General features: G+C 37.4%; 1 protein-coding gene across 1 annotated transcript; it reads right to left on the reverse strand.

The window, feature by feature from the left end:
* Positions 1-13871: 13871 nt before the first annotated feature.
* Positions 13872-44722, reverse strand: LOC145662778 (uncharacterized). Its single transcript, XM_081728652.1, has 2 exons — positions 44569-44722; positions 13872-14784 (listed from the first exon to the last, which is right to left on the reverse strand). Exons 1-2 carry the CDS (start codon positions 44587-44589, stop codon positions 14161-14163), a joined length of 645 nt encoding a protein of 214 aa, XP_081584778.1. The 5' UTR covers positions 44590-44722; the 3' UTR covers positions 13872-14160.
* Between the last annotated feature and the right edge of the window lie 27367 nt (positions 44723-72089).

Here is a 72089-nt window from a genome sequence, read left to right on the forward strand (position 1 = left end):
TACGGAGTACTCCGCCTCTCTGCCCTTTTTTTTCCTCTTTTCTTTTCATCTGTTGAGAAGAGCGCGAGGTAAATCAGCCCGTGGAGTCGAAGGCAGATGTGTAAGTATGGCAACTCAGCTCTGTTGACAGTCGCTCTGGGGGTGTGTAATGTGTTTACAACCCCTATTGGTTGAAACTTTCTTGTCGTCTTGAAGAAGAGCGTTGCAATAACTGAGAACATTTCACTACTCTGATATAGAGTGATACTGACAAAGCTACAAATTTACGATGAATTTCACAGTACATTTAAACACTGACCGGTATTTTAACGAAACTTCTTATTTACACATATAATCTTTATCAAATCGAAAAAGGACTATTATTTTCAATATAGGCCTATTTTAATTTCAAACAAGTTTTGTACTTGTAATGTGTTTCGGGTAGTAAGAGCAAACAACATTGGGTCTGCTTTTTTATTTACTCAAAATGAAATGAAATAAAATCTTTGAGTTTAACGTCCCGCGATTATGCCTGTTAGGCTAAGGAAGACGATGATTAAAGGAAATGAATAATGGAAGAATTGGTTGAATGAGAAAGTAGGAGGAAACGGGAGTACCCCGAGAAAACCCAAGAGCACGATGTTGTTCGCCACAAGCTTACTTGCCCTAGCATCGAACCAGGGACCTCACACACTATAGGTAAGCGCTCTACCACTGAGCCACCGTGACCTTCTTATTTACTCAAATAATTAATAAAAACAGAACTTAAACAATACTATTAACTATTTGGCGCGGTAGATCAGGATTCGATTCTCGTGGAAGCTCATGTAATATTGATCCTATGCTAAATTGTAGGTTCACGTTTCACTTAACTTTGGTGCTGAAAAGGACGCTAAACTCAAATCACCACCAATAATAATAAGTAATTGATAGCTGAACATTTTGTTGAATATGCTCTTATGAAGACATTTTAAAATGCGCTTTCACCAAAGTAAATTTTTGTTGAGTTGACCATAACACCTCATATATTTTTGCATACATTGAGCTTATATCGAATACTAATGTTTATTTATATACTTAATCAAGTTCCTGATACATTCTGAGACGGTCATTTATACTGGAAAAAAGCAACAATCAACAGCATAAAACGACGTGGAAGAAAGTTGGTCACTACTTACTGAAACGTTTCATTCGTCTAATGAAGCTTGAAGAAAACATCTTGAAAAACCTCAGACACGACAAACGGACTTGAACATGGGATCATCATATAAAGAACCAAGAATGCTAATATATATAGGAAACGGTGGTTTAGGCAAGTGAATAACGATAGAAGAATTGGTGGAATGAGAATCTGGGAGGAAACGAGAGTACTCCGACAAAACCCACGGACACGATGTTGTTCACCACAGACTTACTTGGCCGGGAATCGGAAAAGGGACTGACGTCGCCAACGCTCGCTCAGTTCCCTCTCTAGCAACTGAGTTACGAATCAAATCTTGTTCAAACATACTAAGCGAAATTAAAAAAAAAAAAAAAGTGATTAATAGATCAAGATATTTTAAATAGACAAGGAATTAATTTTATTCATAACTCGCTCTATTTATACTCCTTATATGACATATGGGCCTGCAGATCGTTCAACCGAAAAGTAAAAGGATATATTTCTCGAGTACGACTCGACAATGAAGCGGAAGGGAATAACATGAACAACAAAATTGAACATTTTTTTCTTTCTGCATTAATAGCACAATATAGTTCTTATAACAACAGTAACTACTAGAGTTCATAAATTTGCAACACTGTTTTTAGTTCGCATATTTTCCGTCCAATTTGTCATCTGTGTCGCACTATAGTAATCGTTAGAATTGTACTGCTATAAAAGAATGTTGAAAATTAGGTGGATGGACAAGATTTGATTTTTTAGTTTAGGTCCCGTTCAGCAGCGAGGCTATATGAGACGTGGACCTACAGCCAGCCAGAGAGACGTACGCTAACCGCTTAGCCTCGAGGGAGCTCATGGATGGAGAATGTATCAAATGAAAGTGTATTGAAAATAGTAGGACAAAAAAGGATATACTGACGAATATTTCAAAAAGAAGAGATAGAATGATTGGCCACATTATGAGACATGGCAGAATTACCTTAATCACTATGGAGGGATCGAAAGAAAGAAAATGCTTAGAGGAAGACGGCAATTGAAATATGAGGATCAAACAATACAAGATGTAGGAAGAGAAAGTTCATAACTGAAATGAAAGTATGGCTGAGAAACGGAACAAGTTTGATTTCAGTAACTAATTTTAGCGATCTGTCGACTTAAACGCTTATTTGGAGAGTAAAGGTACGTATTTCGACGTTTCATTCAGTTTATCAACCCATGTAATAGAGCAGTGGCTTCCAGAGTCGAGTTTTAGGGCGCTCATAAAATTGCTTTTCTGGGGGGGGGGGGTAATTTTTCATTTTACAGAATTGAGTTTAATTATACTGTAAAGATACTTTTAAGAACATTGACTGTGAAGTAGAACTAGCATAAATAACATTTTAAAGCAATTAATTGCCACAGCAAAGAATACATTTTCTTATCATTGAAAGAACAAAATTTTGAGCGTGGAAACAAGTGGTTATAAACTGTTTTTGTTCAAAAGAAAGGGATGACTACTAAGTGAAGTAGGCTTCTATGTACAGGGTGAGTCAAAAGTCCTTGGAAACCTGCATAAATTTGAAAATCGACGGGAAAAGTAAAAAGTGATTATGGGAATAGAGGTTTGATGAGGGGCTGCAACTTTTGGAGTGTGATGTGTCATTCATGGCCGCCATCTTGAAATCCGCCATTTTGGATTCAAGTCATGTTTTTAATGGAAAGGTGATGTATGACACATCAAATAATACTAGCTTGAGTTCAGGAATTTAGTGGTGTAGTTTTTTTTCTATCATGTACAGTTTAGAAGTTATTAATGTTCAAAGGTGGGAAATTACCTTGATACTGACCCAGTTCTCTCTTTGTTCCAGGTGATCTCAAATGGGTCTGACACGTGAACAGAAGATCGAAATCATCCTTATATCAGGGGAACGCAGCTACCGAACAACAGACGGCACCCAGACGGAGAACCGGTATCGCACAGCACGGTGGCTCACGTGATCACCAAATTCCGGGAGACGGGCTCTGTTCAAGATAAGGCACGTAGTGGACAACCAAAGACTGCCACCAATGAGGAAACTGCAGCGGCGGTTGTCGCGTCGTTTGTGAAAAGTCCTAAACGAAGTACCCGTCGTGTGTCCCTAGCATGTGCAATAAGCCAATCCTCCGTTATCCGGATATTGCACGCCAATCAGTGGCATCCTTACAAGCTGCACATGCAACATAAACTGAACGATGATGACCCTGATCGCCGGTTGGAGTTCTGCATGTGGGCTACTGAACAACAAGAACTAGATCCTGCGTTTGCCAAGGGCATACCGGTACTGTTCAGTGACGAGGCGTATTTCACTTTGAACGGGGAGGTTAATCGACATAATTGTCGATACTGGTGTGACACAAATACGAACTGGGTTGACCCGAGTCGAGAACATAGTCCAGCGAAGGTGGTGGTGTGGTGTGGCATACGAGACACCCGGATCATTGGGCCATTTTTCATTTAGAACACCTTAACTGCACCACAGTATCTGATGCTGCTGCAGGACCTTGTGTCCCCTGCCACACTGAACGCTGACGGCATTTTCCCATCTTATTTTCAGCACGATGGAGCCCCTCCACACTATGGATTTGGTGTCCGTGAATGGTTGGATGAACAACTACCAGGGAAGTGGATTGGTCGCCGTGGTCCCGTGGAGTGGCCGCCCAAGATCAACTGACTTAACGCCCCTTGATTTTTATCTATAGGGACATCTTAAGCAGATAGTGTATGCTGAGACAATCCGTCATTTGAGACACCTGGAGGAACGCATCCAACAAGTCTGTGACCAAATTTTAGGAGACATTATCCTCCGTGTGCAGTCAGAGTGGTTGCGGCGACTACAGTTGTGCATTGCACGGGATGAACAACACGTAGAACATGTGTTGTAGCATTCAGTATCAAGGTAATTTCCCACCTTTGAACATTAATAACTTCTAAACTGTACAAGGTAGAAAAAAACAAATTACACCACTAAATTCCTGTGAGCTCAAGCTAGTGTTATTTGATGTGTCATACACCCCCTTTCCATTTAAAAAAATGACTTGAATCCAAAATGGCGGATTTCAAGATGGCGGCCATGAATGACATACACTCCAAAAGTTGCGACCCCTCATCAAATTTCTGTTCCCATCATCACTTTTTACTTTTCCCGTCGATTTTCAAATTTATGCAGGTGTCCAAGGACTTTTGACTCACCCTGTATTTGATATTCATATTAGTGTAGGGATTTAATCTTTTTTGGGGAGGGGGTCGACGTGAACAAGCGTTTTTTCGGAGGAAAAGAATGATAAATTTGGAGGGATTTCGTTCAAGCACTTGTAGGGGAGACATACTAATGTAATAGCTTAGAGGATCATATTACGATAAAACCTTTATGATAGTTAAGGTTTCTCACTGTTACAGTTTCGTACTTCCTTCCTACTTTACCGAAATACCAGATTGCAGTCATTGTTAATGTTACCGGTATCTACTGCGTCATCATATCTTTCCTATTTGCAGCTAGTACACATCAGCAATGAAATCATTTCTATCAACAAAACTTCCTGCTATTAGCTGCAACAATGACGCTATCACTACGTGTAGCACACAATAAGGGGTGTCCCATTCAGTTGTATCTGTCAATTTGCCAGCCTGTGTAAGTATTTTATGTTTTATTAGGTTATTTTTCTGTTCGTTCCATACTAATAAGACTCCCACAGTAGCGAGATCTGTAAAATTCTTTACAGATACTCAAACCAGATGCAAATACAATATAGTTAAATAACTGTAATACTGTAATACTGTTAACTTGATAAATGAAATAATTTGTATTATTTGTAAACTAGCAGCGTTCACCCCGCTTCGCTGCGGTCACCCCGGAACGCAATAAACTTTGTTACTTAGATAATTTTTACTTTTTCGCTTTCAAGTGATATGATAAAAACCATAGAAGATTGCAGTAAATGTTAACATTATATCGCCTGTCATTTACGTTAACCCGCCCCGCTTCGCTGCGGTCACCCCCGAACGCAATAAACTTTGTTACTTAGATAATTTTTACTTTTTCGCTTTCAAGTGATATGATAAAAACCATTATAACGCCTGTCATTTATGTTAACCCGCCGAGTGACACGGTCATGCGGGTTGCATATACATACGTTTATTTTTATACCTATGATGAACTAACAAAGGATTTGTACGTAATGGACACCTGAATGGTCAATTATCTCAAGACACTGGTAATTGAAAATTAAAGTGATATGATAAAAACCATCTAGGGTCCAAATCCTAATAACCCCCCAAAAATAAAAGAAATTGGTTCAGCCGTATTAGCGTGATGAGCGGACAAAGGATTTGTACGTTCTCTTTTATATATATAGATTATCGAGCGCCTGGTGCTTATGCAACCATTCCGTCACAGAAGTGTCGTTGGTTACAGACACGACTAGGTGTTCTGTTGACCACATTATCGACAAGTTTGAAACATCGTAAAACAAGGGTTTATTATTTAATTGATTGATTGATCGATTTGGAGTTTAGCATTCCTTTCATCTCAAAGGCTATATGAGACTTGGACCTCGCTATAGTTTAACGTAGAATCCCAACTACACTCACCGGAACTCAAACTCAGATCTCCGGCGCCAAAGACGAGTATATTATACAACATTCTCTCTTGTCCAACATTTAGAGGGGCGTTTTAACCATAGTGCGAAGCCCCATTGTCTACAAAGTCCCACTGCCTGTCATCCGTGCAAATACCCTGATGAGTCTCGGATAGGTCTAACAAGGAGATCCGAGTGTCATTCTCATTTGGGCGGGCAAACCTCGAAGAAATGTGAAGGCGTACTTTGCATATCGTGCCAATATTAACGATGGTAAAATACTTACATGTAAAAGTGGGATAATCACATTTCAGCCTTCAATTTTATGACGATTAGGTATAATAATTATTATTGTAACGTAGCAAACTTTCTAAAAATGTGAAATGAGTTGTCAATGTTTATGTATCCTGCTTTTAAAATATTGCTACGTAAATACCGTGATAAAAAAAACACTGACATTAAAAAAGTAATGTTGCCTACCACTTTCATTGCTAACAAAAGGAAAATCCTTCTCTAACTTGTATGATGCAACATTTGATTGAACTGCACTGAAAAAAAGCATATTTCTTCGTTAATTTGATTAAGGTTGAGGGTCCGTATGAGGCGAAATTTACAGCTTAACGTGGGATCCAAACCATATGAGCTCGCACTGGGTATCGAACTCAGGTCTCCCGCACCAAAGGCGAGTACGCTAACCTTATAGCCACAAATAAGATCCAGAGTCTATTGGTTAATACACTTATATAGTAGGGTACCTACTACATCATCTTTCGCATAAGATTTAATCAAGAATTGATTGAATCGAAAAACGTGTTATGATACAAAGTAACTGAATTTCTTAAAATAATGCTTTTATAAAATACACTAAATAGGGGATTTTTCGTGGAGTAAAATGATGAAATTTCACTAAGAGTAAAAGCATTAGTCGCTGTTCCTAAGATTAAGGATTAGAGTTTTTCTGGGTAAGAAGAGTGGTTCGCTGTAATCCATTATAACCAATTGTGCCCGCTGCTTTTAATCTTAGCCCAATTTCTTCAATTTACTCCACTAAGAATCTCCTTTTTAGTATATTTTATGAAAGCATTTTTTTAAAATGTGCTTTTATTTTTAAGGTTATTACTCACTTCTAGTTTACTTCATTTGATCATTTTCTCTCTCTGAACACTTTTCAGCGTGGCTAAGCGGTTATCTTACTTTCTTTAGCATGGAAGACGTAGGTTCGATTCGCGGCGGGTCCTCATGTAATTCGGAATTCATAGCGTCTCATATATCCTCGCTGCTGAAAGGGAAGGTAAACTAAAAATTAAATCAAATCAAACTTTTCGGATTTGATACGTTGTAGTGAAAAGTTTCATTTTTCAACGATATGTTCTTTTCCTTTTTTAATGGGTCCATAATCTTCAATCCACACACTGCTACCCAATTTCAATGCAGCGACGCCAAAGCTATTAGATTCAAGTTTCTTTCTCTAACTCACAAGACAAGAGCATAGACCTACTAAAGAGGCATTAACTATCTAGCGTATCAAGTCTTCAACTGGGCGGCTACTCGAAGCATTCTCTAAGCGTTTTTATTGCTCATACATACGCTTGGAATACGCTGACCATGTATTTAAATGTGGATGGCTAATCACAATGCGATGCAAACGCGAAAGCAATAAAAACACACAGAAAACGTCGGCTCGAGCGTATTTAGCGAGAAACAGCTGCTTGAAAGATGATTTGCATAGAGTTTTTGAACTCTGCTATTATAGACCTAGACTTGGCAAAAAAAAAAAAAAAAAAGATCTGGAAACCATGACTAGCTCACAGTATGATTTATAACTCTAGCGAAAGTAAAATTATCGAATAGCCACCTAGGTTGCTTTCGCTACGGGGCTAACGCATCAAAAACGCATTCTCGAATAGCCTAACCCTAAGCGTGGCTTCACATCTACCCATCGTTTGCTCGCTCAACAAAATATTTGGCCGAGTGCTCCCGTCGCCCCATTCGGGATTTGCAGAATGAAAAACATTTGCAAGCAGTGTTGCCACTTCTAGAATTTTTAAAATCAATCTTCTATATTGCATAGGACTACCCTAACAGCACAATTACATAGCAGGCATATGCCTATCATGTTCCCCCAGGTATATGGGAATGTGCCCAGTATGTACCTTATGTACCTACGAGAGAGAAATCACATGGATGGCAAGTGATAGTCACAGTCTATGTCCGCCCCTAGGCACATGCTTAACATGTACCTGGGGAACTTACCTACTATGTTCTTCCCATACCGTAAGCGAAAATTACTCACCCAAAATATGTTAAATCGCTTTTATCCGTAATTTGTTTACATTAAAGTTATTCCAAAAAACACTTCAAAAAAAAAAACACCCAGGGTGAGCGGAAACCACCAACCCTTTGATTACTAGGTGTGTGCTCTTCCGACTTGACCACAGAGGCGATGAAGAAAGCGTCGCTTGTAGAGGGATAAATCCTTGGGGTATTTTTAATTTGGCTAATCAGAATGCTCTTGTAACCCTGAATATTCGACGATAACCGTTTGGGATCAGATAAAATCCGCTCGCCATGTAATTTTATAACAAAATGACGCGCGTCTCTTTACTTTATTTCATGGTTCTTCCATATTCACTTTCAAATGATCGGCGACAGTTGGCATCTAAAACATACCATTCTTTATCCCTAACTACGTAAATAATTAACTGTTCACGTATGAAAGATTCATCTTAATTTTCATTCATCAGTTATGTCATTTCTCACTTCTAAATTCATCTCCAAAATTCAGTGGCGGATCTAGCCTGTGGCCGGGGTACCCAGGCCCCCAGTTTCTGGGGTGGCAAAAATAATTTAAGATAATATTTGTATATTTTTGGAAGTTTATAGTAATCTCATGATATACCTATCATAGTCTGGGGTCTGTCTGCCCCCAGTTTTTACCTTCTAGATCCGCCACTGCCCAAATTAGATGCATTTGTTGCTTCTTTTTTCTATGCGATTGTGTACTAGAAGGATAGAAAGTGGAGCAGAAAGCGCGAGAAACTGTTGCATGGTACTGCGCATGAGCAAATGTAAACAGCTGACTGTCATTCGTGCGGCGCTGCAGATATCAATTATGTGTTATAAGTATCTGAAAAAGTATGCACCTAAAGGAAGTACCTCGAACATGAAATATATATGTTCCAAGTGATGACATAAAAACAAATGATTATCAGAGTGCGAAACTGAGCGAGGTATATAAATGCTACATTTGTGGTATATACATAGTCGCAAATATCAATTAGGTGTAACAAGCACCTAAAACTTTAGGTAGCTGAAGTATATACTTAGCACATGAATATCATATGTACCAAGTGCCGGGTACCAAAAAAGTAGTTGGGACACTTAAATGGCACATGCCTAGCACATCTTGTGCTGTTAGGGTATATGCGTCGTCTTAATCCAAAAAGAAAAAATATTATTGCTGACTGATGTTCATTGGCATCAGTTCTCTCGAAGTGGTCACAGTAGACAGCTGGAAAGAAAATCGGCTCTCATTGTTGCGGTTTCAACTGAAAGTAAAACGTAACAGTCAAATATGGATGGGCTCTATTAGGTGGCTAAGAGATATCTGGAAGAAGAATTCTCTGTGATATTTTCACAGTAGAGAGTCCATCTGTGGAGCGAGGAATTCCTTGTTTGATTCTAGGTTGTGCTAGATTATATTGTGTTCTTGAGTTTTCTGGAGGTTTTCCCGTTTTCTCCCACATTATCATTACACCAACTCTTTTATAATAATTTATTTCCATTAATCATTCGTTCTCTCTAACCTAAAGGGTATAGCCTACTCGTAGAACGTTAAGATTTCATTTCATTTCATTACTTGTATCAATATAAAAATAAAAATAAAGTTTTACGAAACTGATTGCAGATTAGGCTACTCGTGATGATTCAATGTGCACAAAGTTCATTTTCATTATTTCTTTTCTTTTTTTTCCAAAATTTTGCACTGAAATTCATTGTATATTGAAGCTTGCTTTTTTTTGTATATATATATATATAACGGTACGGAAAAATCAGAGGATAGATTCTTGAGTCTTGACCTAGAGCAACGATAAGTTTGCGTTTCAGAATTCTACTTTTCCTTCTTCTGAAGAGCCAAATTTGCGATTATGGTTAATTTAATATTTTTTTTTTTTTTTTGAAAAGTTGTCATGTGCTCCATCACCATTAAAGTAGTCCCCTCGATCCCAGAGTTGTTCTCACTTTTGGAAGCACTCCTAGGAACCGCAGGCTGAAGGGTGCTTAGGACCCTTTGCGATTCCACTTGGATGTCTTCAATGGAATCAAAACGTCCTTCTTTCAATGAGAGTTTCATCTTCGGGAACTGGTAGAAGTCGCGCGAGTCTAGGTCAGTGGAGTAGGAAGAGTGGGAGACCGTTGCCATGTTGTTTTTAGCCAGGAATCCTCTCACAACGAGCGAGGTGTGCGCGGGAGCGTTGTCATAACGCAGCAACCAGTCTTTCATTTACCACACGTCTGGCCGTTTGGGCCGAACATCTTCTCTCAGTATGTTCAAAACCTCGCAGTAAAACTTTCCGTTGACATTTTGACCAGATGGAACAAACTCCTTATGCACAATTCCACGAATGTCGAAAAAAATGATCGACTTGATGATCCTGCGAACATTTTTCGGCCTTAGAGAGGATGGTGTCTTCCATTGTGATGATTGCGTCTTCATTTCCGGGTCATAACCATAGATAATGAGATAACCATAAGATTCATCTCATAACCATAAGATTCACTACCTCTAATGACTTTGGATAAGAAGTTTGAACACTCTCGAACTCTTTGTTGCAGCTCAGTGCACGTCTGAACTTGAGGTTTCCTTGGTCGATGGTGAGAAGGCGAAGGACAAACTTCGTTGCAATTCGTCTCATGTTCAGTTCATCGGATAGAATTCGTTGACATATACCATACGACAGTCGAAGTCTGTTATAAACATCGTGAATTGTCTGCCTTCTATTTTCGCGAATCACATCACACACTTTCATGATCATTTCCGGTGTTGCACATGTTGACAGTCGACCAGAATACTTGTCATCTTCAACAGTTGGCAACCTACTTTGAAGAACCACTCAAATGTTCTTGTTTGGTTCAGTGCAACCTCTCCAAATGCCTCTTTCAGCATGCAGTGGGTTTCGGCTGCAGTTTTCTTTAACTTGAGACAGAACTTGATGCAAATCTGTTGCTCCTTAACCTCAGCCATTTGACAAATCGAGAAGCACTGAAACACGTCCTGACACACACAACTACAATTCACAACTGAATGCGCCAAAGATGACGCAACTTTGTTGTGCAGTAGGTAATACATGTACCTCGAGATATCTAGCGGCAGAATATCTACTGCTACTGGTTTGCCGTATAAAAAAATCTAGGATATTTTGGGTAGCACCTATTCAGTGGGCTCGGAGGGTGTGAAGGCTCCCATTGCTTCGCTTTCTGTCACGAGTGCAATCTCCCGAACGAATCTCAGATGGTTCAAGCACGGAGATACCAGTGTTCTTCGCACTAGCACGGATAAATGGCCGAATAAATGGGAAGAGATCAATTGCTTGTAGTATACTTGGACGGGCAAAGATCGAACAGATGTGAAGGCGTACTTTGTGTATCGTGTTTATCGTTGACAATGATAAAATACTTGTGTGTAAATGGAAATATCAGCCTTCATCCTTTAATTTTATGACGATTAGGCACAATAATTGGTAATATAGAGCACTAAAGTTTCTAAAAGTATAAAGTGACTTACCAATTTTTATGTATCCTGTATTTTAAATTAAAAAAAAAACATTGAGGAAACGCATTTGATACAAATTAGTGATTTTCAAAAAACAATGCCGTCGACCACTTCCATTGCTAGCAAATGGAAGATTCTTTGTCTAACTTGTATGGAGAAACTGTCGACTGGATTGTACAAATTTCTTTGTTCGTTGGATTGGAGTTTAGATTCTGTTTCAGCAGAGAGGCTATATGAGGCATGGATCTACAGTTTAATGTGGGATCAGAACTACTTGAGCTTCAGTTAAAAATGACCCAGGGTTCCGAAGGCGCGTATGCTGACTATATAGCCACGAAGAAGCTCTCGAGCGAATTACTAATCCACCGATATATTTTTGAACTACTTTGTTTACCCAGCGTAAAATTAATAAACTCTTGTAAAACGTATACCAGTAAAGTTGATAGAGTTCGTATTTTGAATACATAATTTCTTAGTTTTATATCCCATGAAAATGCAGCGGAAGGATTTCTACTCCTACTCACTCAAGAAAGCTCGTGCAGCTTTCTTCCAAGAAAGTAATGGTTCCAGTTTTCTGGGCGTAGTCCTCACTGATTACCTGGCCTATGGTCATAGTGTGACTGGAACATATTACAGGGTTTTATTGCAAAGTGAAGGTAAAAAGTCGTGATATTCTCAGAAAATATGTTTGTCCGTTAGTCGACAATGCTCCTGCCCACAAAATCCGGGAAACATTAAATGTTGTGTAAAGCCTTTGTTGTCAGTTATTTCACAATTCACCATATTACCCTGACTTTGCGCCATTAGACTTCTTTAAAAAAATAAAATAAAGTAGACTCCAATGAAGGCGTTTCTATTCGGATGCTGAGATCGTTCTTACTGTCAAGCTCTGTTTTCTTGACAATGTGATACTTTCTGCAAAGAGTTGCTGTGGAGTTTGTAAGACCATTGGAAGAAGTATATTACTTTGCATAATGACTATGTGGAAAAGGTCCAATAACATGTGCCAGTTTCAAAACTTCTAGCTCCACTCTCTATATGCGAGGGTAAAAACTTATTGATCGCCCACATATGCTGTGAAAACACTGGGTGTAGATGGTTGGATAGTTGGGTTAGAGAATAACATCCCTCTCAGCAACGTGGTTAGGCCTACATAAGGCATGGATCTAAAGCTTAACGTGGAATCCGAACTATATTGGCTCTCGTCGGGAATCGAACCCAGGTCTTCTGCGCCAAAGGCCCGTATGGTAACCATATAGCCACGAGCTGATGGATCTGGATGATGATCCTCGGAAGCATTGCAGAAGAAATCATTATTGCTAGGCTTACTCTAGATCCTAAAGCAGCGTTTCCCAACCGGTGTGCCGCGGCACACTGGTGTGACGCGAATGGGCCGCTGGTGTGCCGCGAGGAAATGAAAACAAAATTATTAATTATATAGGAACCTAATTGCAAGACAGGAAATATATGTGTATTTAAATTTCACATTACTGTGAACCTCTACAATGAAAAAATACTGTAATTGTAATATATTATTGTACATACATTACTACTACATAGATTATATTTCGAAAACAGAATTTAATATTTAAAATTGTGACATATTAACCATGTTAATAAATTATAAGTTTCACACTGTGTTACTTATCTGTTCATTTTTAATGTTGAAAAAAGTATTAATTATCATTATGACCATTTTTGTTTCTTTATTGTTACAGATTATTTCGTAATATGAAATTTTAAAATCTCATTCTATCCTTTCGACAAAGCAAACACTCATACAAATTACCGCAATTCTGTTTTAAAAAGTACAAGAGATTTGTTTGTTCGTTCGTAATTTAGTTATCTTCCTTGTGAAAGGTTGGACACATTCTTCGAAAAAGAAAGGGTATTTTTTAAAAGACTGAGTTCTATATTTCATTAAAATTGTTTTCTATTTTTTTTTTAATTTGAATGAAAAGTAAGTATAATGATTTACGATGGAGGATGGATTTTACGATGATCGAGCTTTCTTCTTTGTGAGGAGGAGGTCAGTAATGAAAGAAAACAAATACGACGGTATTTTCTATTTACAAATAATAATAATAATAATAATAATAATAATAATAATAATAATAATAATAATAATAATAATAATACCTATGAGTGTGCCGCGAGAATTCAAGTTAGACCCGTAGTGTGCCGCAAGTTGAAAAAGGTTGGGAAACGCTGTCCTAAAGTATAGAAGAGAATTCAGAGAAGCAAAGTGGAACATCTAAGAAACTGTTGAGAATGTTGACAAACAAGTGGTCATCAGTTTTTTTAATTTTTTTTTACAGGTTCCACGTTTCAGATCCACCAGTGTTCAAAATTAATTTTAAAACATTTATATAAAAATACTTTTTATTGACAAAAAAAAAAAATAGGTTGTATACTTACAAGACTATTGGCACGACACGACACAACATAACAGTAGCTGAAAGACTGAATAAATCTATGCTCGTTTTACAAAACAAATAATAATTACAAACACTAAATTGAAATTTTTGTACATTATTCGACGACTTTTGAGCAACAGAAAGTCTCTTTGCTTAAAACATAAAAGCGCATAACTTTTGTCAACACATATTACATAAGTTACATGGTAATTTAGTTTACATTTAGATTTAAATTTTTAGAACAAGCCCAATCCCTGTCCGTAAAGAATAGAGTGGGAGAATCGGTCACTTTTGTCAGGTTCCGCGTAAGGAATGTGCCGATAGTGTACCGGTTGATCGATAAGTAAAGATCTGTCCCATGAGACAATGGTTGGGGACGAAGATTCGGTGTTCGGTTGGGCTTCTTCAGTTGGTTTTGTGGTCGTGCTTGTCAATGGCGATCGGGAAGAGGACTCTGTCGATTGTTGTGGTGAAACTGCTGAAATTTCCGTCTCAACAATCACTTCCTTTGTTGGGATTTCAGGAGTTTCAGGTTTTTTGCCGCGAAAGTTAGAAGCGTCTACGTATTTTATATCAACCCGCTGCGGTGTTGCCACATCGAATTCATTATTGGGGACAATGTCGTAAGGGTTATAGCGAACATATGCTGTTTCTTCCAACGGTATAATTTCTACTTCTTCTTCTTTTGGTTCTCCGTCTATGATTTTCCTGAATTCTTGGTTTTTCTTTAGGAATTTCGTCAAGGCATCATCGCTACTTGATTTCTTCCAAAAGAGCTTCAAATCGTCCAGATCAAAGCGTCGGATGGAAGCCTCTACTGATGTCCCAAGGACAAAGCAAATTGCTACAACAAGGATTACCTGGAAAAAGAAGTCAAAAAGTGAAATCAGATTATTATAATATAAGATAATCTGTTACATAACTGTTTTAACGTTACACAGAAAGCTTCTATTTAATGTACGTATATTTTTTCTTAAAACGTTTACAGTTTTATGGTGATAGCTTCAAACGTATAATTAACACTCAGAAAATAAGAGAACTTATGCTATATCGTGTGATCTTTATCGCATAATATCACACATACAAGAAAAAAAGTCACACATTCTTCCTTTCATACCTAACAGTTTGAAGGAATTGCTGTGGAACTGCACGAAAACAGTTAACTGTCTCATTTCCTGTATTCCACAGGAAATTCTCAAGTATTGTTCCAGAAAGTGAGTATTAGTTCAATTAATGCGAAGGTCATTTAAAGGACTGAATATAAATGAATTCTTGGATCATTCTGTGTTGGTCACTGTGACCGGGGAATTCCTTCTTGCCTTATATTACCATATAAAGAATTTGCATTATATACACACACACATAAAGTGTTGTATCCGAGACGAGAAATATCTCATTTCGTTTCAACTCTTGTCTCCAAAACGAGACGATAAGTACATTTTTAAATTCAAGATGAGATCAAAAATATGACAATTCTATTCTCATTTTTTGAAACAAGGATCAAAACAAGAAATGAAATTTCAAGATTCTTATAGGCAACACTAGTTCCCCCTTTTCACTCATGCCTTAGATCTCAAACACTGTTTTAATGTTACATGGTACATAGAATAATTAAGAGATGGAGTAGGTCAATGAAAACTTGTCCCATGACCCACTGACCCACCACCCACTGCGACCCACGACCCACCATGACCCAATGTGACCCACTCCGATCCACCACGCACCAAAACCCATCGTCATCAACTCTGACTCATGATCCACGCCCTCCTCTCCACTTACTAAAGAGTTTACACTGAACCAAACAAAGCTGTAAAACTATCACTAGTCGGAGTTTGAATTTCTACAGTCAATCGCTCAAGCACCACTCTATTACAATAACGGTGGATCTGACCTATAGAATATGAAAAGGTAAAATGTTTGTCATGGGGTCATATTACGATAAATTTCAATTGAGTTATCATATAGGCCTATAATTATTTCTTTGTTGAATTACAGATACTTTTCAGTGGAAAATAGAACGAAAGTCTCAAATCAAAGTAAAGTAGCCAACGTAAACGAGGAAAAAAGTGTAAAATTTGACTGCCTCGAAAGCCAAGCAGTAAGTCCTATCATTATAATTATAAATATCATTATCCAAGAGTGCGTGAAATTCTTTTCTCAATTAGATATATTCATCTCAGGTAAGAAATAGAAATAAATAAAAAAGGAAGAAAAATTGAGGCCTTGAAAATGCAAAGTAGGCAAATTCACCAGTTTCAGGAGATGTCTACAATGCACTCAGCAGAGTGGGTTGTAGTGAATCGGTGGGGCAGAGTGGGTCATGGTGGATTGGTGAGTCAGAGTGGGTCCCGTCCTGTTGACTCCAATCCACTGAGCCACCCAAATTTTGACCCACGACCCACTCAATCTTTGGTACAAATCTATAAATTAATCAAGTATAAAGAGCACTTATCAGTGTTTAAGGAAACGCAAGTCATTACACCATATTCTCCATATGGTATAAATCTTGTTATATCAGACTCTTCGTGAACCTCTTGTGACGCGGAAGGGTTCTGATAACTTTTAAGCGAAATTTAAAAAAAAATCAGAGCATAAATTTTATACATAAATTTTAAAAATGATACGAAAATTTTGAGACGAACCGTGAAAAGCTATTTCGAGAATCGAGACAGGATTTCTATAAAATTTACAAAACAAGACTAGAAAAAATATATTTCTCGTCTCGTGCGCCACACTAAAAGCACATTACCTATATATTATATCGTGCCTCTTTGTTGTCGAGTGGCTAAAAACGGGCACGTGTTTCTGGTTTCGATTCCCTCGGACAGAATTCTGAGTAGTGGTTCGCATGCCACTTGAAGCACTAAGTTCCGTCTCATACAGATGCAGTGCTGCAAAGGAAGGTTAACTTCAAAGCAACCAATGATATTTAATAAATCTGGTATCTCTTACGGTTTATGTCCTATAGGTACTCATAGTGAAATATATTAAAAATTGCAGAAGATTGCAAGCATTTCCGATTTCAATAGAGTGATACGGGAGGAGACGAGTATCCTCACTCAAGATGCTGAATCTCTATGAAAGCCAATAACAGTGTCACGAGTACACCACGTGAAGGAGTTTGGTGTGTATAGCATGATATTTTCTCAATATCGAAACCGGAAATGGTAGTAGATTTATACCACTTCTGACTTTAATAGAGAGTTTAGAGTGGAAATGGAATATATTTTTGGGACGATCAACGTTAAATCGGAAGTAGTTGATTTTGCACTTCCGGTTTGAATAAAGAGTTAAGAAAGAAGATAGTGCTTATTCTTAGAACAATAAATCGATTTTTTAATAAAAAAAACTTCTGTTGTTTTCTGATCTATGAAGGTCAATACTGAAACATAAGTTATCATGTATTTATTTCATTTCCGGTTTTAGTACAGGATAAAAGATAGAGATTAAATGTAATTTTGAAACGGTAAATCGATTGCAGAATCCACTCTCTCTATCTATTACCATTTTCTCTCTACTGGGGCGTTTACACTTGGTCGATTTAGTCGCATGACTAAATCGACTCGCTGCATTTGCCACTAAATCGAAGCAACTAGGCCGAATCAGATCGAAGGATGTGTTTAATTATTTCAACCACAGAAAATAGAACGTCTTTCAATTCAGTTGCCAGTCGATTAGTCGCCTTCGATCAACAAGCGATTAAGTTGAAGTCCCGTTTACACGGTCGATTAAGTTGAAAGTGACGTCAATTCAACTGAAACGAACGCAAATCGACTAAGTGTAAACGCCCCATACAAGGAACAACGGGAAAATCTGAAATGGTTTATTTAATACCACCTCCGTTTGGTGAATAGATTACCTCCACCAACAAACACGATTTCGGATTTTCGACCCCTCGACATCCTGGTCAAAATTGATTATATTTTGTGCCTCCCGGACGGAAATACGGACAGATATGGTTTTATCGCCCGGACGGTCGGAAACACGGACAAAAAGGATAAATATATCAAGTAATTTTGGTCGGTAAATCAAACTCTTTATAAAATCCTTTCTCGCTATCTCTCACAGTCTTTGCTCTATCGCTATTAACATTGAAGCTGGAAATAGATTTCTAATACTGCCGGTTGGAATACAAATATAAGAACGAATAGATGAACGCACTGTACCCCTTATATCAGTGCATTATCCAGTCTTCGGTCGGGGGTGGAGTCTAAGTTCTAGCGGAGAGACCATATTCATCAAGTGCGTGCTACACCAATATGTTTAAAAATTTTGGAGGGTTCCCAGAGATCCAAACAAGTTTAGATTACACAACAAATTCTAACAGCTTACATAGGTATATTATAAAATATTGTTAATAGTTTTTAATTATCAAGGAAAAGAAGAAGAAACTAAATAGAAAAAACTAAACTCCTGGCACAACAGCCTTTGGGGCCCAGGGCTTATCAGCTGGCTTGTGGCACCCATACTTTTGTGGTGATGTGTGGTTAACACGTCGGTCCCCTCGTCGTTAATGTTGGAGCACCCTAATCCTTTCTTTCAAGTAGGTCCTTAATTGTCCTCATGACGTCCAGGTGGACGCCACAATGCCAACACCATCTGGTGAGTACGGCCGGTCGCTTATCTTTCCTGTGATCAAACTCGGTATTGTTTGACTTTCCTGATCTCATGAGATGAGGTATGCGAATGCGGTGAAGGCGTTGGCTTTTTCTTCTTCTTCTTTTCTTCTTCTATTATTATTATTATTATTATTATTATTATTATTATTATTATTATTATTATTATTATTATTATTATTATTATTATTATTATTATTATTATTATTATTATAAGCGTACGAAGTCGTTTTCAGATTTCTTTTTAAGCAACGGGGAATTGGAGGAGGTCAAAATTTATTCAAAAATTACTAATAATGAATCATAGTACCTGCAAAGTAGGCAATTGAACTGTTTTCCTGTCATCCAAGTTAACTGTTACATACTTTTTCAGATCTTTGCATTCTTTTGTATTAAGCTTAGTCTTCACGTGCAAAGAGTGAACATGGCAGCAGGCCAGAGAATCATAGGGAGAATACCGAAGGCATTATACTTGTATTTGTTATACATATAGTTCACGCATTTCTGTACTTTCAAAGATTTTGTATGAACGTCATTCTTCCTGTGAGAAGAACAGACACTTCTACTAGTGGTAGTAGGAATATAAAATTAAAGGAATTTAAATTAATATTATTTTTAAATTATTGGTACCTAAGTAAACTGATTTAAACATTTAATCAAAACTTCGAAAGAAATGGTAAATTTTCGTTCCCATGGGACAAGACCAGGGTGGTTTGTAGGCAAGGGCGCCGATTTATCTGTAAATTTGGGGGGGTGGCATTCAGATGCAGAAGGTACTGTATATATATATATATATATATATATATGAGGATTTTAAAAACAAATTGCATTCAAATTATGCCAAATATTGTATATTCATAAATATAATAGGGGGGCCCACATTAGCTCTGAGGGGCCGGGCCCCCCGCCCCCAGGATAGACGCCCTTGTCTGTAGAACATTCTAAGTAATGACAGTGGTTCCCACTTGAGAAGTTTGAGGATCACAGCTATTTTCCAAATTCTGTTGTTGATCTTTAATTTACAGTTTCTTTAAATCATCCATATTTTGACACAGTAGCCTACATCTAAAATCTAAATTAGGTAACTAACTGATCCATATTAGCTTTTGCTATCTTAAATAACTGAAACTAGAAATATAAATCACTGAACAAAGCTACATATATTGTAAAATAATAACTGGGTAACAGTTTCGCCAACCAAGATATCATATTGGCTTCATCATACTCTGACACGTACAGGCACGACAATACTGCCATCTATTTTCGGAAGTTTCGAGAAAAAAACTGAAAACTGTATCCCTTGCAAGTGAGAAATTGTTCTTTTTGACGATGACATTTCATGGCTTTAGACTGACCCTAAAGGTGGGAAAGGAAAATATTGACCGTACCACAATAAAATGGCTGAACCACTTAAAATTAAATTTTGGAAACATAGTTAGCACCTACCTCACGACACTTCGATTAACTCTTTGCAGCATGATCTTACTAAAACGTTATCTAAAAGATGGTATAATATAAGTACCACCGTAAGGGCACATTCTAAGCGAGAGCATTAATGTTTAAATATTTATCCCTAAAATAGATTATTTTATGGGTTTTGACTATCAAACTTTCACTGGGAAAGGGGACCCAAATACTTTTTTCCATGAACCTACTCTCTCTGTGTGAGGACGGTTACTTCAGCTAGTTCGAGGTATCTATCTATATTTTTGTATGTGTGTGTTATATTCAAATTCTACATATACTACAAATTCAACTTTATTTCGTTAGTTTTTCGCTCAATGCGCGTTATTTAATGGTAATCTCACATCCTTGTAGATTTGGAAAATATTATCTATAACCAGTGGCGTATTTACGATTTTGTTTCGGGGGGGCTTTGCCTGAAAATGTGAAAATTCTGCAAGATATTTTACATAATTTACTATAGTAAATAAGATTGGGGGGGCTTAAGCCCGGAAGCCCCCCTAAATACGCCACTGTCTACAACTTATTTCACTTATATAATGTGGGGCATGGTGACTCAATGGTAGAGCGCTTAACCCCCTGCGTGGGGTCCCTGATTCGATCCCCGGCCAAGTCAGCTTGTGGTGGACAACATCGTGTCTGTTTTTTCGGAGTATTCTCGTTTCCTCCCACTTTCTCATTCCACCAATTCTTGGGGCAGTGGTGGCTTAGTAGTAGAGCGTTCATCTCTGGTGCATGGGGTCATTGGTTCAATCCCAGCTCGCGCCAAGTAAGCTTTGTGGTGGGCAAACACCATGTGCGTGGGTTTTCTCGAGGTTCTCCCGTTTCCTCCCACTTTCTTCATTCCACGATTTCATTCATTTCTCACCATCACCTTCTCTTTTAGCCTAACCGGTATAACCGTGGCACGTAAAACTCATTTTTTTTTCACCTCTTCCTTCATCATTCACTTGTCTTAATCATCATTACAAGCAAGAGTGACGTCAATAGCAGGTGTAATTTCGAATAAAGTTATCTAAAATTAAAGGTATCAGCGTGACGTTTGTTTTTCTTCAATAATTTCTCGTAAAAAATGGTTTCGAATACAAAGTATTTTCGACTCCACCTCAATTAAAAATTTCAGTTTTAAATAATAGCTCTATATTCTCATTTACATAATTACATTTTATCATTTCTGCTAAGTTAGTGGCGCCCTTTACGCATTGTGTTTGTTTTTATGACTATTATTTATTGACATTACTTTAATATTTTATTATTGTTGAAAGTTTATTCTAATTAGAGCAACATCTATGTAATAGGCAAAAGCAAATAAATAAATAGGCACTAGTTTCAAACCTTCTAGCATTCAGTTCTCCCTCTATTACTAATTACAGAGAGATTCCGTGGATATATATAGTCACCCTGGACCAGCAAACTTATTAAACTCTTAACATACAATTAAATACCGAAAAAATATAAACTATTTGACGGCATCACGTAGGATGTTACTTCCAACTTCTTCACCCAACCCATTTATTTAATGTACAACGTAAAATATCACGTGCGTCAGGCAAATAGAAATCCTTGTCTGATAATTATCTTAATTACAGGGTTAGCATCCCCAATGCTTCAATTTAAGTTCTTTATTCCGTCGTTAGAAATGGAGTATTCTTCCTTAAATGGTCAAGAATAGCTTAGTTTAGGCATTCCTGTACTTGTGTACTTGTATGGTAAGGCGTGGTTCGAAACGTCATGATGACGTCAATTTTGTTTTTTTCCCACGCTAAATAATGAAGTATACAAGACAATGCGTGAGCAATCTGGGTTTTTAAAAGAACGGGTGCTAAGAATTATAACTACCATTAAGTTTTTCTTTCTCATTCCGCTGTACTTAGTTCCGCTGGATTCACTGGAGCATAATGCTTCTACACGTCAAAATATTAGGATCGTTCAGTGCACAAGGGAATAATTTCATTTTTAAGATCTCTGCCTGAAACTCCTTACAGAGCTTGAAAGGTTCATGTCCAGATATTAATTACTCTTATAATGTAAAAAAAAAAAAAAAAAAAAAAAAAAAAAAAGAGTTTTACGTCTCACGGATATGCCGGTTAGGCTAAAGGAGACGGTGATTATGAGTGATGAATGAAATGGTGGAATGAAGAAAGTAGGAGGAAACAGGAGAACCCCGAGGAAACCCACGCACACGGTGTTTGTCCACGATAAAGTTCACTTGGCGGGTGCTGGGATCGACCCCGGGACCCCAAGTACCAGAGGTGAACGCTTTACCACTGAGCCACTGCGACCCCTAATGTAAGAAAGTGTATCGGACAAACTTTGTCTTTTTTATCATAACTTTTTAAAATTTTACTTGATTCCTTTGTGCTCTAAAGGCCGAAAAAAGTTACTAAATTACGTAATATCATAACAAATTAATAAAATCTTATAATAGAAAGCTACTAAAGTTTAGTTATAATAATTTAGATAAGCTTTAATATATTTATCTTATGTGTCAAAATTCACCAATAACATTATTGTTTAACTAAAAAAAAATCTCCAAACATGACATAATTATATACCAACTGATATGAGCTGAACTAAATGATATCATAATCATCATCATAGGTATTTTGTAATTATTGGCAGGACACTTGCCGTAACTGAGAATACCGTACATTGCAAAGTATTTGTGAAATGATTTTTTTTTTCTTGTAGAGATTCAATGATTGCGAAACATAGTCGCTTATTCTGAGGGAAGAACATAGACTGAAAGTATTTGAGAACAAGATTCTGAGACGAATATTCGGACCCAAGAGGAACGGGAATGGGGAATGGCGGAAACTTCATAACGAGGAACTACATAATTTACACGGTTTACCAAACATTTTTAGAGTCAAGTCTAGGAGGTTTAGGTGGGCAGGTCATATAGCTAGGATGGAAGAAAGCAGAAGCGCTTTCGAAGTCTTGACTGGAAAACCACTCTGAAAACGACCATTAGGAAGACCTAGGCGCAGATGGGAGGACAAAATTAAGATTGATCTCGCAGAGATAGGAAAACAAAGTAGAAACTGAATCCAGTTCGCTAAGGATAGAAGTCAGTGGAGAGCTTTTGTGAACGCGGCATTGAACCTCCGGGTTCCATAGGCCATAGAGTTAGTTAGTACAGATTCAGTGGCGTGCTGCGGTGAAATTGTACTTTTGGGTAAGCAATCGTATGAACCTTGTTAGTCTATTTTCTGTAAACTATGCAAACATTAACTTAACATTTGAACTAAATGGGCTGCTTCTACTAATAACTATGACAATGGCTACTACCGTTACACTCAGTGGCGGATCCAGGAGAGGGGCAATCGGGGCCATCGCTCCCCCCCCCCCAAGAAGAGGAAACTTTCTTATTTTATATATTAAATAAACATCCTAGAGTTTGGAGTTCTTAAAAGTAGCTCTAAGTAGCTGTATTACAACCCAACGCCCCCCAGAAGTTCGTCCTGAATCCGCCCCTGACTCCTAACATTACTCTACTATTAGCACAGTATTATTATTACTACTACTGACATTAACATAATATTAACAATAATACATTTGAAAAAAAGTTGGCTAAAACTAGAACTACTTGAAATGAGACTCAATCCTTTTGGGTTTTGTTGATAAAATCATTGATAACCTGGTCATAATTGTGGGTTTTCTGTAGCTCTGCAAGTACATCCTTTTCAATAGAGATTAGTGCTAAACTTTTAAGTCAGTTCTGGAATTGCGAATTGCGAGCATAATTTTGTATTCGCTTCATGCGGAAAAACTTCTTTATACTGAAGCACTTGTAGCAGGAATGGATAAAATAAGCTCATACCTCTCCGTATGATTCCTGTAGATGATTTGATTTAAGAAAAACTAGTACTACACTAACACTTCCGTAAGTAACCATAAAGGTTGTATTCCCATTAACTTCAACCGAAGAGGAAGGGAGTCAAAGTCTGTTTAAGGAATTTCAGAACGATTTCACGGAACATTCTTTTGCTTCATCTGAATTAACTGAATTGATGAATTCCAAGGACTGCAAAGAACCTAAATTATGAAATATATTGTTGAGCTGATGCATTACAGCATCAATAAATTCACAAAAGAGAAGTTTATGGGACATCTTAATATCAAGATCATCTTGTACTCTTAACCTCTTTCTCTGGTTCACTCTCGTCTTTTGCTTCTCCAATATTCTTCAACTTGTTCAAGTTTTTCTTCAAGTTTAAATTTCAATTCTTTTATTTTAATAATACAATAACTAATTCCATGCGATTTCATTTGCCAGATGGAGAACAATACATCAGTCAGAAGAAAAATGTTTGAAGATATATTCAATATAAAATTGAACCCGAAGTCTTTTAGTGTAACTAAAAATCTACGAGCAGAATTAATGCTTCATAATTCCATTTTTCATCTGGATCTGTCAGTTTTTTTGTTTTTTTTTAATTAATAATATAAAGTCCTTGTGATATCTTGATACTGCACCAACTAAACGAAAATTATAGTTCCAGTGTGTGGCAGACTCTTTGGGCAGCAACCTCCTAATTTCAGTGTTCAACGCATGACTCCTTTTTGTGAACAGAGAAGAAATCTGTTAACCCATTTAATGTTAGGAAGAATAATTTGCAATCTTTGATGTTAGAAGTCATCTGGGACAATAACAGGTTTAGTTTGTGAGCGAAACAATGGACTAAAATGGCGGTGGGACACGATGCTGCAACAGGCCCGAAACCAGCCACAGAGCTTGGGGGGGGGGGGATGAGTATGTTAGGGGAGGGCAGGTCATTAAAAATTCTCTTACAAATATCTAAATTATGTATTTTGTATTGAGGACTGTAGGGGGCATGAAAAGTGTAGGGGGCCAGGCCCCCCTCTTGTTGCCGGTCTGTGTTGCAACTGTCGCCTGAAGTTCATTTAAATGACTCGAAAAACTGCCGCACCATCGTAACTTTGTGCTACTAGCTTTTGATTATAGTTGTACCTATCAATTATCTGGTAAGCAATGTTGGGAAGAGCTTCAGCTGACGATTTCCAGAAACATTAATGAAACCCAAAAATGCTTCCTCAGTTGTGCGTAATGAAATACATAAGAAAGCTGGGAAAAATTACTTACATAGATGCCTTGATCCGGGATTATAGAAACAAAATATGGGAAACACGTATTAGAAATATATTCTATTAAATCATTCTGAATTCTATTAAATAAATCATTGAACAGGAACACCTTACAATTTTCTAATTTACTGTGTAATAAGGATCATATTTGTTAATTAGAGTTATTAGTTTTACATAATTTTCTCTATTTAAAGAATCTATACTCCCATTTTGACTCTTGAAAGCCTGTTCTTGTTTTCGCTCTCCCCCCCCAAAAAAACGAACGAACATCAATGAAACTTTCGTAATGCCTCTGTTTTTGAGAACGCTCTCATTTTGCTACTGATCGCTTTTTTTTTTTTTTTTTTTGCTCATTAAGAAGCATATGGCCAATCCTGGATTTTCCAAAAGTTTTTTTTTTTCCGTAATTATGGCTTTCTGATGACATTGGAAAAGACAGCTTCTTTGAAGGTTTGTCCTACGTTATTCATGTCATTATATCTTCCATTGTTTCAAATACTTTTATCATTTGAAAAAAAGCAGACAAGGTCAATAATATAACTTGTTTGTAGAAGAACAACTACATAACCATGAAATGTTGTAATACAAAAATGTCGAACTCGTCTTTTCACTTCGGTGGAAATATTAAGCTAAGGTGTTGCAATATCATTCTGCATAATCACCTTTTTGTTTTCGTATGCTCGAGAATCATAATTAGATCGCCGAAGACCACATATCATATACAGTCACAATATTACCTCTAGTTCCAACCTCTATTTCCATTTCGCAGACTTCTTGCTTCCACTACAATAATCAGAAGCTGCTGTTGCATACCTTTCTCCCAAACATTGCATAAAATTTCGAGTATATCACTACGAGTGTGTACGTATATCACTTGCACATAATTAAACAACTAAATATCGCAGTTAAACAGATACATGCCAACACAATGTTTAAATGCCTTTCTGACTAGTTTTAGTGCAAGTTTTCTCCAATGGTGACAAGAAGATTAAAATTTTTTCACAGACTTTCTGCTTTAACTTTCGGTGTAACTAAGCAAAGTGAAGAATTGATTCCAGACGGGTAAGCAGTACCAAAGAACAACGCTAGAGGACATGCTTGTGGCTATAATGCTGCTACTAGTGACTGACAGTATGAAAAACTCGTCGCAGCATGGAAGGAGAGCTTTTGAAAATCGCTTGGAATAAAATAAACTAAAGAAATAATAATGTTATGTCTGTGGGTTTTATCTTTGGGTATGCACTGCTTACCTTACACACATGAGATAGCCGCCACTGTACAGATTTGTATCCCTAATTTTAATTCTAAATCTATTTCGTTAATCCAATAGAATCATTCCCAATTTTTCTAATTACCAATATAGGAAAAAACTGGCTATACCAATGTTGGTGTCGGGAATGAAATGAAATTTTTCATATGTACGTTTCACGGTTATGCCGTGAAGTCTTAAGGAGATAATGATTATGAGAATGATTTTTTAAAAAATATGTACAGGAGTTCAATATTTTATATTCTAAAAATTAAAAGAAAAAACTGTTTCTGACGAGTCTGTCAAGTTAGAAAGATGAAACCCAATATATAAACTCATTATTAAAAATAGAGACACAAACAAGCTCCAGAGTTTTTGAGAATTTCCGTTCTAATGAGGGCAGGGAATTGTATTATCATATAGCCCCTTGCATGCGGTATCTTTAGTTATATTTGTTATATTTTATAATTCGGGGCATGTCAGAACACTATAATGGAATGGGATTATCCAAACATCGGTTTGGAATACAGAGTTGAGTTTTTATTTGCATTTTGCGAACTTATCCAAAATCGAGGTTATGAAGGATAATACCTAATATTAACTTATGCTCCGAATCACGATTGAGGCTTTAATCTGTTGCAATTGGCAAGTGCATAGAGCAAAATTGATCAAAACTTATAGTAAAGGATACTCCCCACCAGGGGTAAAAGTGAATCTTAAAAGGTAGGGGGACGCATGACGTCACACAGTCCCCCTTGCCAATCTTTGCCCATTGTATTTTTTTTAGGACGTAGGGTGACGCCATCGATATTTTATGGAAGTGGGGAGACGACGTCCCCTCACTTTCCCCCACACTTTTACCCCTAATCCCCACCTGATTATCGCGCCTCCAAGAGAGCAAGACTACCCGGTCCACATCGTTCGTACCAGCGGTTTAAGATAGAGACAGACCTCAACGTGCCTTAAATCTGAACGTATTTTCGAACCTTGATTTCTGTGTTTGGTAGCTGTAACTTAAAGTTTATAAAAGAAACATTGGAAATTGATCAAACTATGGGTCAAAAGTGTTTCAGATAGATTGGATGTTATGTTGTAACATTAATGGAAAATATTTCATTAACAAATAAAGGAAGGAAGAGGGGTTAACATCTTGAGTTTAATGATGAACTAAAATATCAAATTTACCTTTATCCCATCACCACATACAGTACACCCACCTACTTACTATATACGTACTTCCGGGTGCCTCTGTATAAGAATTAGGGATTAGGAGTTAGATTGCTGGGCTTTCCAGCATCTATGGCCATGTTATCCCGTCACGTATGAGGGATAATGTCCCTCGGCGATCACACTATCCGGGGAGAGGGAAGAAAGGGTTGAGGATGAAAGTAAGCCGCCTAGGACCTATATGTTAGGTACCATCCCAGTATTTGCCTGGTGTGAATGAGGAATACCTAAGAAAACCTCACTGAAGGTGGCTGGCCTGAAAAAGTTTTTACACTTTTTTAATCAATTGTCTCCACCGGGAATCGAACCCAGGACTACTCGCACGTAAGACAAGAACGTTAGCGACTACGCTACACTCTGTACACTCTGTACACAGATATTACTCTGTATTAAGCAATAAGTGTATATACATTGTTCGAAAAATTAATGAAAATTTTAACGAATTTCATTTAAAAATTAAGCTTATGAAAATATAATTGAAACATGTCACCGAATAACCCTGTATAGCACATTTCAGTTAGGGATACGCACGAGACGAGTCGAGACAGGATTTTCCTGACAAAATTCGAGTCGAGGCACGGCTCTTCCAATAGTAAAATATACATTTTTTGAATCGAGACATCACTTTTACAGCTCATTTTCGAGACGAGACAGACACAAATCTTGTCTCGTGCCCATCCCTAATTTCAGTAAATTCGAGAAAGGAGAAAATCTGCAGTATGTTCATGGATTAAGCATTCTTCCTCTAAGAGACCGTTTTTAAGCATACCAGTACCATAACTTGGACAATAAAGAAACGAGCCTCTCAGTATTTGTTAGTCGTGTTCTGTGCAACACTTGATTCCACTGGTACCTCAGCATATTCCAAAATGTGCTATTCATAGTTGTTCAATAGAATTATTTAATGAATTAAATAAAAAAAATTAGTCAGAAGAAAGTAGAATCTAAATTAATTTCAAATTATTTTATGAAAATTAAAATAAAAAATAACAATTTGCGCTACTATGCAGTGAAAATTGTCTTGTGTTGTGAAAGTTAATATAAAGTTTAATGGATCCAGTTAAGGATATGGAAATATTAGTTCACTGTTCTAAAAATTTAATGTTTACAAGCAAAACTCATAATTAATAAACAGTAAAATTAGTATCATAAAATTCAAAACATTTCACATAGTTTCTCCGAAAAAAACTATATTTTTTTAAATTCGTTACAAACTTTTAAATGATTATGAATTAAAATTTACTCCTAAAATATTTAATTCATTAGAGAAAATCAATAAGATGTTAAAGAACTTGAGGAAGCGCTGTGAAGAACATGGAATGAAAATAAAAGTTAGAAGGACAAAAGCCATGGTGATTGGAACGAAGGAGTCGGTGTCAAATATAGAAGTAGAAAGGGAGAAAATAGAACAGGTGACTAGTTTTCGACATCTGGGTAGTATTATCAGTAGTGATATGAAGTGTGAACGTGAAATAAATGCAAGGATAGGAATGGTGAAAGAAGCCTTTAGAAGGAGGGGGAATACTATTTTGTGGGACCTTGATAGAGTTGAGAAAAAGTCTCATAAATGCTTCGTGTGGAGTATTGTGTTGCATGGGTCAAAAACATGGACATTGCGCAAAAATGATGAGAAAATACTGAAAGCTTTCGAAATGTCGATGTGGAGAATAATGGAAAAATTAGCAAGGTGGAGCGAAAAACGAATGAGAGGGTATTAGAAATGGTGGGGGAAATTACAATTTTAGGTATTATTAAGAAGAGGAAGAGGGCCTGGTTTGGACATTGAGTAAGAAGGAACTGTATCATGAGGGACTTGCTAGAGGGTATATGGTGGCACGAAAGAGAGGGAGTGTGAAGGAGACTACAATTAATGGATGATATCAAAACAGAAAGATCATACGTGAAGACGACGAGGTTAGCGGAAGACCGTGGAGCATGGAAGATTCTCAGTTGCAGCAAGTGACCTGCCAATAATGGCAGAAATTAAAAATTAACCTAATTTTTAACTGATAAATTTAAGTGTTAATTTTTTTAAAGGATTAATTGCAAGTCTGAGTATATGATATTCCTAAGAACAATATTTATTAACTTCGGTAAGGAAGGATTTAAAACTTATTTTCTCACTCAATATAACTGTATGTTCACTTACTTTTAAAATAATAATCACATTAAAATATTTTCTTTTCTCCTACCTTGATCATCCTTCTTTGACCTTTATAGTTATATAACTTCTCGTAAAAACATCTTGAGTAACTTTCTACGGATTAACAGTAGGATGACAGTGAGGTCATCAGCGTAGCCAACGTGAATTTTAATCAACATCTAATCACTGTATTCTACAGTTGCCGTGAAATAGATACGAATGCAGTAAAGAAACATAGAAAGTTCTTATGCATATGGATTCAAAGACGGGTCTTTTCGAAGCTAGGTATTAACCAAATGCAACAATGTTAATATAAAGTCCAGTGGTTATGACCTATTGCTTAACTGAGGCAGAGGCAAACTTGTTAATTAATTACGTAGTAATTTGTTGAATATTTTTGAAGTAGTGAGAAAGTATCCGAGAGAAACTTCAGATACATGGTATTTGCTCACTACAAGATCACAGTCTGCTACCCATAGCCAGAACACTAAGTCAGAGAAAATGAAATGAAATCTTTAAGTTTAACGTCCCACGATTATGCCGGTTAGGCTAAAGGAGACGGTGATAATGAGAAATGAGTGAAATGGTGGAATGAAGAAAGTGGGAGGAAACGGGAGAACCCGAGAAAACCCACGAGCACGGTGTTTGTCCACCACAAAGTCCACACGGCGCGAGCTGGGATCGAACTAGGGACCCCAAGCACCGGAGGTGAACGCTCTACCACTGAGCCACCGCGCCCCCACTAAGTCAGAGAATGGGGAGGTCGATGACGTTTTTTTGGGGGGGTAACTTAAGCTCATTTCACATTCTTGACTATTCTTTAAGAAACACGAATTTATCTAAACAAAGAACTGAAAGTTTCACAGAGATCTGAAGATGGTTGTAGGGAGACTGGATACCTGGTTCCCTAGCTATAGGCCTTCTACTCTGTACATCAAAGGTCAAAAATAGCCAAGTGTTCTTGAAAGCTAGAAGAGTTCGAAACTGTCAAAATGTTGTGAACGTGAATGAATGTGGAAGAAAACAAGACATCACAAGACAGTTGTGTAGCCAGTAGGCCTGACCAGGGTCATGCCCTCCTTTCTTAGCACAGTGATATCGAAAATGGTTTCTTCTATCATGCAATGTGTTCCTTTTTAAACAAAGTGCAATTGCATTCACATCCGAAGATGGGCGGCCCGCAGAAGGTGACGCCTGCTCTGGGGTCATGAACATTCATATCATGGTAGTTTTATTGGGAGACAGGTATCAGGATTTATTTATTTATTTATATATTTATCTCTGGTTAGGCATACAGAAGAAGGTGACCTGAGTATTGTATGTAATTTATATGATGAAATGGAGTGCAGGTAACAGAACACAAGGATATGTCATGTTAGTTGCGACGATGGTGTTAATCTTCTCTGAGGCTACTCAGAGCGGGTTTACACATTTGGAGCCCTGTTAGTTATAAAACAAAGAACTGAATTCATGAAATTATGTGCAATGGATGAATGGATGGTGACAATATAGGGCTATATACGACGACCGGGGATGTAGTTAGCGGTGGTCTGATGGTGTTCAACGATAGCAAGATGATCTAACGGTGAATATGCGTAAGTAGTAGAGGTGAAGTCTGATCTAAGAGTTCATAGAGAATTAGATGAGCATCTGCTATGCGGCGTTGAATGTAACGAGTGCGAATACTGTACAGATGTGGTACAGAACATTAGACTTCAGAGAAATGAATCCAAAACTGTTTGGTTGGAGTTTAGCGTCTCTTGTCAGCACAAAGACTATATGAGACGTGGACCTACAATTTAAGGTGAAATCTGAACCACCGTAAAGTGTTCAATGTTCTCACACAGGGAATCGAACCCGAGATTGCATGCATCAAAGAGTCCTATTCTGAGTCTGATCTGATCTTAAGAAAATGTGTATCTTCTTCTCAACAGGGTTTCTATTCTAGTGTATACTGTAGCTTCCCTGTGACCGCATAGCTACAGGAGAGACTAAGTATGTGTTCATAGATTTATCCAAACCATATTGTTAGTTCAACACTTCAGGTATGAATCAGAGTAGTGGTTCGGATCACATTTTACTATAAGAAACTTTCCCCAGTGGTTTAGTGGCTAAGACGCAAGTCTTTTATGCACGTGATCCCGGATTCGTTTCCCGGTGGGAAAACATTGAACGCATTACAGAGTTAGAATTCTACGTTACACTGTTCGCCCACATCTCATATAGCCTCGATGCTGAAAGGGACGCTGAAGTCTAATCCAACCAAGCATTTAGTATCAGGATATACAGGAGAAAAAAAATCTTAAATCAAAATTGTAATTTCTCGAGGCCACGGTGGCACAGTGGTAGAACGAGCATTTCCGGTGTATAGGGTTCGTGGTTTGATCTCAGTTCAGGCCAAATTACTTTGTGGTGAACAAACATCGTGTGCATGAGCTTCCTTGCGGTTATCCCGTTTCCTCTCACTTTCTTCATTCCATTATTTCTTTCATTATTATCATCATCATCATCATCTCCCTTTGCCTCGGTGCATTAGCGTGTGATATTAAACTGAAAAAGAAAAAAAATGTTATTTCTCACGTTTCATAAAAGTGGACAGTTCTAAACACGTGGTTTCACTTTAATATTTGTTTACAAGTTATCCGTTGCAGTCATGTTGCATTTTGCCAAATGTTTCTTCCAAGAAGAGCATGAAGAAACTTAATTAGTTTATAAGGGTAATAACCGTACATTATTACAATCAAGGACTTGTTTTGAGCTTACGGAGAAAGATGAGCACGATGACGTAGAACACGATGAAGGAGGACAGTATATTCTCTAGATAGTGACGTCCAAACTCTCTTAATTGGAGAGGATTACGAAGGAAGAAAACGACCGGTATGATTTAAAAAAATAATTGACGTAAAATGTTTCCTCATACATTACAGAATCCACGTGGATATAGTGAAACAGGAGCTAGGAGAGGACAAGTTTACGCACTTGAAATGTAAATTTTCGCAATGTTGTATCGCCGTCATCCTGGTCGTGATGGTCGCTTAGCCACACAAGGAAAGATTCCTTTACGCTACGGTACTTCTTTTTCAAGGATTAAGAAGAAGAAAGCACGTGGTTATTATTATTATTATTATTATTATTGAAAACGCTATTCCCACACAGAGAACCGGAACCTTTCTAATCACCGATAGAGTGACGCAATACAAGTAAATAAAATAGTCACTATTATATACAAAAACAAAGACTGTTAACAAGAAAACATGCGAATTAGTGAAAGTGGTGATAACTTCCAAAAATGATTTTTTTTTTAAATAATTTATTTATAAATAGTAGATCTATATAGCACTGTTAGGAGTATGTGTATTACCGTTAGAAGACAAAATATATTAGATACAGTTATTTAAAATGAAATCTTTCAGTTTAACGTCCCACGATTATGCCTGTTAGGCTAAAGCAGACGATGATTTAGGCAAGTAAATGATAATGGAAGAACTGGTGGAATGAGAAAGTGGGAGGAAACTGGAGTAATACGAGAAAACCTACGGACACGATACTGGCCGGGGACCGAACCAGGGACCCCACGCATCAGAGGTAAGCGCTCTATCGCTGAGTCATCGTGGCCCCTCGATACAATTGTTTAAAGTATACTTATTTAAATATACAGTATGTACAGGGATAGACATAATTTCTTGTTTCTTTGCAGGGACATATGCGTAGCCCTGGTGCACATTGAAATACTCGCACCACAGTACCGTCGCATGCCGCTAGAGGAGCCAAAGCAAAATGGCGCAGCCCATTGATAAAGTGGAGTATTGTGCGGTAATTCGTTTTCTGCCTTTAAAGTGAAAAAAACGCTACAACAATCTATGATGAGTTGGTGCAAGTGTATGGCAACAATGCACCATCATATGACACAGTGGTTATGTAACGCAGACCTTTTCAGTATGGATAGACAAGTTTCAATGACGAAGAACAAAGTGGCGAATCATCTCTTTGTGAAGAACCGAGAATCGCAAGAGAAGTGGAGGCCCTGGTCCTCGCAGACTCGCGTATCACTGTCGAGGTGATAATGAAAAAAGTGAAAATCAGTTATGAATAAGTTTTAACATCTTGGATAACATTTTGCATATGACAAAGGTCGACGCCTGCTGGGTTCCGCGACTGCTCAGACCTATTCAAAAAGCCCGCCGAACCGAGGACCCGGAAATTCAGACGCCTAATCACCATACCTCGAGACAAAGAAGCAAAGCAAGCAGTGGATTCACTACCGCCGGAAAAGGTGAAGATCCAACCATCGTCGAGCATGGTAATGCCGAGTGCTTTCTGGGATTGCCATAGTATGGTATTAACAGATCATACTCGTAAGAGGCAAATCATCACAGGAGCATACTACCAAAAACTCCTAACGAGGTTACGGGAGGCTAACAAGACGAAGCTTCGAGGGAAGCTATCCAAGGGTATTTTTGTCCACGACAAAGCCCCAGCTTATTCTGCACAGGATACAGTCACAGTTTATTAAATTTGGCCTCACTCACCTGTATTCTCCATACATGGCACCTAGTTATTTATTTCTCTTTCCGCGGATGAAGAAACCATTGCGTGACAGGAATTTCCAGAATGTCGATGAGTGATTTTCGAGATGGAACGTTTCCTGAACATCCAAAATGAAGACTTCTACAACCAAGGTCTCCACCAAATCATCCATCGTTAGAATAAATGTATCGCATTGAAGAGTGAATATGTAGAGAAGGACTAACAGCATCGCATTTCACAATCATTTGCGATTATGATTGTTCATTGCGATTATTGTTCATTTGCAATTGTTCACAAACATTTCACAATCGCAGCTTGATATTTTTTTTTTTTTTTTTGTGGTGATATGTAAAACTTTACGACTATCCCTCGTATATAAATGTTCTGTTCTAGTAGAATAAGGCTTATTCTTAGCTCAAACATCTTTACAGAAATATACAAAACAACATCATGGTTGCCTTCTTTTTTAAAAAAGGAACGAAAGTCATAAAGAAAATCTAATGAGGCAGGTTTACTTCAGTCGTGTTAACGATTTGGAAAATATGACTATTAATATGTGCCAACGAAAAACACATGTGCGTGTATGGCAAATTAATAAGACTAATTTTTGTAAGGAACTATATCTTCAAAAGCCTGCAAGTAAAACTGTCTCAATGTAACAATGTATTCCAGGGGTAAAAGTGAGGGGAAACGCGGGGCGACGCCGTCCTCCACTTCCAAAATATATCTATGGCGTCCCTCCACTTCCTAAAGAAATACAATGGACAAAGATAGGCACAGGAGACGGCGTGACATCACGCGTCCCCCTACCTTTTCAAATACACTTTTACCATTGATATATTCCATATGGCTGAGCAGCCACACTGCGTTTTATATAGGCACAAAATTGTTGCAAAACTTGAATGCTTGAAAAAAAAAAATACTTGAAAAAAAAATGCTTGTGACGACTTTCCTATAGTTTTTGGTAATCCGCTATCAAAACACAATGAGTAAAATTTGTGCATTTTTCTTTAATGTTTCTGGTAGCCTTCCCAAAGTAAATATGTACCAGGCCAAATTCCTCTATACAAGTACGTTATAATTTAATCGTTATAATCGAATAACTAATGAAAAATTCCAACTAAGGCTTCTGGTGGAGTGTGGATACCCATACATAATGTGATTCACAGATAGAGAAGTGATCGCATGAGCACGTAGTGCATTATGGCCACTTTCCCTGTTACTGCTCAGGATTCCATCCACATGTTCCGGCAACAAAAGTGTCTGCATTCCAATTATATAAAAATGAACGGGTGAAATTCTTTGGACAACAACAGAGATGGCTCTGACAAAAAAAAAAAAAACTTTCACTGTCAGGATTGCAAAACAATTGTTGCAACACTTGGAAGTCCATGTTGTTAAGAATACATAATGCTAAATATATGAAAGATACTGAGCGTCAGTATTCTTAAATTACATGTGATAAACAGGTAATACAGGAAAAGATGTACCACTCCAACATAATACCCTTTTCCATTCGAAGTTGCTTCAGAATCTCGTAGTCTGTACTAGAAGCGGCTACAGACGTTTTTCCTTGGGTGGACCAAGAAATTATTTGAGCAATGTATTTCTATCTGCATATACAGGGTGAACCTGAAAGATATGCACAAACTCCGGAAGGTGAATCGTAACATCAAAACAAGACAAAATACTGTATCCTGTTGCATATTGTCAAATTCCGCGTCGTGTACGAGTGACAGGAGTGCCAACTTGGAATTGACAATCGAATCCTGACAATTGGAACGGAACAGAAAGATGTGGACACTTTCCAGCACCAATGTTATAAGGAATGTGGATCCAGGGGTGCCCATCCACACAGTGAGTTGGGTGCAACACCTGAAATTGACCATTCTTTCTACATCTCAAGTTTACAATTCCTTTTCCCAAATTTTACCTTAATTCTGCCTAATTCACCATTTTGAACTCGAAATATTCCTTTCTCCCTTCAAACTTATCACTGTCCAGTTCGATTTTTACTATGTTCAATGAATGGTTATGTCACCCAAATAATCTCGTAGGCACAACCTGCACCCTAAAACTCGTCTGTGAAACACTCGGTGTGAAACTACTTTCTTGCGTCAAATCCAAACCATATAGAATCATAACGTATTGTACCACATTTTTCCTCTCTCTCTCTCTCTCTCTAGAGGTCATACTGGCTAAGATGTAATTTATTCATCTCCGATACGAAAAATCCTTGGTTCGATATCATATCATGTAAGCGTTCAACAAAAGACATTGTATTTATGTAATCTCTTGTGATTTATGTGATCTCTTGCGATTTTCCCTTTTACTACCATCAGGGGTCACGGTGACTCGGTGATCGTATCTTCCAGCTGTCTAGTGTCTTTGGTTTAAGAGAGCATTGATTTTTTGCCAATATAGAGTAGTCGAGAGGTCTGCGGCATTAAACTGGGGATCATAAGGCGAAACCCATTGGGGTTCGAGTCCCTCTGTAGAGCACTAAACTCGATGTTTCTTTGTTTGTTTCTGTGTCAAGTCTCGCAGTCATGAAAGATATCAGGAAGAAAAAATAATAATCAGAAAGATTTGTAAAGAGTGATAAAGTGATTTCCCCTAGCACAAGGGATCCTTGGTTCAATCTAGATCATGTGAGCTTGAGGTAGACAATATCGTATGAATGAATTCTCCCGTTCCATCCCCCATTCTCATTCCACCAATTATTTAACAACCATTCACTTTAATCAATCATTCATTTTCTTTAGCATACACCAGGATTTCTCAACCTATTTCAAATCATGATTCCTCATTTATCACATTTCCTTGCCAGCAACCTTATAGGTAATTTCCGGTTTATAATAAGCTTTTTGATTATTGCTGCTTTCATTCTTTGTTTAAAATTTTGTTTGATGTTCTTTGCTGTATTTGAAAATAAATAAGCATATGGAAATAAAAACATGTCTATCCAAATAATCTTTAAAAAGTATGTTTCCTAATATAGATCCTAATCCTAGATACTATTTACTAGATCCTGATTACATTTATCTTTCTCATCTCTCTTTGGGCCATAGTGGCTGCGTGGTAGAGCGTTCACCTCTGGTGCTTGGAGTCCTTGGTTCGATCCCAGTTTGTGCCAAGTGAACTTTGTGGTGGACAAACAGCCTGTGCGTGGGTTTTCTCTAGGTTCTCCCGTTTCCTCCCACTTTCTTGATTCCACCATTTCACTCATTATTTCATCATCACCGTCTTATTTAGCCTAGCCGACATAACTGTGGGACGTAAAACTCAAAAATTTCATTTTATGTATCTTTGTCACTTTCATGTATTCCTCTCGTGACCCCTCTAAGAATCTCGAATCCAAGGTTGAGAAACCATGGCCTGCAGGGTATAAACGTGGAATGTGAAACTGAAAGATTTCATTTTCTCTTGCTACCATTATCGGAGTTTTAATACTTTATAGTATTTTTTTACATTTAACGTACAATTATAAACAATACATCAAATGAAAGAGCAATTCAAACAGTTTTTGCTGTGAGCACCATTCGTCACACGGCGCACATTGCGTCGATAGGCTAGAAAGGTTCATAAAATTTCCGCCAGGATATGGCATAAAACATTCAATTTAGGGGAGTCTCGTTGCAGCTGTATCATCTTGCGGGGATTTGCTGATCTCCAGATGCGGACATTATGAGTATTCACATTGCCACTTAGGTGAAATGTCGATTCATCACTAAAGACGACATGATCCAGAAAATCTTCGTCTTGTAGCAACATTTCATTTGTAAAGTTGGCGTATTCTGCAGGCTTTAGAGCTTATAGCGATTGCAAATGATAAGGACGTAGTTACGAAACATCTCCTTGAAATTATCCACACAGACAGTTGCACTGTAACTACAGATTCAGTCTTTGCAAAAGGTAAAACAGGAAAAGCTTTCTCCTCACTAGTCGCCATCTTTGCTACTAGCGCTTTCTAATGGTAGACACAGGAAACAATGCATGCTCATGTGTACGTACAATACTTTTTGAGTTGCTCTTACATTTGATGTATTATATATAATTGTAAGTTAATTGTAATAAATACTACAAAGGCATTAAACCCCAATATTCATTTTGAAACACCCTGTACATTCTTCCTTCGTTTGCTTTTATTATTCCTCTGTTTTAGCCAACGGAGAGTAAACATAGATTATTATTATTATTATTATTATTATTATTATTATTATTATTATTATTATTATTATTATTATTATTATTATTATTATTATTCACTCTGGTCTTCTAGCATAATATTAAAAGAATACGTAATTTAGAATACCACCTACGTGCTTATTTGTATTGTCAACAGAGAAATAAAACAATTAAATTGATCATAATCTGTTTCATAAATTGGAACTAAAAGGATGCGATGAAGAAGAAAAGAATAAACAAAAGGAAATTAAACAATGGAAAGTGATAAAAGAAAATATTCCCATATTTTTACTTTCACTTTTATAATATTAGCATGATCTGGATAAGAGTGACCTTGAAATATTTTTACCACAAGAAGACGTTAAGTTTCTATTAACCTAGATCTGTATAAGTCTTTGCCCTTATGTTCAATTTGGCATCTTGGCACTTGCAGTCGTCGTAATTGCATAGTAGAGTGCCAAATATGTAAGCCAATTTTAAAGATTCTATGTTAAGCAATGATTTTATTCTTTAATTTGTACTTTATTAATGGGTTTTATTGAATGAGATAACCTTATCTAAAAACTGAGCTACTCCCATAACAATAAAGTAAAACTAGTCAACATAATCATTATATATATTTTCATAATTTGATATTATGCATATATTAATGCATTTCGTAACAACACCAAACTAGAAAATTTTTGCACTCACGAGGTTCCAGGTTCGAAAACCCGAAAATGAAATGAAATGAAATGTTTAAGTTTTACATCCCACGGTTATGCCAGCTAGACTAAAGTAAATGGTGATGATGAGAAATGAAAGAAATGGTGGAATAAAGAATGTAGAAGAAAACGGGAGAACTCTGAGAAAACCCATCGCATACGGTGTTTGTACTTGACGCGAGCTGGTATCAAACCAAGCACCCCATGCACTAGAGGTACCACTACCACTATGCTCTACCACTAAGCCACCGCGGCCCCAGGTTCAAAATCCGAATCCGACCATCCTGTGTCGAGGGTTCCCGTCATTTTCGTCGGACCTACTGGTACTAAGCGAATATCAAGATAGTCCCATTAACATATACTTAGCTATAGAATTCTATAGCAATATGCTTTCCGAAGCTTGAAATCTCCCTGACTAGAAATTTTGAAAAATCGGTAACTTTTCTAGAAATTTCAAATTCCCTGACTCTTCCAGGATATCTCGCTCACTTCGCCATCATGTATTGCAAGTAATACAAATCTCCTCATAAAAAGAGTAACCAAAAGCTTCCTGTAGTTTATTTTTAACTCTGATCCTTCTTTTTCTCATTTCATTTTGTTTCATCCTTCCTTAATTTTTTCATTTCTGGTCTCGAAGGGGGGTCCGTACCCCCCGGACCCTTTCCTTGGCTACATGCCTGCACGCACACAGAGACATAATTCAGTAACGAATTTTTAAGTTCGTTGAAAATAAACAGAAAATATTTGATTAGTGAGTATTTCCGTTGCTTTTCCATTTAGAACAAATCATATGCAACACTTAGGAACCTTGTTGAGGAAGTGCAATGTAGCGTGACTGTTAAGTGAAAACATTCCTGAGAACATTACATACACACTGACATACAGAGCGTAAACTGCTGAAGGACACGCCCAGTTTTTCTCATTCGGATACATGGATTTTGTTTTGAAACAAAAAAAAAATCCCACTGTTTATATTTTGCATTGTATTTTCATAAAGTTTTGTAGTTTACGAAACAGTACAGGCTGTATACTGAAAGAATGTTCCCTTAAAACTCGTTTAAAACCAGTTTTTAAAAGAGGCACCGTAAATAGAGATGTAAACAGACATAAACTAAATGACCAAAGATTGCCTTGACACTATAATGTTCGCTAATGTTATTTCTTATGTCATCTTCAGTTTGAAGGACTAACGAACCATATGGCACAAGCAACTAAAATGAACTAACGATCCAATAAAAGCGATTTGTTTCTGTTTGTTGTTGCTAGTTTCCATGTTTGAATCCCCATCTTTCTCATAGGGGCCGTGGTGGATCTGTGATAGAGTGTTCACCTCTAGTGCGTGGGGTTCGATCCCAGTTCGCACCAAATAGACTTGTGGTGGACAAACACCGCGTGGATTTTCTCGTGGTTCTCCCGTTTTCCTCCACTTTCTTCATTCTACCATTTCATTCATTTCTTACTATCACCCTCTCCTTTAGCCTAACCGTGGGACGTAAAACTGAAAGATTTTATTTCGTTTTTTCCAACTTTCACATCAAAACAGAAGATCTTCTACAAAGAAATTTGGACTAGAACTTCAAATATCCCTGGTGCATGTCTCGTTTGAAGCCTGCTTCAATTCAACTGTATTTGATAAATCTCATGAATGTGGCACTATGCGATGTTTCAGTGGTGGAGCGCTCACCTCTGATGCAGAGATTTCGAGTTCAATCCAACACCATGTAAATTTGTGGTGTACAACATCGTTTCTACGGGTTTTCTCAGGTTTTCCCATTTCCTTTTACATTATCATTCCACCAATTACGTAACAATCATTTACTTTCGTTAATACTTTGTCCCCACTATCATAAAAACCATAGCCGTGGGACGTTCAAAAAGAAATTATTTTTTATTATTGGTATTGATTATATCTTCTTTTTTAAAAAGCAACCTCCATCAATTCATTATCTCAAAAACCCCAAAACTTTTATAATATTATTCTTTCAAACTGCGAATGAAAACTCTATATGATTCCACGTGTTTCAAAATGAAATTAAATTATAGTGTTACTTTCCATGGTTACAATCTTTAGGCTAAATGAGACAGATGATAATTAGACAGTCTGGAATAAACGGTAGAACCTCTAGAAAAATTCATGAACACAGTGTTGTCTACTGTAAACTCACATGGCCGCCTGGGATCGAATCTGAGACCTCTCACACAAAAAGTGAGCGATCTAGCACTTTGAACCACTGTATTCTCCTACGCTGATGAATGAGGCAGTAAGCCACTTTAGTTGACAACAATCTATGCACAGTCACCAACAAAGTTGGTGGCCACACGCCTAATTTCTCCAGTCAATAATTTCGAGCAGAAAAGAACTATTTTTGAGTATTATTTTCCTTTAGCTCTAAGATGGTATTCTTAAAGTTATACTGAACTGTACTCAAATGCCTATCTACTTCGAAATTATTGGTAGTCGAGCCATGATTATGTATTTTATCTGTTTCTGATGGTGAACACACATACGCCCATAAATACCAATGGGAAGTAGGCCTATAATAATGTATACCAATTGCCTAATGTCAACTCTCTCTCTCTCTCTCTCTCTCTCTCATATATATATATATATATATATATATATATATATATATAGTCTATATATATATATATATATATATATATATATATATATATATATATAGAGAGAGAGAGAGAGAGAGAGAGAGAGAGAGAGAGAGAGAGAGAAGGTAACATCCCATGATTATCAACCGAGACTAACGAGACTAATGAGATGGATAATAATGAAGGATGAATAAAATGGAAAGGAAATGGGAAAACCCTAAGGAAATCCGCGTACATAGGGATTGTCCATCTCAAAACCCACTTAGTAGTAGCTGGGATCGAACCAAGGACACCACGAGGCAAAGAGCCACTGGTAATAAATAAAGGAAATATGTCAGTTTAATATCCCAAGATTCACTTTAGGCGAAGGGAGACGATGATTAAGGCAAGTGAATGATGATGGAAGGATTCGTGGAATGAGAATGTGAGAGGAGAGGAGAGTACCCCGAGAGAACGTGTTGTCCACCACAAACTTACTTGGCCGGGGATCGAACCAGGAACAGTACCAATAGCCCCTATAGTCCCCCTTGGATCCGCCACTGTGTATTATATATATATATATATATATATATATATATAAAGTTTAATGTCTCATGTTTCTATCAGTATTGGTTAATAAAACACATGGTCATGCCGGGAACCAAAGTCTGGACCATACGCAAGAAAGATAAAGCTATTGAGAACTACGGCTACAAGAAAATCCTTCACCAGGAAGAAAACGGCAAAAAAAAAAAAAAAAAAAAAAAAAAAGTGGCCTTGATCTTATATTTAATTGCGTTATCACAAATATATCATAATACACTGCTCCACCCACTTATGCAATGCGGATATTTTCTAGAGCAAGTTTCTTTCTTTCTTTTCCCTTTAATATTGAAAATGGTCATTACTAAGAATTGAAAAGATTATTTTTATTGTTTACACAATAGTGGAACAGTAAAACTAAGATCCTTTCCAGAAACAGTATACCAAATTTGTTTGTAAAGTTGTTTCCACACCCACGTACAATTTCAACCATCGAGAGACTTTCATTTAATTAAAAGTGATTAAACATCGGGCGCATACGACTGAATTATAAAGAAGACGAATGCCAAAAGTAAGTCAAAGGCTGACCATGAAAGTGTTGATTGAGTATTATAGTTAAGAAAATGGGAGATTTGGACGAAAGTTGTCCATCACACCCTCACCTGCTCTGCAATCGAACTTACGACTTTTCATCATAGGTAAGTTCTTTGACACTGATCTCTCGTGCCCTAATACAAACTTAAACAGAATGTTCTCTGATTTTAAAAAGAGCTCTCGCTTGGCTATAAGGTTAGTGAACGTGCCTTCGGAGAGAGATGTGGGTTCGATTCCTGATGGAAGATCATATGGTTCGGATCCTATGTTAAGCTGTAAGTCTAGGTATGTCTTATATATCCTCGATACAGAAATTGAAATTAAGCTTCGAACTAACTTGCCAATTTGATTTTCAAGAGTTGTGGGCTAGATCATTTTGTTAATTAGAACGCTCAGAATTCAAATCGAGTAAATTTAATCTAGATTTGATTTCCTCTACCTCAAATGTCATAATAAAAGAGTTTATATATACATTCGAGAAAGTCTATTTGCTTCATTTTTGATTTGAAAACAGGTAAAGAAGTTTAGTTACCAGAAATAACATTAACTCAGTTGCAATTTGGTATAATAATAATAATAATAATAATAATAATAATAATAATAATAATAATAATAATAATAATAATAATACTGATGTCTTAAGCACCGGCGATTTATTATGAAATTTATTTATTTATTTATTTATTTATTTAATGCAAAAAGAAAATATCTTGTTGATCATTTTCACAACCAAAAATCAGCGATAAACAAAGGAAGAGTTCGAAAAGGCATGGTACCACAGGGTGCTTCGTCTTGCATATGTGACAGTCCAAACCTAGTGAAACAGTGACCCAGTTTCTCCTATTATGAAATCGAAAGTAACAACCACTGTTAACAGGCAGTCGGAAATAGAAGAAGAAGATTCTACGCAGGATTTAATTTACAATTTTGCTGATTTAATTCATAATTACAGATTGACTTCGCTATAGAATTTAAGTTTATGTGAAGGCTGGTACATCTATTCATTGTTAAACATTCTTATGGAAAAACAAATGGAGGAGAATGAAATGAAACGGTTACGTGTTGGAGCAGTTGAGATCTTTAAGGGAGGTCACATTTGTATAAAATAAATGGCTCTAAAAAGTAAGGGTAAAAGCTATATACAAGAATCAATATATTATTTCAGCTTTCTTCCCTTAGTTTACAGCGATAGAATTCTTTCTTTTTTTTTCTTTTTTACCGATGTGACTTTCCTGAAAAGCCACCACTGCTGAAGTCTAAACTAGACTGATAGCAAATAAAAAATTATGAAAGAATAAGTAGACTGAAACAGAGTGGGTAACCTCGAGAAAGCCGATGGTCACGATGTTGTCTATCACAAACTCAGATGATGCGGGGTTGAATCAAGAATCATTTGTATCGCAAAATGAATTTTCTAAACTTCTACTAAACAACACGTGTCCGGGGCTCATAGAATTATTCTCGGTCACTAAGTAGTAATTGGAGCATAAACGTAAGGTACCATCCCGGATTATTACACAATAGTAAAGGGATGCCCTGGAAACTTTCAAGCATGATTCTTTATAAGGAGAAATACTAGGAATTATGAGATAAAAAGTGCGGAAGAGTAACGTAGAAAACAATATGAACATTGTATTAAATCTGTCTAACTGTGAAAACGTATATCACTCACTATTTGACAACAATTGTTAACTTACGTGAAACTTAACACACTCCATGGCTTCCTCCGGTGACTGGAACGTTTTGTAGCAGGCGACGTCGATCACTTCCCGAGTCGAAGTGCCTGCGCTTTTGGCTTTGCACTTTCAAGGGAAACCTTCTCTCGCTTATTGGAGGAGGATTTTTTTTCCTACTACGCTGTTTCCCTATGGAAGGTGACATTGCGCCGCTCAGCGTTCCTCAAGGTCTTTTACTATACCATCCACATCTCATTCTTCCGGCTTCTTTTTCGTTCTTTTGCATTTCTTCTAAAAACAGATGATAGAAACGAAGGGTTCTGGTTGGATCATCACATCTTTTGACATTAATACTTACTGATAGATAGGAGTTGAATCAATTTTCAATGGTTCCTTGCTTGGAAGATTAATGAGATGACCCAATTGTCCAGTTGCCTATTAAAGAGCTACGCACAAGTGTCAAACAGGTTGAACAACTATCCAGGATGCACTAATTTAAATAAGGTGTAACGAATGCAACGACGTAATTCCTGCTTCAATGTCGATATTACTTATGTATTTACTAACTGTTCATGTTTACATACGTAGTTGTCGGTTATGTTAAAACAGATGGCTGCAAATAATATGCTTTCCATACTATTTCAGAAAATAACTTTGCAGAAATGCAAAATTTGAGTTGCTTTATTGTTTTGTTTGATGTAGAGAGAAAGAATTTTTCAAAAAGGAAAACATTAATTTCGTCCATTTCTTCCAAATTTATAGGGAAAGTATGCACTTCTACATGTAATTTTGCGTAGCTACTGTACATAAATTGCAGGCAAAATCGTATGGACTAGAATCGAACGAAGGATCCTCTGTACTAGAGATGAACGTTTTGTTACTATGGCCTAGAATCGAACCAAGAGTCTTTTATGGTAGATATGGACGCTCTGTCACTGATGACCTAGAGACGAATTAAGAATCTTTTGCTACAATTAACCGTTCTGCCACTGGTAGCCTAGAGTTGAACCAAGGGTCCTTATTGCTTTTGGCACAGATTTTATTTGAATGTCTTATGTGTGCGTATGTTTCTTAAAAAAAGTTTAAAAAATCAAATTTGTTTGAGAGTAGTGGTCTATATTTGTGTAAGTTTTTTGTATTAGTTGTATTGGTTAGATTGACTAAAATAATGTAGTAATATGCATTATGTAATTTCTTTGAAAAAAAGAAAAAGAAAGACTTAATAATATACATAATTCTAAAAATGTTGGAATTAAATGCCAATAGTTTCTTCTGAAAATACTTTATTTTCTGATATGGATATAGTATACGTAAAGCCGCGTCAGTTCCCGAAGGAGCTGGACGCTCATACTTTCAGGGATTATTCATTGAGTATCTACGAACTTACCAAGGGGGTAACAAAGCGACTTTGATGTACTTATCGACTGATACAAAAATAAAACAGAACGTACCTGTACTTCATATCTGCATGTGTAGTGCCCTTGTACTTTATCTCTAACTATGTGTGTGTAAGGGGGGGGAGGAAATTTAACGCATATCGCATGTCTTGTGCACATGGATACTTCTTACTATTGCACTACGTAGAAAATTTATGGTATTTCATGTAGAAGTGGTAATAGAACACAGAAGAAACGCAGATCACGACGTTCTCATGTATACTATTACCTCTGATATAGAGAACCAAGTAATATATTACTTTATTTATATACAAGAATGTAGACGCTTTTTATATTGAATATGTTATTCTATGTATTTAATGGGGATTCAACATGAGGGACATGACATTCTTCACTTGTTAACAAATGATTTATATTATCGTGATGTAGGAGCAAAACTGTCTCCTAAAACTGCAGATATTCAATGACAAAAACTTTTAAATCTAGATGAATATAAGAATGAATATGTATAATGATGTTTGTTCGCTAACTCTTCCTAGGCTGTTGCACTGGTTTTGATTATATTTTAAGCATACGAGTACACCTTAGGCTAACTTAGGTTGTTAGGCCTATTACATTTACAGCAAGGTGGCAGAAGAAGTAAAGAGGTGACATATATAAAATAAAATTAATCAGAAATTAATTTTAGTCTCCAATCCATAGTTATCGGAGTCTCTGAGATGGAGAGTGATTCTCCCGAAGCTGTTTGTCCAAATTCATCATCCATCGGCAAGGGATGGGAAGTGAATGACGTAAAAATAATCGCAAATGATTGATATTAGTGTGCAATCCATACTTTTTGGAGATACTGAAATGATTAGCCTCATTTCAAATGCAGCTTAAATCCCAAGTTTATCATCCATCGGCAGGTATGCCCGAAGAAAATTTTCTAGGGGGGACTCATCTCCATGGCTGCTATATTACGCCTGGTGTTTAATGTACATGGTTTGCTATATTACGTATACATTTTCATAAGCCAGGGGGTGGGGTCCGGGCCCCACTCTGCCCTCCCATTCGGGCGCCCATGCTCATCGGTGAGGAAGGGCTAGAAAGGGATGAAAAATAACGTGTTCAGAATAGGGATTATCTATTGTTTTCCATATACATACTTTTCTATGCGTAACACGAGAATTTTAGCTACTCTGAAGATAAATAGTGCCAGTGTAAACTATACTGAAAACATAGCAATTATTCATTATACTTTGTTCTTATCAGCTCTCATTATAATTTAAGCATAAATTCAAACTCAAGTTATTCGGCAGTTTCAAAAAGAAAAATCATATTTTATAGGTCAGCACAGTCCAAAAATTATACAAGTATATGTCGAATTTAGCTTTTACTACTATGCGATGCTTACAGAAGGCTCGAAAATGGCAGTTAATTTACGTTAATTTTGCAGAGCAGATTTTAATCCAAACCAAATATTTGACCTCAGTAGTAAAGGATGTTTGAAATTATGGTAAGCTCTGATGTGACGTTGCCGAGTGCTAAGAGGTGTAGCTATGGCTAAGCAGACGAACTACAGCGCGATCAGGTGGGAGAGGATAGACGGGGAAGTGTACAAAATAAACGTGGCAATACCGCTGGCCTCTCATTTGCTAGCAGCATTTAAAGGGAACTTGGAGCGCCGCCTTCAAATGCCAAGATGTTTGTCACGCCGTTTAATTCTGAAAGGAAACAAGTAATAATGCCACGTTTACATCATGTGAAGGATTAGTTTGTATGCTGACACATTTTCTCAGGTTGTAGGTTTCTGCCATCTTCGGTTTTATTGGAGAGATTGCAGTGGAGAGAAAACATATTCTTAAAGACACTTAATTGATTGCAGAAAAAAGTTTTTTTGTTATCTGTTACCGTGTATGCTCTATAGTGAATAATGCCAAAACCGGAAGTAGATGATTTCTTCCACTTCCAGTGTGAATAGAGGATTTAGAGAAAAGATGTTACCTATCCTTGGAAAACTAAACCAATTCGAAAAACCCGCTTTGCGCTATCTCCTATCGTTTTGACTCCATGTTGATTAAAATGATTATTACTGAAATCGGAAGTTGTAATGAATTTGTATTACTTTCGATTTTGGTAGAGAGTTACAATTGAGGTAAAATATATTCTTGGGACGATTAATCGATTGCAGGAAACAATTCTTCGCTATGAATTGCCGTTTTTTCCTCGATAGTGATCGACACTAAAACGGAAATAGTTTATTTCTACCACTTCGGATTTGAATATCACTTCCATGAGCGAACTCGATTCGCAACTTTCGATCTTCTACTTTCTGGTCAAAATTGATGATGATTCATCAAATAGCTCTTGAGATTTTTGTCCCCCGAATTGACGAACGGACATATTGACAGACAGAGTCAATATAGAAATAAATTTTGATAAACCGAATCCCTTAGAAACATAACTTTAGTACATTTATGCCTATTTCTTTGTTGAAAGTAGTAAGTTCCTCCTTGCCTGCAAGATTGAAGTTATGCAGCACAATCCACGGCACTGAAATAAGTGATACAACGTAGTACAAAGGTAACCAAGAAAGTTTTCTCGTTTTTTCACCCACCGCCTTTGAACATTGATATGTCATCTAAGACGTACCTGGAAGGTCAATCATAATCCCATAAGCATCGACGACCTACTACCAACGTTCTGAAAAGCCATAGACTAGATCGCGTTAGAACTTAGTGGGCTATGAAGCGAAGAAGGTATCAACCGCATTTTGCACCTCTACTAAGGATTTGAACTGGTGTCCTCGAAGGTGATAGTTAAAGGAAAGGAACAGGTGATAATCTGAAGGTGCGATGTCCTGGGAGTATGTCGGATGCAATAGTGTTTCCCATCCAAGTCGTAGAATGGTGTCCCGGGTCATCCTAGCCATGTGGGGCTTAGCGTTGTCCTGTAACTGGAGGACTCCTTTGCAGTTCAAACGTGCTGGCTCCAGAGCTTTGAGTTTTTCTTGAACACGGCTCAACTGCTGACAATACACAGTTGCATTGATGCTCTGACAAGCTGGCAGCGGTTTCCGATGCACGATGCCTCGACCAGTTTACTAAAGACACAGGAAGACTTTCTTTTAGTGCAGTGCTGGTTTCGGCTGTTTTGGAACAGGTTCATGGGATTCTAACCAATGACGACCGCGTCGTGGAGTTTTTGTAGTGGACCCACTTCTCATGATATTCAACATCCTGTCCAGAAATGGCTCCTTCCACAGACGAGACAGCAAAGAAACACAGGTGTCTGCTCGCGTTGACTTCCGGCCCGGAGTTAATCTAGTGGGACGCATCGACCCAACTTGTAATGCTCCCCAAGTTGATGGAGGTGGTGCCGAATGGTTTCTCCACTCACACTGAATTGTAGTTCCACTTCCTCACATGTCTGGCCACTATTTGCCTCAATTGCTGCTTGAAGATCTTCATTTTGAACACGTGTTTCTTCATTTCCGGCACATGATGCGTCTTTGAGTGTTTCGTCACCGTCCTTAAACTTTTTAAACCCTGCTGCACTGTCCGCCTAGTCATGACACCCTCACCAAAGGTCTGGCATATCTTTCGCCCCGCTGTAGGGGCGTTTTACCCCAGTTTGAACTTGTACAGCATACACGCCCTTATGACGCTCTGTGGAAGTCCCATGTTCACTCTGTCCTCACGCAAGTTTACGGGGTAACTGAACTGTCACAACCAGGTAGTATGTTGGATACACCCACACCAACAACTGACCTTCACCTTATCTTCATTCGCATTCAACTCACGGTGTGAGGGTCAATTCAACTCAGAGCTCCACAGAAAGCAGCAGAACTTTCTTGGTTACCTTTCTATATACAAAGAATAAGTTTGGTATTATGACTCCAGCTAGTACCTTTTAAACTCCGTAACAAGTTGATCCGATGACGAATATTAGCTTGTAAATTGAAGAGGTGGGAGTTCGAAGAGAGATGTTTGTCGAAAATAACACCAAGGCATTTCACACTATTTTATAGTGGTAGTGGTGAACCTAGAAAGCGACAGAGCGATCTTGGTTACCTTTATATTATGATAATGTGTATTAACGGATAATATTGTAGTTTGGCAACACAATTTACACTAATGAAAAGCTGAGTTGCATAACTTAACACTACAGGCAAACAAGGCATGTAATTTTCAAAAGTAATAAAGCTAGCCGGTCCTGTGAGGAATCTACGGCTCAGAATAGCTTTATCCTATGAAGTCCTTAGTTAATTATAGGGTCCATAGGCGCCGACTTGAAGAAAATATTGTGGAGGGGGGGCACTGATGCAAATCCCGGGAGGATGAGAGGGACATGTCCCCCCAATCTTGGACCTGGGGGGACAGTCCTTCCAATAATCTGACATGAAAAGTGCTTTCTGGGATAAGTGTTATGATTTGTGTCCGTCTGCCATAAAAGAATGTGAGATGGAATTGATTTCTCTTGGCTTTTACCGGTACATTTATTTATTTATTTATTTATTTATTTTAAGAAAGAATCGTATTCTGTAGTAGTTCAAACTGAACTTCATGCTGTAGTACGTTTAGTAGTCTTATCAATATGTATTAATTCCACTTCCTCTACTTGGGCACAAATTGCAATAAATGCCAGAGGAGGATATGCCCATCTCCTCATTCTGGAAAATTGTCTCAGCTGTAGGTACGGGCACAAATTCCGGGGAAATGGGGAGACATGTCCCCCCAACATTGGAACTGGAGGCTCCTCCAATAATCCGATTTGAAAAGTGCTTTTTGCAGATAAGTGTGATGATTTGTGTCCGACTGCCTCAAAGGAAAGTGAGATGAAATTGATTTCTCAGACTTTTCCATTTTTAATGAAAATGAAGGTGTGCAACTGTGCGTGACGTAACCTGATATGAAATCTTATCTCCCCCTTTCCCCTAGGCCCTAGCACACGAAGAGTATATAGACTATCCAATGTCAGTAGAACCCATCTTTTCAGTAAATGCGCATTTAATCTATTTGTAGTATTAGCCTAGGCATCTACTCATGTTTCGTAAGCAAAGAAAATAATTTAATTGCTGGAATATTTTTCTCCGTAATCTTAAGGTTACATCTGTTATGACATGCGTCAGATTTCTGTAACGATTCTTGTAATGCTATTGAGATTATCATCATTTTGCTCAAATAAGAGTATTGTTGCGTCATACATAATTTTCTTTCTTCATAGTTTTGGGGAAGTTATTATTTATATAATTATTTATAAAACAAGTGTCCAAAATTTTAACGTGGATCATTGTTGATGCCTAATTTGAAACATACCAATTATAAATATGCATGTATTCAGGTTTCAGAATGTGTTCACGGCAGTGATTTGTAATACGGATATGTACTACTACTTCATCTACATCGCCTAATATATAATATACGGTTTGGGTACAAAACCTCGCGGCGACAACCTCTCGGACCAAAACCTCGCCTGGCCAAAAACCTCGCCTCCCAAAACCTCGCGGCCCAAAATCTCGCCGGGCTGAAACCTCCCCTGGCCAAAACCTCGCCGCCCAAAACGTCGCGGGCCAAAATCTCGCGGGGCCAAAACCTCGCCACCCAAAATATCGCCAAACTCAAAATCTCGCCTGACCAAAACCTCGTTGTAATGATCTCGCGACACAGAATCTCGCCTGGTCTAAATTAAGCGAGACGTAGTGTCGCCTGGGAGGAAATGTCGTCAGGATAAAACCTCTTCACGACGATTTCTGCAATGTAGAATGTTCTATATATTACTATATGTATATATTTAGTAATAACACATAATTACATTAAAATAATGACAAGAAAAATTCTAATGCATGCTTTGGAAATCTATATATATAAAAATTAAATAACTATGTTTGTTACTTTATACCTCTTGAGCCATCCTACCGATCTCAATCAAATTTTCAACAAAGATGAGGTTCGAGCCTAGGATGTCTTTTATAATTTCACTTTGTAGGCACAACAAAAGGGAGGGGAGTGGGATATATATATATACAGTGGCGGATCCAAAGGGGGAGCTATAGGGGCTAAAGCCCCCCCTTGACGCTCAGGTATACACTGGATAAAATGGGCTTCGATCCTGCTTTACACTGGATAAAACGGCAAAATATGGTTTAGCCCCTCCCTTGATCATACACGGAGAAAAAAAAATGTAGGTGGCATACTTAAAAACGTAGGTTACATTCGTAATTCCTGTAGTTTCTGGACTTAACGTACAACCGTAAATAACATCCTGCAGCAAACGTATAGCTGAGAAAGCATGTATTATACGCACTGTCTGCATAAGTGCAATGACGTCATTCGTGTGACGTCATCTGCAGTAACAAGTATATACGGAGGTGATATCTAGCTTTGTGACGTCAGGACCATATACAGCATATTAGTTAATAATGATGACACACGCTGACTCTCAGGACAGAGCATAATTTCAAGTAATATGTATTATACGCTATGTACGTATGTTTCTTGCGTTCAACCCCGAGACAGCATCTATATTGTACTTATGCACCGTACGTACGACTAGATACAGTGTAAGTATTGTACGTATGTATTATACAGATTTTCCTTATGTCGCACACAGCTTGTCCAGATACAGCATACAGAATATCCGTATGCACCATACAGAGTGCACATATGTAGCTTACAGACAGTCTGCATGCAGCATATAGATGATACGTACGTCGCGTACAGGTTGGCCATATGTAATGTATGGATTGGGTGTATGTAGCTTATAGGTTGTTTGTCTGAAGTATACGGATTTTACGTATGTCGCATACGTATTGCCTTTTTGTAATATACGGATTGGACGTATGCAGTATATAGATTATACGTATGTTTCTTGCGTTCAACCCCAAGACAGCATCTATATTGTACTTGTGCCCCGTACGTACGACTAGATACAGTATACGTAATGTACGTATGTATTATACAGATTTTCCTTATGTCGCACACAGCTTGTCCCGATACAGCATACAGAATATCCGTATGCACCATACAGAGTGCACATATGTAGCTTATAGACTGTCTGCATGCAGCATATAGATTATACGTATGTCCCGTACAGGTTGGCCATATGTAATGTATGGATTGGATGTATGTAGCTTATAGATTGTCCATATGAAATATACGGATTTTACCTGTATCGCATACGTATTGCCTTGTTGTAATATATGGATTGGACATATTCAGGATCTAGATTGTACGTATAGTGCACCATTATTGAAGTGCTACAACATACTGCAAAATGCATGATACATTCTTACTGTAATGTTGTCGCATATTGTTTTTCTCTGTATGGAAACAAAAATAGTTTAAAATATGGTTGATCTCCTTTGTGCCAATAATAATAAAATTAACAATACTACACTTTTCAAATCTTAGTTTGGAGCAGTGAAACTGTCAAAAGAAATGTATTTACCTGCAGGGTGTCCTGTAAGTTTGAGCTTCCTGCTAATTCGTTGGAAAGCTACTGCAAAGCCAAGTGTTGAAAAGTGACACAAGCGTTAATTTTAAAATTATGGGCACAAAGAAGGTTAACCATATGTTAAACTATTTTCGTTTTCATACAGAGTAAATCAATATGTGATATATTACTGTAAGAATTTATCATATGGTTTGCAGTTAGTTAGTTGCAGCACTTCAATAATAATGCAAAATGCACAGCCATATACAATCCTATATTCAAACTCAAACAAGATTTACGTACAATCATTTATTAAGCTGTTATCATCCATTGCTTGTACGATATAAAGATTATTTTACCTCATTCTTTTCCTTAATAGTATCTTCTTCTAAAGTGCAGTTGTTACCACAAGAGGCCTGAATAGAATTTTCCAGAAATAACTTCTCTGTACATTTTAATTAACAGGTATGTTTTTTTTTTGTTTTTTTTAATATCGCAATAATTAAAATTATGCTGACAGCCGAAAACGTGTTCGCTCACAAGAGATTCCTACTCAGTACTCGCCATTAAAAATGCGACACCAAGAAGGAGACTGGGTAGCTGCACCAAAGTTCCCAGGCAGATACCTAATAGTAAGTGCAGAATATTCTTAACCGTCCGCTGTATTCGCTGTGACAACGTGGTGACAGCGGAGGCGTTGTGCAGCCATCGACTAAACATATTTATCCTTCCCTGCTCTAGACATTCTGCAAATTTGGACTTTCCGGGATGCATCCTTCTTAGTGCAACATTTTAAGCAACGAGCAGTTTAACAGTCTCATACATTGCTTAAAGAAAGAGCAATGATTCTCAGAATTACTCAGAAGATATATATGCAATAATTTAAAACGGTTATTTCAATCTTTGCAATTCAGAGCACGAAAAGAAGTATAGCTAAAGGAACACTGATTTTAGCCAGATAGTAAACTCAATCACACTCAGTACCATTAGTTGCTTGGTGTTATCCGTAAGTCAGAGATCATGGTATCTCATTTCGTGTAGATTTTTACATTTGTTTAATGCTAAAAATGTATTTTATCGCTAATTGAACCCAGTACCATATATATACCGACAGGATGTACCTTAGTCACAAGGTGACATGAGTGAAACACTAAACTGTTCGATTGACACCTGCGGCCTTGTCAACCCTAGAGAAAGTTACAAAGTGATTAAGTAAATACGGAACATAGTTCATACAAAGTATAGCGATGTATGAAGTCTCCGTTTCATATGACTTGGATAAAGGACACATCTGAAATATCAACAAAGAAATATATAATGATTTCTCTGGATAATTTGGATTAGTCCAGAATTCGAACACATACGTTGGTAAGTCCAACGTTTTTTTAATATATATATATATATATACTTCTTTCTTCGGATTCCCAATAAAGTTGACTACTGAAAAGCTGAGTTATAGATTCTATATTAAAACAACTTCGCTAGACATGTTCAGTATACACATTGCCTTACATACAGAACAATACATTAGTTCTTAATGCATGTCTGAAATAATAGTGCTTCGTATAGAATTTTACTTCATCCAATCGTAATAGCACAAAGATAAAAAATATTGCGAGGGATAATATTCTTATTACAGAGAAAAAGAGTTGAAATGACTTAACACTAACATTTTCTTTAAACAGAGATAATATTTTATTCTAATTTATGGAAGAAAGAAATAATAATTTGTAGTACAGTATTTTTATTAGGGTTATATATTCGTACAAAAGAATGTAAATACAATTGGGTCTGTCTTCAGAAAGAACGTACTTTTAGCCACAACCTACACTGCTTCTTTTCACCGTCTTCCAAGCAGAATCCTGGTTTTGTTTTGATGCACGAAATACCTGAAACAAAAATCAGAAAATATTTAAAATATTAAATTCAGTGTGCTTAACTTGGTTGTACTTAACAATACAAAGTATCTTAACATTTTTGAGATTAAATGGACAAAATCTGTTCCGTCAGGTATGGACTTTTGGGTTGCACGTAGAAAAATTATGAAGTGTTTATTGATGCTGAACAACAACTCAAAATGTATTACTATTCAAAAGTAAGTGGGTACCCCAATGGTGTTCGAGGTACCATGGGGTATCTAATGTCTGTATTTTTTAGATATGTGGAAATGTATGTCTCTAAAATGTAGGGAACTGACATTTGTTTACCGAAAACCTCAACTCGGTAAGCCTTAGGGATATTGAGATATGGGAAAATAAAGAGCGACACCATAGAAGTGTGGGGTTTGCGTACTAGGTGGTGCAGTTTTGGAAACGTAATTACGAGGGCTTACAACAACCTCAAAAGTAGTTTCAATTAAATACACTACACACACGCCCTGATGGGGGTTTTCGGGTGTCATGATATTCACAGAACTCATTTCTAAATATTCTAAAATATGTCTTAATAACGTTTTAAATAACGTTAGAGGTGTGTGTTTACCGAAACTGCAAGTCGGTACGCCTAACAGTTACCGAAATATGATGAAATAAAAAGCGACACCATAGGTACGTGGAGCTTGCATATTAGACAGTACAATTTAGAAAATTAATTAAAATATGACTATCAAGATATTGTCAAATAAAGAGAGGATCCATACAGTTATGGGGTTTTCGTGTTAGGTGGTAAAATTTCCGAAACCGGTCATGGAAAGTTAATAAGCATCAGTATCAATTTCATCTTAAAATAATTAGGTATTTCCATGGAGTTTAAGAACATCATGGGGTCTACCAAGATTAAATTTTAAAAGTTTTGGAAAATATATTTTGACATTTGTAAAGAGTACCGTATTAGAAATATGTATTTACCTAAAACTTCCAGCTAGTACATCTAGCAGCTAGAGAGACACCATACACCATCTTGAAATTTCAGAAAACAATTATTAATCCTAACAAAAGTTAAATAAGATGGTACTTATATGGGTTAAGTGAGTACCTCAGACTCGTCAGTACAATTTCGATCGAAAGATTAATTCAGCTCTAAATTTTCTTTGGACAATTCCAAGCGTTCATCGGGCTCTGAAATAAAGTGAACATTTTTTGTCAATATCTAATATAGCAAGCGAGATATAAGGAATTATGTATTTTATGACGTCGTAAAAATAGAGACCCACATGGATTTGTACTTTTGAGTATTTGCTGTAAGAAGAAGAAATTTCAGAAAACAACCGTATATACCTTAATAGACAATTAAATGGGCGGGGCACAGTGGCTTAGTGGTAGAGTGCTTACCTCTGGTGTATTGGGTTCTTGGTTCGATCCACGGCCAAGTCAGTTTGTAGTGGACATCGTATTCGTGGGTTTTCTCGGGGTACTCTCTTTCCTCCCACCTTTGCATTCCATCAATTCTGTCAACAACATTCACTTGCTTTAATCATAATCTCCCTGAGACTAAAATGCATAATCGTGGGTCGCTACACTGAAATATTTCCTTTTATTTAATTTTAAAATTAAATAGGGAGTTAAGTATGATCGTATTTCTATGGGTTAAGTGAATACTCCAATAGTTTCTGCAAAAAAAAAAAGATTAGTTAAATACCCTACCACTAAGCTACTGTGTCCCCGCCCACTGAATTGTCTATTAAGGTATATACAGTAGTTTTCTGAATTTTTTTCTTATAGGAAAGACCCAAAAGTACAAATCCATAAAGATATCTATTTTTACGTCATAAAATATATAATTCCTTATATCTTAGTTACTATCTTAGATATTGACAGCGAATTTTCATTCTTTTGCACAGCTCGATGAACCCTTGGAATTGCCTGAAGAAAACCTAGGACTGAACTAATCTTTCGATCGAAATTGTACTGAGGTACTGATTTAACCCATAGAAGTACCATCTTATTTAATTTTGTTGCGACCAATAATTGTTTCCGAAATTTCAAGCTTTTATTTCACAGTGTTTCTCCAGATGTTAGATGTACTAGCTGGAAATTTTGGGTAAATACATATTTCAAATACTGTTTACAAATGTCAGATTATATTTTCAAAAGCTTTTAAAATTTAATTTTGGTAGACTCCATGATGTTCTAACACCCCATGAAGATATCTAATTACTTTAAGATGAAATTGCTACTGGTGTTTATTAACTTTCCATGACCGATTTCGGAAATTTTAGCATCTAACACGAAAATCCCATACCTGTATTGGTCCTCTCTTTATTTGACAACATCTTGATAGCCGTTAGTCATATTTTAATTCAATTTCCGAATTGTAGCGTCAAGTATGCAAGCCCCACATACCTATAGTTTATTCCCCCCCAAAAAAATCAGTTCTTTACATTTTAGAGACATGTATTTCCATATATCTAAAATGCAGAAATTAGGTACCGCATTGGAACCCCATTGGAGTACTTACTCACTTTTGCATAGCAAGGTAAAAACGCCAGTGGTTCTCACTTTAAGTTTGAAAACATACTATTTTGTCTCTTCTCTGAGCATCGTGAATCTGTCGGAGCTGTACCATAGTTGGAAAGACTCACTGATCCTTCCTATAGTGACCATGTAGTCAGAATTCAAAAAGGAGTAGCCCTTGAAGGAAAAACAATATTTTAAAATCCTTGCACCAGTAGTCGTCACCTTAAAATCACAATGTTCCAGTAGTAGTCAGGATTTTCTACCAGTGTTCATCACTCAAATAATTTGACAATTTATTCAAAAACGCACTGTGTATCAGTTTAGGGTTGAGAATACAATATAACGTAGTAAGCTTAATAACTTTGCATCACTTTTAGCACTCAAGAAAGAAAATAAAAACGTTTTTACATACTTTTTAAAGCAATTTCAGAAAGAAAAATGTTAACTAAATTCAAAAGTTAACTGTATATCACTTCCACGTTGAGTACAATATTAAATACTATGTTTAATAACTGTACGTCACTTTAAACTCTCGAGAATGAACATCAACGTTTGTACATACATTTTAAAAACAATCTGAGAAACAAAATAAGTTAACTGAATTCAAAATTTAATTATACATCACCTTAAGCTTAAGAATACACTATAAAATGCTGAGATTAATAAAAAATGAAATCTAAGTTTAACGTCCCACGGTTATGCCGGTTAGGATAAGGAGACGGTGATAATGAGAAATGAATGAAATGGTGGAATGAAGAAAGTGGGAATAAACGGGAGAACCCCGAGAAAACCCACGAGCAAGGTGTTTGTCCACCACAAAGTCCACCAAAGAAATATCGAAAAATACAGCAATATCGAAATATAAACAATATCAAAAATCGAAAATATAGAAATATGAAAGAGATAATGTTAAAAAATATGGATATATCGAACAAAAATGGATATATGATCTTGGAATACGATTTGGTGGAATAATGAGGGAGAAAAATAATCATTGATTAAATATTAAATTGAAAAGAAATAAGAGCCTGACGCTCAAATACTTATCTATCCGGCACCCATCTTGATCCCCATAAAATATCATGAAGTGCTTCATTGATTCTAAACCCAATAATAGTAATTTAACAATAAACACAATATATAATTTACTACGCACCTTGAAATGTAGAAATTAATGATTGTAATCCCCAGCTTTCCAATAGACTTTGATTTCTCCAAATGAAGATTCGGATATCTTGTTTCTTCTCAAGCAATAATGGGTTACAATAATCAGTTGCAGTCCAAAGCCAAGTCACTAAGTTAAGCATAAATATAAAAGAATTCATTAGTTAGATGCATACAAAATCCTACGCATGTAAATCCGAATCTACTTGTATTAAATTGTAAATTTAAACAAACTAAATTATACTACAGTTATAGTGACATCAAACATACATTAAATAAGGTATACAGGGTGTCTCAAAAGTCCCCTGACATAGGGTAACTGTTATTATCAGAGTTACAACAGAATGTAGAAGGGAAAAGCATATCCAATTATGATGTTTTCAATCTAAAGTGAAGGAATTTTTAAAATCGGATGGCCCGTTTGCGCTGTACACTCTCTATGCGCCCAATGTGAAATGAAAATGCAACGTTGCCATTTACCTGGATCCACAACAGAAGTGAGTGAAGTTACTGTCTTTTACGCTAACATGTCGATGGCCAGCCCCCGTTTCAAACAGTAACTTCATTCACTTATGTCGTGGGTCCAGGTAAATGACAACGTTGCATTTTCATTTAAAATTGGGTGCATAAAGAGTATACAGCACATTCATCTTGTCCGATTTTTTAAAAAAGTGTTCACTTTAGATTGAAAACGTCATATTTCGAGATGTTTTTCCTCTTACATTTTGTCGTCAGGGAACCTATGTCAGGGAACGTTTGAGACATCCTGTATACATCATAAGAAGTTCCTTTCTAAATTCTACACGGATGTGGTTTCATTGAATGTGAGGTGGGTGATACACATTAGGCCTTTTGGGAGTACGTCACACGGACGACCGTAATTTTGTGTTCAAAATTTTTATGAACTGGTGGGATATGTGATACATATGGCCACGGGCTAGAATTTTCTCAGTATGTCAAATATGCAATCAGATTTCATGCAATCAGATTCCATGCTTAATTTGGTGAAAAGCTATTGCCAATTGAACGTTACATTTACCTCTTTCTTGCAGATGTTGAACCATGCCGTTAGCACGTGAGGAATGGATCGAAATAAACTGTGGGGCAGGAGGAGTATATGTGCAGTGGTTGCCGATTGCAGAGTCATCCACAATATGACTCTGTCACATGTTTCAGTGTCACAGTAATTAACTAAATTTGAGAAGACGGGCACATTCGTGAACATACATCGTAGCGGTTCAAACTCGCGGAACCTTGTTCCTTCCCCATTTTGAACCGGTACATGAAAATGCCATTTACTCCATGTTTGCCTGCGCCGATTTTGAAAATTCCTTCACTAATCGATTTCTCCCGTCGAGTACTACAAGAATCAGTTAAAATCTCGCGGGCCCTTTTTTCTTCCCCATTTTGAACCGGTACATGAAAATGCGATTTTCTTCATGCTTGCCTGCGCCGATTTTGAACATCCCTTCACTAATCGATTTCTCTCGTCGAGTACTACAAGAATCAGTTAAAATCTCGCGGGCCCTTTTTTCTTCCCATTTTGAACCGGTACCTGAAAATGCGATTTTCTTCATGCTTGCCTGCGCCGATTTTGAACATTCCTTCACTAATCGATTTCTCTCGTCGAGTACTACAAGAATCAGTTAAAATCTCGCGGTCCTTTTTTCTTCTCATTTTGAACCGGTACCTGAAAATGCGATTTTCTTCATGTTTGCCTGTGCCGATTTTGAAAATTCTTTCAGTAATCTATTTCTGTCGTCGAGTACTACAAGAATCAGTTAAAATCTCGCGGGCCCTTTTTTCTTCCCCAAGCCAATATTTTTTGTATATTTTGAATGTATTCAAGTATGGAACAAAAGTATTATATAATTCCCTTAGTAGGCTTCTCAACTTAATATTTTTCAACTTAAATTTTATTTTAATTATTTATTTTCTTGTGACTCAATATTTAATTGCAATCGTTCATTGGGGAGAAGGGTGGCCATTCTCAAATATATAAATATAGTATTCTTAAAATTTATGTGTTCTCGTACTATTAGTTTCTTCCACTAGACCTGGAAATTGCAAAATTAATACCTGGAAAACCTGGAAAATTCAGGAAAATTGAGTTCCATATTTATCTATGAACACTGCTATTTACAATTTTTTTCGAATAGGGAGAACTGTACAAAAGGGTGTTTTGGGAATGGTATAACAATAGGTTTCTGGGAGTGTTGTTCGAAATGAAATCTTTCTGGGAGTGTTGTTCGAAATGAAATCTTTAAGTTTTACGTCCCACTATTATACTGGCTAGGCTAAAGATAACGGGGTGTTGTTCGGTGGGGGTCAATGTTGCAAATTTTGGGTAAAGTCGCTAAATAAGGGGAATTCGACCTCAACGATAGCGTAGGTTGACCATAAAATTTTCAGTTAAAAACGGGACAGGTTCTTGCAACCCTAGACTTTTAGATCTACCTTTGTTCTTATCAGTGCCTTGATATCAGATTTCCTCCTCTCTCTCTTTGTTACAGAGCGGGTACTTATCAAAAAGGAAAGACACGTTGAAATTTGTTCGACACACAACCAACTGCTAAAACCTCTGCTGCCTTTCGAGCAGTACTGCGAACTATAGAGTATGTTTAATATAGGGAATTTCAGTTCAATTTTTGCCGCTTTGTTATTATTTATACTTTTAAAAGGAGTAAAGGTATTGGGTTTGTTATTTACTTCTTTCATTTACATAAAACGGGACGAATACTACTTTTTTCCATCTACTGACGGAACGGCCGCGACACGCCCCTAAAACGGGACTGTCTCGGTCAAAACGGGACGTATGGTCGCCCTACGATAGCGACAAAAAAAAATTCCGATTGGAGACTTTTTTGGGTGATTTTTAAATGACGATTTACCTACTTACACATTTAGCGACTTTTTGCTGCAAACAAAATGTTCATCTGTAGAGAAGCATTATTAGTTCAAAACAGTTTTTTCTGTTTGTTTGTTTTAATCAGCGCAAGTGATGAAGAGTTTGAAAATACAGCGTCAGGGCCGGCGCGAGGGGGGATCGAGCCGTGCCACCGCCCAGGGCGGCACGTCTAGTGGGCGGCAAAATTTGAAAAAGAAAAGAATATTATTAAAATATAATGCTTCGTAATAGGCCCACATGGAAAAATAAAATTGTGTTCCCTGAGAATGTAATTTAAACTTACTTCACTCAGATTCAGGAAATTCAAAGCATTCCCCCTCATTTTCAATTATCAAACTACTAGCCACAGGTATCTCGTTCAAGATTTCCCTTGCAGCAGCGTAGATAAGATTTTCAGCTAGAGCGGATAAGATTGTCAAGTGTCTTTTATATTTTTTTTCTATTCAGCAATATTCTAACGCTCCACTCCAAGTACGCAAAAGGTACACTCCCACTTGAGACAGGCGGTTCTAGCCTACAGCACCTAGAGACATTTAGGTTTTAGCAGCGAGTTTTTAACCAATTTACAAATTGTTCATTATCATGTCTTATCAACAATATATATAAATATATATATATATAATTGTTTTTATATTTAAGCAATACAAATCATGGCCGAACACATTAAAAGAACCATGGGAGGGCAAAATAAATGCGACCATTACTGAGGAAAAGATGTCCAAAATTTTTTAAATTCCTATTCTTAGTGAGTAAATTGAAAGTAAAATACTGTTTTTGTTGAGAGCTGCAACATATTATACTATAGTGCTAGACTGTACACCAGATATTTCTGGTACAAAGGATCGTTCGTTTTGTACAAATCACATACAATAATGGAGAATGGCTTACAAAAATTTGCGAACACTTTCTTGGTTTCGTACCAGTAAAAGACATCACTGGTCTAGCTAGAACTGACAGAAGTAATAATTAAACGGCTAAAAGAAATGAACTTCTATCGAAGATATGAAGGGCCAAAGATATGACAATAGTTCCAATATGAAAAGAAAAAATAAATTCTCAAGATTTACATGTTTCTTTACTAAACTTTATCGTTAACGATGTAGCCACAACATCTCAAGTCCACCGTTTCATTTTTTTTTTTTTTTTTTGTATAGTTAAAAAAAAGTTTCTGACTTCTTTTCTGCGTCAGTTCAACGTTGGGCCATACTAAAGGAACCTATTAGCAGCCTCACTTTAAAACCATTCAGCACCACAAGATGGGAGAGTCGAGTTGATGCTCTGACTTCACTTAGATATCAAATAGAGGCTTATGATACCTTACTTCAAATATGTAACGACAATATAATAGAATGATCGCCCATGATGTTCTGTGTATAGCAAACCACCTGCGTGGCTTTACTTTCTTTACTCACTCGTTATGTGGTATGACTTTTCACTCCACATAAACATAGTAAACAAAAGTGTGTTTGATCCAGTAGGGTTTCTTTAAAACAAATCTGAGAACTTTCAGAGGAGCAGAAATGATGCAAAGTTTCAACCTTGCTTAATTGATGCGATGGAGTTGGCATCAGCATTAGATATGGATGATCCATGGATAGGCAATACAGTGCACGCTCAAAGTCGAAAGAAGAGACAGTTTCAATAGAAGGCAGAAGATGAAGCTATTGAAGATCCATAAACAAGATACAAGATCGATTTTTATTACAAACTTCTAGACGTGATTGTGTTAGATTTAAGAGAAAGGTTTGGGCAATTTAAACATCACAGCGAGTATTTCGATTTTCTTTACGATATAAATAATCTGAACGATATGCCACCTGAACTTTTGTCTGAAAAGTGCCTGCATTTTAATACGCGAAGAATCGAAAGATATTAACCCGTGATTTGAAAGACGAACTGAAACTATTAACCGCTATAATTAAGCCTAAAAGTTCATCAAAAGAGACTAAAATTAATCAAGAAATATGACTTTGCTCCCTATGTCAGTGTTGCAGTTATGATTTGGTTTATCTTACCAGTAACCGTGGCAAGTTGAGAAAGAAATTTTTCGAAACTTACTCTAAGCTTATTAAAAACTATCTACATTCTTCCATATCTCAAACACGTTTAAGTGCTCTAGTGATGATATCAATGGAACATCAATTGGCTGAAACATTGGACTACGCGAATGTGATAAAGGAATTTGCTCATACCAAAACAAGAAAAGTTTTTTCAATTAAACTATGTTAAATTGTGTATTTCTATTGTGTTTTAGTACATTATAAGTCTTAAGCTAATTACTTACTTTTGCCGTAATATTTGACTCACTATATTATCTTTTTGCTCCATACTCTATTGGAAACACCTTTTGATATAAAATAAGCTTAAAAATTAAAATTCTTAGTCGAACTAAAGCATACATTAAAAAAAAACTGTATGCCCTGCTGTATATCACGTACAGCAAAATCGAGCATACTGAATATTGTGTCATGTATGGAGTCGTTTAAATATTAAAGCATTCGAGAGAGGCAGTTCAATTTTTTGTTTACTTTTCCTTTTCATACATGTTTTTAAATATGGTATCTTACTTTTTCTTAATATCTGAATGTCTTCTGTCAAAATAAGGTTTGTGGATTAAAGGGGCGGCATTTGAAAGTACCGCCCAGGGCGGCAAAACTGCTAGCGCCGGCCCTGTACAGCGTACTCACTACTCCACAATCCTGCATTGTTATGTTACCCTTGCCCTCTAACGAAGAATAACTACAAACTTGATGTCCTTTAGTTCGCCGAGTTTCCGTTGAGAGACACACGTAATACATCATTACCGATAGCAACAAGATTAGCTATAGATGCGTGAATAAAGGCGAAGAAGGTGTTTGTTATATTTGTCCTCTGGGGTCTTTTAATTATTCTGCACGTTTTCTTTTACAAAAAATTGCTTAACGTAAGTACTGTAGTGTTAATTATTTCGGAACTATTTTGACCACAACATGAACAAAAGTACCCGAAACAACCTGAAATGATCCCTGAATTAAAGGATTGGTTGCGCTCTGTTTACAAAGATGTGAATAGAACCAGCGGCGCAAATCTGTCTTCAACATTGGGGGGGGGGGGAGAGGGTAAGACCGTTACCATACTTTTTTTGGCGATGTCCAAAATACTTATGAAGTTGAAAAACAATGTTGTGGAGGATCAGAGTTGTCTTTAGCGTTAGGAGGCTGCAGATTTGAGGCTTATTCTGGGGGACATCTATTTTATCTCACGTTCCTTTGTAGCAATCGGACAAAAATCATCAAATTTCTCCCAAAAAACACATTTCAAATCGGATTATTTGGGAGAAGTCCCCCTCAGTTCCAAGATTGGAGGGGACATGTATCCGTCATCCCCCCCCCCCCGGGATTTGCGCCAGTGAGTAGAACATATTGTTTAGTTTACATCTACAACTTTTACAATGCTTATAGACAATGAATTTCTCGATTATTTCTTATAGCGACTTTTCACCCAAAATTGGAGTCGTCACCTCTCGTTTCGCAAACTTATTGCCAACATTTTAGAAACTGGTTGCGGGGAGAGCTACAATGGATGATTCAAGTTATTTCGTCGCTTCCGCTGTGAACCTAAGTACAAGATTCCAAAAGTCACATTTTTTTTTGGTTCCAAACAATATGTCTGCTGGGTGAAAGCATAGACTGGAATGTGTTGCCTTTCCTACCTTATCTTTAATCCCATAGTAGCTTCTTTCCCAAAGTTAAAAAAATGCAATTCTTCCTTTCTTAATAGTACTTATTACTCAAAGTATTACGTAAGCATTGTATGTTACTTATGTAGCTCACAGAGCCGCAGCTATGGGCGAGCAAGCAAAGCACGTGTCCCGGGCGCGTGGTTGGAGGGGCGCCTAAAAGAGAGGTTATATATTAGTACTTTTCCTGGCGGTATTTAATACTTTTCATCAGAGTGCGAAATCATGAAATCAAAGTGAGAGGAAAAAATGAAATGAAATCTTTGAGTTTTACGTCCCACGGTTATGCCGGTTAGGCTAAAGGAGACGGTGATTATGAGAAATGAATGAAATGGTGGAATGAAGTAAGTGGGAGGAAATGGGAGAACCCCGAGAAAACCCACGCACACTGTGTTTGTCCACCACAAGGTTCACTTGGCGGGGCTAGGATCGAATCCGGGACCCCAAGCACCAGAGGTGAACGCTCTACCACTGAGCCACCGCGGCCCTAAAAGTGAGAGGAGACTGGAGGAGTGAAGAGAGAGAGAGAGAGAGACAGAGAGAGAGAGAGAGAGAGAGAGAGAGAGAGAGAGAGAAGAAAACGCTCGCACTTTTACACTTCAAAGTAAATTAAGTCATTTATTTTTTCTGTCCCCCTCCTCCCCCTCCCCGAAGTTCTACTGTCAAAGTAAATAGCTAAAAACACTCCCAGGCCAGAACCGCATCTACGTTGGAAATTTGATCGAGATCGGTCGGTCGGTGCAAGAGATTAAGAAAAAATGAAATGAAACCTTTGAGTTTTACGTCCCACAGTTATGCCGGTTAGGCTAAGGGAGACGCTGATGATGAGCAATGAATTAAATTGTGGAATGAAGTAAGTGGGAGGAAATGGGAGAACCCCGAGAAAACCCACGCACACGGTGTTTGTCCACCACAAGGTTCACTTGGCGGGGCTAGGATCGAATCCGGGACCCCAAGCACCAGAGGTGAACGCTCTACCACTGAGCCACCGCGGCCCCCGGCCGGGAATCGAACCCGGGTGTCCCACGCCAAAGGCGTGTTCACTAACCACTTAGCCACGAGTGAGCTCATCTGTGAGGCAGTGTAAACCCCCCAAAAAAGAAAGAAAATAAACGCACACTGGATGTTTGCGCAACTGAGGATCAAAACATTCTCAATGGAGTATGAGAAATAGTAAACGTCAATCAATGTGTGCTTTTGCTTATTCATTACTTCGTTAATACTTAATTCCTTCTAGAAATAGTGAAACAATACTATGAAGAAACACTAATTAAACTAATAACAATTACGTTGTATTTCTTACCATACCGTTTTTACCACCCATAGAATTTCAACCTAGTACTATACTGCATTAGTCACGCCGTAACGAAAGCTAAAATTCAAAGACCTGGCACTCGTAACTGTTGAAGCTGTGTTGTAGCTACCTGTATATCACGCGGCCTGCGTTGGTACTCCTCAACATAAATACGTCACAGCCCAAAGCCAGGAAACATCACAAACAGAAGACAGGGGCACAAACAGTGCCTGACACTTCACGAACTCAAACCCACCAAGACTCAACTCAACATGACCTTCAATTACGTTCTAGAAACCAAACCAATGCTAAGGCACAAACTTACCAACTTCCTATATGAAAACACAAGAAAAAAAATCTAACGTTTTGGTTCCAAAGTGATGACATAACAATAATACTAAAAAGTTTTTTTTAATTTTCAGTAACCCAAACATTAATTAACTAGGGAACATAACAAAGCAAAAATAAATAAATTAAATTAAAAAATAAAAACCTGACAAGTAAGCTCTCCCTGACTACTTTTTTTTTTTAAATTTCAGTGAGGCTGTAAAATATGTCAATATCTTCGTAATATATATATATTTCATTGTAAACAAGTTCTTTAAACAAAAGAAAGCTCTGAGAGCGCTTACCTCTGACGCGGTAGGTCCCTGGTTCGATTCCTGCTCCCGACAAATAGGCTTTTGGTGAACACTGTAGGTGTGGTTATTCTTAAGACTTTCCAGTTTCCTTACATTTTCTTGATTCCACCATTATCATGTATCTCATCGTCACCTTCTCTCTTACATTGATGTACAATCATGGGGCGTTAAACTAAAAGAAAAAAAAAATCTTGCAAATATCCTAGTAAAAATGAGTTTTCTAAACTACACTAGTGGCCCCGCGTAGCGTAGTCGCTAACGCTCTCACCTTCGGTGCGAACGGTCCCGGGTTCGATCCCGGTGGGGGAACTCGGTCGAAAAAGTATCAAAAGATTTTAAGTCCAGCCATCCTGAATGAGGTTTCCTTGGCTTTTCCTCATTCACAGCAGGCAAATGCCGGAGTGGTACCTAACATATAGGTCCCAGGCCGTTTTCTTCCTTCCCAAATCCAAAAATGAAAATGAAAACTTTGAGTTTTACGTCCCACGGTTATGCCGGTTAGGCTAAAGGAGACGGTGATGATGAGTAATGTATGAAATGGTGGAATGAAGAGAGTGTGAGGAAACGGGACAACCCCGAGAAAACCCACGCACACGGTGTTTGTCCACCACAAAGTTCACTTGGCGGGGGCTAGGATCGAACCCGGGACCCCAAGCACCAGAGGTGAGCGCTCTACCACTGAGCCAGCGCGACCCATGATTTAACAGAGAAAATACATATATTGTACATTATAATTACATTACATTACCAATCTTTCGCAATTAATAAACCACAAGTCATTACACAAGCGTGGTTGGTTCGAAGTTTAGCATCCAATTCAGGTCCGAGGCTATCTGAGACTTGGTTCTAGATCTTTAACGTGGAATACGCACCACATGAGCTTCCAGAAGATTCGAATGAACGGGAGGATGAGGAAGATTTCCCCTCTCCAAGTAATTTAATAGTGTTCACTCTAAAGATAAACCGTATATAACTCTATAACTCTCAATCTTTGTCGTTGCAGGGCACTAGTTTGAAGTGAGGTGATCGTGAACAAAAATTGACCTGATGAGAGAGCATTTTCGTATTATGATTTATTACGATATTCGGCAAGGGTTAACACAACAACAATGTGTTCATCAGATAACTTACTTTTCCTGATGAAGCCCCATCTCAGACAATTTACAGGTGGTTTCAGGAATTCACGTGTGGTCAGCTCAGCCTGACTGATGGAGATTGTGCAGGTAGTCCATCGACAGTCATTGTGCCCAAAAACGTTGCTGCTGTTCGTGAAATTATGAACACTGATTGGCATGTGACTTATCGCGAAATTCAGGAAATCTTAGGCATTGTAATGAGCCAAATACAAATAATATTGCACTATTATTTACGTGTAAAAAAACTTTGCACTCGTTGGATCCCACACAATTTAAGTCGCGCACAAAAGACGCCCGTGTAAAGTGGTGCAAAGTTATAACGAAACTGTTCAAGTCTGGATCATCTAATTCGGTGTTTAACATTGGAGCAGGTAATGAAACTTGGATATATACGTACGAACCGGAAACTAAACGACAATCTGCTGTGTGGGTGTTCCGCGAGAACCTAAACCAATCAAAGTTGTTCATGCACACTGTGCCTCCAAACAAACGATTGCATAAGTTTTTGGTAAATCAGGTCATATTGCAACTGTACCATTGGAGAATTGCAGAACAGTCAATGCAGAATGGTACACAACCATATGTCTATCAGAAGTACTGAATGTGAGCAAACAGTTCAACCGTCGTATCATTCTGCACACGACTATACGAGCTCGCACACAGCAGCTGCCACAAATGATTTTCTGGACCAGGAAAGCGAAGTCATGACATCCGGCTTATTTCCCTGATTTAGTTCCCAGTGATTTCTTTTTGTTCCCAACAATAAAGAACATGTTGCGTGGGAAGCGCTTTTGCACCTCCAGAAGAAGCCATCGAGACATACAAACTGCAGGTTTCACAGATACCAACCTCGGAGTGGCATACCTGTTTCAAGATTTGGTTCTATCGCATGAAAATGCACTGCTATTCATGGGGAGTACTTTCAAAAGCAATAAAAAAATGCACTTTCATGTTCTTGCGTTCTATCATTTTCCCGAAACTTTCAGTGCAACCCTCGTATTGCATCACTGAGATATAAATAGCTTTGATTGTATATCTAGAAAAGTCACCCTCTCGTAAGAAGCTTCATTTGAACCCTTCGAGTTACTGCACTTCCCACCTGGATACAACAGGGTAAACGTAGTCTCAAGCAGGCCCGAAACCAGCCACATATGTTTAGAGGGACCATGAATATATTAGGGGGGCAAGTCATCAAAACTTCTCTTACAAATATCTAAATTGTGTTTTCTGTATTGAGGTCTGGAGGGGCCATGAAAAGTTTAGGGGGCAGTTGCCCACTAGCCTCCCCCTCTACTTACGGGCCTGGCCTCAAAACAAAACACTAGAATGTGCGCAACTGGGGATCAAAACACAAACGGAATAGGAGAAATAATTCAAGTGAATCAAAGCCTAGCATAGCGAGTTTTTGCGTATTAGTTGCTTTGTTAATACCTAATTCCTTCTAGAAATAGTGAAACAATACTATGAAGAAAAACTAATAACCGAATGAATCTCAAGGAACCGGAATAATTTCCGACTGATTAAACTAGTTATAAATTCTATAACTTACTGTTCCGTTGAAGGTCTCAACTCCAGCAAGTAGACCTACACAAAACCAAAACTAGGGAATTAAAAATTATTTTTCTTTTTTCATGTCGCACAGCTACGACCTTAGGCCAAAAGAGACTGACAATTAATAGAAGTGAACGCGTTTATGGAAGTAATTTGTTTCCACTCTCCCACCGAGAATCGGACGAGGGGCCACGTTTAGCAAGGCCACACGGAAATCACTAGACCAGTGGGGAAGACTACTAAAATACAAAGTAACAATATATTTAATTTATAGTAGAAATCAAATTAGTGTAAAGAATTGAGAAGGAATCTTATTCTAAATACCAACAGGGTATATAGTATGCTATTTAACGCAGTTTATCTGAAATCGTGAACTGTGCACACCAGTGGCGTATTTAGGGGGGTGGCTTCCGGGCTTAAGCCCTCCCCAAAATCTTACTTAGTAAAGTAAATGAAATATCTTGCAGAATTTTCACATTTCCAGGCAAAGCCCCCCCCCCGAAAGTTAACAAAGCCCCTCCCGAACAAAATCGTAAATACGCCACTGGTACACACCAATATCACGGAACGATTTTTATGACGGTGCCCTTAAACTATACCAACTAAAGAAGTAGACCCAATTATCTTCGTGACATTAGGGAATGCAGGCAGGCGCATTAGCCCAGGTTGGGCACAGCTATAAAGAAAACGCATGGAAACAAAGTAAAACATCTTTCAGTTTTACGTCCCGCTTGTAACCAGAGTCTGATCTAGAAGGTAAAAACTGGGGGGGGGGGGGGGAAGAACCCAGACTATGGTAGGTATATCATGAGTTTACTATAAACTTTGAAAGAAATATTAATAATACCTTAAATTATATCTGTCACTCAAAAAACTGGGGGGCCTAGCGCCCCCGGCCCCGGGCTAGATCCGCCACTGCTTGTAACGTAATAAAATGTAATACAAGTACTTGATTGATCAAATCTGGTTATCATACCGTGAACCACCACTCGTAAAACAATGAAAATACAGTTACCAACTACTATGTGGTCTTCACGTTGCTGTTAGTAACCACATTATATCTTTACTATTACTTATCAATATATAACATGCTCTGTCTCATAACATCTATAGCATCTGTCCAAGTTAAAATTCAGTTGTTTTACGTTTTTACCAAGCACAGAATATGAACCCAGTCCAATCCTACAATAGTCTCACTGTGAAAGGTGAAATTAAACTGCCTGGCATTCGAACCCATGTCAGGCATTTGCTTTAACGTCCGTTGCAGACTCTCGTGGCGGCTTGCGTGCATACCCATGGCTTTCAACTATGGTTTAGTAACCAAATCAAGTGCCAAGACAAATACAAATAGCAAACACGCCAACTCTCCATATCAAGTTAACGCAGATGGGAGGGGAGGAATGTATACCTAAATTCCAAATTTATGTATCCAAAACAATGAAAACATGTTTTAATTTTGAAAATTATGTTTTCTAGACCAAATATGAACTAACCAGAGATTTCAAGGAACCAGTTCGTCATAAGCTAGAACCATCGCATATCACTAACTATTCAAAATTATATTACTAATTTCTAATATTTCAAACTACTAAGGCAAGGGAATGAGTTAATTTTTTGTGGAAGCTAATTTGAGCTCATTTTACTTTCATATATACATACCAATAAGCTGAAAGTTTCAAGAAGGCCTGAAGATGGTCAAAAAGGGTTCTCAAGCCCTCTCTCCTGGCTTACATCCTAGCTACGGACATGACCGTGTTATACTACTCTATGTGAAGATACGTTCCTCAACCAACATAGGACATTTTTTTCGATTACTTACGTAAAGAAAAAATATTTTATGCAACCTATATACACCTTTGAGTAATTTCAAAATGCTCCAAGATTTCAAATGACTTAATCCAACAGTCAATATTGTATGATATT

This window comes from Thermobia domestica, chromosome 1, assembly GCF_964235325.1.
Source record: "Thermobia domestica chromosome 1, izTheDome1.hap1.1, whole genome shotgun sequence".
Classification (NCBI taxonomy): Eukaryota; Metazoa; Arthropoda; class Insecta; order Zygentoma; family Lepismatidae; genus Thermobia; species Thermobia domestica.

Bases quoted from the DNA above. Each gene is read 5' to 3' on its own strand.
- LOC145662778 (XM_081728652.1), bottom strand. From the start codon at position 44,589: ATGGAGTGTGTTAAGTTTCAC. The intron at 14,785-44,568 runs GTAAGTTAACAA...TTCTTTTTCCAG, and splicing joins TGGAGTGTGTTAAGTTTCAC to GTAATCCTTGTTGTAGCAAT.